Raw genomic sequence first — 72,089 nt, 5'->3', positions numbered from 1 at the left:
GGGCAAGTGACCTGTGGGACCACTGAATCTGAGCCGGGGTGGGCACAGATGTGGGAGTCAGGCCAGGAAAGCGGGCACAGATGCGGGGGCTGGGCCCTGGCTGGACACTGGGACCTGACGCAGCTCCTGACCCAGGTCTGGGTGTGCAGGGCAGAGTCACAGCCTACGAAGAGGTACGGAGCCAGCTCTGGGCTCTGGGGTGTCCAGATCAGCTCCACGGCACCCTTGGAGGTGTGGAGAAGATGCAGTATCACCCTCATATCCACGAGTCTGCTGACCCCATACCCCCCAGATCACTGCCTGTCCAACCCTCTTGCACAGAGTATACCTTGGAGCTGCCCCAAGAGCTGCAGAGCATGGAGTCTTCCAGGGTCACCAAGCAGGCTGGGAAATGCTGGAGACATGGTGTTGGTTACTGGGTGACGAAACATTAGGTGCTGGGTGCTGGTATATTAGGTTCTGGGTGCTAGGTGTTTGAATACTAGATGCTAGGTACTGGGTGCTGGAATACTAAGTGCTGGGTGCTGGGGTACTAAGTGTTGGATACTGGATGATAGAATATTAAGTGCTGGGTGCAAGGATACTAGGTGGTGAATGCTAGGTGTTTGATTCTAGGCGTTGGATACTGGGTGCTGGGATACTAGGTGCTGGATACTGGGTGTTGGATAGGGTTGGTGTACTGTGTACTGGTTGCTAAGACGCTGGGTTGGGAAGAGGAGGAGGAGGAGGGCAAGAGACCTTTTGGTGATCACCTGGGGGCGGGCAGGTTGAAATGCTGTTCAACCCTGTGGTGCTGAGGAAGACCCAGGCAACTCAGGGTGCTGCTGGGGGACTCAGGGCCACAGCAGGACATGCTCAGGAGATTCTGCAGTGCGGTAGCAAACTTAGGTGACCAGGCCTGTCCCTCCAGGTGTATCTCTCAGCCCTTCTGAACCATTCTGGGCTCCTGCCTGCAGCCTGACCCCCTTTTCCCTAACTGAGTGACAGGTTCTGCCCTTCTGCTGTGGGCTGGAATTTAAGCCCCTACATTCTTTTTTTTTTTTTTCTTGGTTTTTGGGTCACACCTGGCAGTGCTCAGGGGTTACTCCTGGTTCTATGCTCAAAAATCGCTCCTGGCAGGCTTGGGGGACCATACGGAATGCCAGGATTCAAACCACTATCCTTCTGCATGCAAGGCAAACGTCCTACCTTCATGCTAACTCTCCGGCCCCAAACCCCTACATTCTTAATACTCTTGTCCAGAATTCCCGAGTGGGACCCAGCCTACTCCTGGGGAGTCCTGGAAGCTCAGCCCCTAGACCTGCCCCACCCTGACTCTGGGGACCTGTAGCTTCAGCTGTTTCTGTGGAGTCTCCTTGTTCCCCCTGCACCCACCCGTTCAGACACTCTGCTCTGAGGCTTTGGCGGGACATGAAAGGAGGGTTCCCGAGAGGGCTCACCCCGATGAGGTGGCCAGCAGGCCTTGCTCCTCTGGATGCAGCCTTCTCCTGCATTTCCCCTCCACATTTTCCATCCGGGACCTCCAGCATCTTTCAGGGGGCCAATCTTCCCTGGGGATTATGAAAAAGCAGATTGTACTGGGGAGGGGGCTCTCAGCCTTGAGAATGTTAGAGAGGGGGGCCCTCCGACTACATACCCCGTTCCTTCCTCCAAGGGCCCCAAGGGCTGGGTTTTGCCTGGACACTTTGTTCTCTGCAGGCTCCAAGAGTCCTTATGTAATAAGGGTGGGGTGAGGGGCGCCCCAGCGTGGGGGGTCAGGCAGGGAGAAGCCAGGGCCCATGCCTGTGGCCACAGCACCCGTCACCCCCGTGTGAACCTGAGCGGGAAGTGTGGGGTGCGGACACAGGCCTCGCGGGTGATTTATGGGCACCAGGGGCCGTGTCCCCTTGATATGGCTCTGCAGGCCAGACCACACCTATTTCGAACATGCTGGACTCTTTCCCCGGCAGCCTGTGGGCAGAAGATTTATGGTTATCTCCTCCCGTGGTGGCACCGTGGGACGGCGGGTGCTTCAACCATCCTGGGCCAGCCCGGCCTGAGTCACAGGGAGCAGGAACTGGAGCCCGGCTGGTGGGGTTTCTGCGATTTTCCAAAACACAGTCTGGTCTAGGCAGCACGCGGCCAGGCCAGGGAGGGAGCCGCTAGCACCCTGTGGGGCCTCACAGAGGCCTGACTGGCTGGCTGGGTGGTGGTGGGCCTGGCACCTCTGGGGCCTCCTCTTGACACTGTGGTTCATCATGGGGACAAGCCTCCCCTACATGCTGCACCCCAGGGGCAGTACTTCGGGGCTGAGACTCCTGCTAGATCTTGCAGGGAGACACATCAGCCTGGAAGACATCCCAGCTCACTCCAGCCCACCCCCAGCCCCTGTGCACAGGCATGGTTTGCTGGGTCAAGCGACTTTGGGGGGAGCAGCAGAAGGAAAGTCTCCCCCATCCCTGGTTGCCAGGAGGGAGTGAAGGTGAAAAGGGGTTGATGTGTGGGTGGTGGGTACAACCCCCCAAGAGAGCCCCCTAAATGTCTGGAACAGGGCAGGGCAGAGGGGCCTGTGGGGTTGTTGGACAGGGTTTCCTCATGAAGTTTGCACAAGTGGCTGAGAAAAGGGGCCTGTGAACTCAGGGGAAGGTCTTTGGTCCCCGACCCATCTCTAGATGTGGGGTGTTGGTGCCCACTTCTGGGGTTTCTGAGATGGCTCTGGGCTGAGGACCTGGGGGTGTCCCATCCTCTGACATCAGAAGGGCGGGGACAGTGAAGGACCAATTGCAGGCCTTGGGGAGTCCCTGCCCAGTTGTGGGACCTAGAGCCCCCAGAGTGGCTGAAGGATGACCCTACTGGTTTATTGTTTCTGTATAGTTTTTTGGTTTGGGGCCACACCAAGTTGTGCTCAGGAATTACTCCTGGCAGTTCTTGGGGAACCTTGTGGGATGCCAGGGATTGAACCTGGGTTGACTGTGTGCAAGGCAAATGTACTCCCTGCTGTGCTATTGCTCTGGCCTCAATCCATGAGGTTTTTGTGACCACTTGGTGTTGGGGACAGCTGGGTTCAGCTGTTCAGGGATCAGTGGATCCCTCCAGCCTTCACCCACTCAGCCCATGGGAGCTCTGGGAACTCTGACCCGGCTAGTGACTGCAGATAGAGTACAGCACACCCCTAGCCCAGGATGAGGCAGGGTTTCAGGTCTGGCTCCTCTCCCCGCAAAACAGCCCTTGTCCACATTGTTCCCCAGAGCAGCCTCTCCCCTGATGAGCAGGAGACAGTGTCCTGGAGTTCCCAGCCTCAGGGGTGCACGTGGGCCCTCTCCCGTCTCCTGGTGTTGAGTATTTCTCAGACACCCCAATCCTCTGAGCAGATGTCCTCCCCCACGACAGGGTCTGGCCAGGTGTGGGGCAGGGCAGGCACCTCCTTCTCCCCACTACAGGCCTCTTACCAGCCTGGGCTTCTCCTGGAAGGGTCTGTGAGGGGGGATCCCCAGATCAGAGGGAAAAACAAGATGTTCTTTGTCCTGCCCGCGCTGCCCTGGACTCTCCGCATCCGACATTGTTTTTCCTTTTTAGCCTAATTTTAGTCCAAGAACGTGGTGAGTCTGGAGAAGGCTCTGACATAGTATTTTTTTGTGTGTGTGTGTGTGTGGTGTGTGTGTGTGTGTGTGTGTGTGTGTGTGTGTGTGTGTGTGTTTGGTAAACAAGTTTGCTTTTCTGGCCAGATGTTTCTTCTTCCCTGTTTCTTCCGGGGCTGGGCCACAGAACTGTCCTGCATGGAGTGAATAAATCTTTGTTTTACAGCTTCCTTGGTCCTTGCAACTCAGGGTGCGGGAAGAAACCCAGGTCTGCTCCAGGGCTGGCCTGAAACGCCCTCTCCAGAGCCTCCGGGATGTTTTTGTGGCTGCGCCATGTGGAAAGCTTTTTCCCCATGGGGGCCCCAGAACCCCAGAACTGAGGGGGGGGGGACTGGGTCTCTCTTCCCAGAACTGGGTGTCCTGCACTATGAGGAGACTAGCTCCAGGGGGCTGCCATGTGCACAATGAACCCCAGATCTGGGGGCAGGTGTGGCAATTTAGCATCTCCTTTTGAGGGTCCATGAAGCAGTCTCTGGGGACTTCTGGCCAGTCCTGCAGGACGCCCCCAGGAGAGTTGCCTCTTTGCGGCTGCTTTTCTTCTGAAAAGGAGCCTGGCGGCAGCTCAGAAAGTAAAAAACTGAGCAGCCTGTGGCAGCCGGAGCAGAGCCCGCCAAGGACTGGGCAGAAGCAGTGCTGGAGCCTGGTTTTCTGGACCAAGTGTGCCAGGCAGAGCTAGGGCTCTTGCTTAACCTCCAGTGCGCACTGCTGAGCCTGGTGGCTATGGGGCCTCGCAGCAAGCCTGGGCACCACTGTGGGTCCTACTTGGGTCTCCCAAGGGCTCAGGCAACTCCTGATAGGACAGTAGTGCTTGGCACCTTGTGTCTTCCTCCCCTGCAAATCTTGCTGGCACCTCCAGCCTTCTTGCCTCAGGCTGCCACCTGTGCCTGGGCTGGTGAGTGGCCTGAGCTCAGTGCCCTGCAGTGCTCCTAGTGCTGTCAGTCACTCCCTGATAGCCTCCCCTGGTCCTAGGCCCCCCCAATCTCCCTAAGATAGACCCTCCACTGCTGCCTTCTCTCTGCTGCCCATGTCCTCCCACCCAGGCGGTCATGGGCGGAAGAACATTGATGAACTGCCCACTTTGATGCCTCCTTGGCTCTAAACAGGACAAGCTGGGAGGATGGGGGAAATGATAGCTGAGCCCTCCAGATACTTTCACACTTGGCTGAGCGTTGCACAGACCCACCTGGACACCTTTTCCTCTGGGAGCCCACATTGGGCAGTGGTTGGGCCTCACCTGACTGGAAGAGAGCTGGAATGGGGATGTTGAGGGCTGTGGAGCTCTGAGAACAGATGGAGCCTCCCTCAGGAAATGGACTCAGTTTTCCCAGCCTCACTACCTGGCTCTGCCCAGTCACTGGCTTTGACCCACAGAAGGGGTTGGAATTCAGTGCCCATTTGGCCACAGGGTCCATGGCTTCTTGCTAAGCTATAGGGTGGGGCGGTTCACCCCCTGAAGATAGGAGGGACCATGTGCCACAGAGGCCAAGTCCGAATGGGGCTCTCAAATTGCCTGGGTGCCTAGAGCCCTGTTGAGGATGGGTACCTGGCACTAGAGGAGTGAGATCACCAGAGATCCCCTGTAGGCATGCAGGAAGGTTCGCAGGCACACATGTAGAATACACATATTTACAGGCATGTACAAAACACATACACATTTACAGGTGTGCACACAGACCACGCATGTGTTCATGGGCATACACACAGAATACATATGTTCTCATGCAGAGTATATACATGTTCACAGGTGCACCTGCAGAATACACATTACTGTGGCACACATGCAGAATGTACACATGTTCATAGGCACACATGCAGACATGAGCACACATTTGTAAGAATTAAAACAAAGAGGGCTGGAGGTATTAGACAGGGCAGGGCACTTGCCTTGCAGACAGCCAGCCCAGGCTTGAGCCTGGCACCACAAATGATCCCCTAAGCACCACAGGAGTGATCTCCAAGCACAGAGCCCACTTATAAACCCTGAGACAACCACGTGTTAGCACTAAAACAACCAAAAAGCTGCCCAAGTTATGTGTCAAAGAGGGTTAAAAAACAAGGTTGAGGGCCCGGAGAGATAGCACAACGGCGTTTGCCTTGCAAGCAGCCAATCCAGAACCAAAGGTGGTTGGTTCGAATCCCGGTGCCCCATATGGTCCCCCGTGCCTGTCAGGAGCTATTTCTGAGCAGACAGTCAGGAGTAACCTCTGAGCACTGCCAGGTGTGGCCCAAAAACCAAAAAACAACAACAACAACAACAACAAAAAAAAACAGAACAAAAAACAAGGTTGATAAGACGAAAGAGAGAAATAAAAGAAATTGAGGGATGTTCTGCAGAGCCACCAGTTTTGGCAGGATGCCTGGTGCAGAGATGCAGGGTTAGAAACTGTCGCTAGGTGGGTCAACTGCAGCTGTTTGGGCTGTGCTGAGGATGGAGTCGGTCTAGGGATGGAGGATGGAAGTGGGAACGGGAATCCAGACGCCTGAAGCCACTGCTACTCTGCTTAGCAAACATCAGCACAGCCAGGAAATGTGAGCCTCCTGGTATCTTCCACAACATCTCAATGTTTTCCATAAAATATAAAAGGAGGGAGAGTGGGAGGGAAACTAGGAGTGAGAAATGGTGCACCGGTGAAGGGTGTTGGACATTGTATGACTGAAACTCCATCATGAAGAACTGTTGCAACTGTGAAAGAAAAACACCAACTTATTAAGAACAACAATGTTTGAATAAAGTAATTAAAATATGTATATATAAAAGCATATTTAAAACCTTCCCTTTTATATTTTTTTAAATAAAAAATAAGGAAATGAAGAGATAGCACAGTGGTAGGGCTTTTTGCCTTGCATGCAGCAGACCCAGGACAGACCTGAATTTGATGCCCAACATCCCATATTGTCCCCTGAGCCTGCTAGGAGCAATTTCTGAGCACAGAGCCAAGAGTAACCCTGAGTGCTACTGGGTGTGGGCCAAAAAAAAAAATATATATATATATATATATATATATATATATGTATATATATATATAGTTGATATATATCATCCAACATCATGTCATGAATTTAAAAAGGAAACATGGAAGCATCGCCTCTATAAAACAAGACCTTAGGGGGCCGGAGTGGTAAGGCATTTGCCTTGTACGCTGGTGACCAGGACGAACCTCAAGTCCATCCCCAGTGTCCCATATTAATCCCCCAAGCCAGGAGCAATTTCTGAGCGCATAGCCAGGAGTAACCCCTGAGCATCACCAGGTGTGGCCCAAACACAAAAACAAAACAAAACAAAAAAACAAAACTATATAGCAGAGATGAACACCAGGCCTTTCCCCACCACAAGGCTGGCTACCCCAGGGTGACATATAAGCAGGTCTGTGGCTTACACGGAGATGTAACAGGTTGTGATAGAGGACAGATCATTCCCACATGCTGGGTGCAAACAAGGTCTGTAGGGGGATTTGAGAGAGGGGGGGGGGTCAGGGAAAATCACCCAGAGCACTGAAGTCCCAGGAGAATGACCAATACGCTGTGGTGGGAGAAACTTTTGGAAATAGAGAATGGAATCCACTGCCTAGAAGGAGATATGGCATCTCTCTGGAGAAAAAGCCATGGGGTTTCTGTCTGGGGCAGCTGCTGGGCTCTATCTCAGCAGCAAGGAGGGCACAGCAGTGACTGGCACATGCTCCAAGGTGACTCACCCAACCACACCCCCATGCAGTCACTTAGGCCATGGGACTGGGGTCCACGGGGAGCCTGGGCCCTGGCAAGTCTGGCTGGGCCTTTCGAGATCAGCCAAGGTCGCTGGAGTATGGCTCACTAGGGCAAGAGCTTGCTCACTGGGTGGCTGGGGTTGAACTGTGGAGAGAGAGAGAGAGAGAGAGAGAGAGAGAGAGAGAGAGAGAGAGAGAGAGAGAGAGAGAGAGAGAGAGAGAGAGAGAGAGAGAGAGAGAGAGAGAGAGAGAGGGGGAAGAAAGGGCAACTGAGGGTGTGGAGAGAAGGTTCTGGAACACAAGCGGCCGCGGGAACAGGAGTTAGGCTGCATGTACAGGCACAGGGCAGAACTCTCCAGGTCCCACTTCTGTGGGTGGGCACAGGGGTCCCTGATCCTGAGTCCTCTTTGTTCCTGGCTTGGCTCCCTGGAGCTCAGGATTTGTGACCTATTTTCTTCCCCGAAGAGCGCTCTGACTCATGCTTGAATCCTCACGGTCACCCTGCAAAAATGTGTCTTCCGATGAGTGTGTGGTGAGGTGGGGACGTCCCAAAGGACCCCCAACTTCCCGTCTAGGCTGCCCCTACCCTGTCTTCCTTTCTCTCCCCCTGTGGTCCCCTCTTGTCCCCAACCCCCACTCCAGAGCTCCTTGGGACCAGGAAGGTCAGAGACTGTCCCCAAAGTGGGAGTCACAGTGAACAGAGCAGAACCACATCAGGGAACCATCCCAATGTGTCCCTCATCTAGCCTGTCAAGGACCTGAGTCCCTCAAACCTGGCTCTGTCCACCTCAAAGAGCCCCTCCTAAATTCCCCCCACTGTGTCTCCCTATCTCCTAAACTCTCTTATCCCAGGTCCTGGGAACCCTGGAAACCAGGGTTTCTTTTCCTGGGGGGGATACACCACCCAGCAGGCCCTCTTTTGGAGGCCACACCTTCCAGCAGGCCATTCTTCTATAGGTCCATACCTTCTCAGCAAGCCCCCCCTTTTTTTGGGGGGGGGCACACCTTCCCAGTACCACCTCTCACCCCTAGTCCATCTCCTGCAATCCAGGTGGCCAGCCTGGGCAGCCTGTTGGAGGATAGAGTGGATGCATGCCATACTCCTGGGGGCCCCTTGGCAATACTGTTGTCTGCAAGAAATAGAGAAGAGCAGGCTATTGGGGGCAGGAGAGTAGGGGAGAGGGAAGAGGGGCCCTGCAAGAAGGGGCTGCGGTTTCAAGGCAGGGTGAGGCAGTCCTGAGCTCAGGCTTCCTGGAAGCCAAAGAACTCTGTGGAATCATGAGTCAATGCCCGATGGCTGGATTGGGGCCCCTCTCCCCTGCTTCCTCCTCAGCACTGGTGCTACTGTGATCCTCCTGCATGAACTGTCCCCACTTCTTTTCCAGAGCCGTGGGCCATGCTCAAAGGCTCTTCTAGGAGCTGGGAGTGGACATGGCCCAGACATTTCTGTCTGGTCTGGAGTGATGGAGGATGGGTTTCTTGGCAGCTGGCCACCATGTGTCCACATCCTCTCAAGAACTGTTCCCGCCTGGTGACCACTCCTCCTCAGGCTTGGGGGCCTTGGGCACTCAGGCAGCTGGGTGGGGCTGGGCACAGAGAGAGCAGAAGTTTCTCCACATGAGACCTGCATAGGGAACCTGGGCCTTCTGCCCCCACACTTGGTGGGTCCGGGAATGATCCCACTGGGGTCAAATCTTCAGGCACACTCACCTGTTAGCATATGCAGAGCTGGGACGTGTACACTGGGCTTTGCAGCTTTATTGAGGAAGTATCTTTCTTCCTCCCTCCCTCCCTTCCTCCCTCCTTCTCTTCCTTCCTTCCTTCCTTCCTTCCTTCCTTCCTTCCTTCCTTCCTTCCTTTTCCTTCCTTCCTTCCTTCCTTCCTTCCTTCCTTCCTTCCTTCCTTCCTTCCTTCCTTCCTTCCTTCCTTCCTTCCTTCCTTCCTTCCTTCCTTCCTTCCTTCCTTCCTTCCTTCCTCCTCCCTCCCTCCCTCCCTCCCTCCCTCTCCCTCCCTCCCTCTCCCTCCCTCCCTCCCTCCCTCCCTCCCTCCCTCCCTCCCTCCCTCCCTCTCTCTCTCTCTCTCTCTCTCTCTCTCTCTCTCTCTCTCTCTCTCTCTCTCTCTCTCTCTCTCTTTTGGTTTTTGGGCCACACCCGGCAATGCTCAAGGGTTACTCCTGGTTATCTGCTCAGAAATAGCTCCTGGCAGACACAGGGGACCATATGGGACACCGGGATTCGAACCAACCACCTTTGGTCCTGGATCGGCTGCTTGCAAGGCAAACGCCGCTGTGCTATCTCTCTGGGCCCCCTTTTTTCCCCCCTCTCTCTCTTTCTTTCTCTCTCCCTTCCTTCCTTTCTTTCTCTTTCTCTTCCTTCCTTCCTTCTTCCTTCCTTCCTTCTCTCTCTCTTCTTTCTTTCTTTCTTCTTTCTTTCTCTTTCTTTCTTTCTTTCTTTCTTTCTTTCTTTCTTTCTTTCTTTCTTTCTTTCTTTCTTTCTTTCTTTCTTTCTTTCTTTCTTTCTTTCTTTCTTCTTTCTTTCTCTTTCTTTCTTTCTTTCTTTCTTTCTTTCTTTCTTTCTTTCTTTCTTTCTTTCTTTCTTTCTCTCTCTTCTTCCTTCCTTCCTTCCTTCCTTCCTTCCTTCCTTCCTTCCTTCCTTCCTTCCTTCCTTCCTTCCTTCCTTCCTTCCTTCCTTCCTTCCTTCCTTCCTTCCTTCCTTCCTTCCTTCCTTCCTTCCTTCCTTCCTTCCTTCCTTCCTTCCTTCCTTTCTTTCTTTCTTTCTTTCTTTCTTTCTTTCTTTCTTTCTTTCTTTCTTTCTCTCGCATGCAAGTCCCAGCTCTGCACATGCTAATAGGTGACACTGGTGTGGCCCATCTCTGACTGTTTCACGCTCCTTGTATACATTAATATGCACCACCCTTGTTCATAATAGTTTTAGTGAATCTTGTAATTATTAATTTTGTGTGGTTTCTCTGTCTTTGTTCTGTATTTTAAAGGTTTGTGTATGTGTTTATCTAGATGGCTATCCTGGTGCTTTTATTTTAACCTAAATTTTAAAGTCATCAAATTTCATTGTAGATCTGTGACTATTTTGATTGGCACATTCTTGAGCCTGAACATTAATTGGGGAAGAACATCTGTCTTCTGCCATATCCATTTATACAGGTTCTTCTTTCTTCTCTGTTGTTTGTAGTGTTTGCACTTCTTTTGTCAAAGTTAATACCAAAGTTTTTTTTATCTGTTTTAATGATATTGCAAGTAGTTTATTATTTTATTTTCTTTTTTTTTGCTCAGTTGCTCATATAAAGATATCCTGGAGTCAAGGACACCCATGAGCCTGGGCTTTAGAAAGTTTTACTTTGCCAGGACACAGTGGGGACCGGGCTGACCTCAGATCTAAGCCCTCTTCCTTTATTCCAGGAATATTTGAACTGGGAGAAGGAAGGGCTGGAAACTTCTGTCTTTTCTGTCTCTCTTAAAGAGGAAAATGTGTTTCAGAATGAAGACAAGCAAAATAAAGTTCTTAAGGAAAAGCAGGAGGTCTCGGGATAAGCAGAATGATGTATTTTGATGCATTTCCACTTTAAACATCATTTTGATTATTGGATTCTTCTGGTTATTTTGGTGGTTAAAGGAAGGCAGTATGAGTGCTTATATGCTTATATGATACTGTTTTGTTGATGTCAGGGGTCCTTGAAATAAATTCTATATCTATGGAGACATACCATGAACAATTATGATAGCTTTACTTCATTTTTTTAAAAATATGTGTGCCTTTTAAAACTTCTCTTTATTAGAACCCCCAAATCAGCATGTAATAAGCATTGAGAACAGAAATCTCAGCTTTCTGGAATTTTTGAGGAAGCATTTATTCTTCCTTCATTAAGAATGTTAGTTATAACTTTTTTGTAAATGTCCTCAGATTTTGTAGATGTTCTCAGATTTTCCTCTGATTTTAATTTGCTGTGAGCATTTATAAGGAATGCAATGTTAAACTTTTTTAAATAACCCCCTGCATATGTTGATATGATCTTGTTTTTTGATTTTTCTAATAATCTTTTGCATTTATTTATATGTTCATATTGCTCCTCTATTCTATCAATATGATGGCTTCCAATATCTATTTCAAAATACTAAACTAGCCTTGCATTCCTGACCTCCCTCATCTGGTTATGGTGTTATTCAATTTGCTTATTATTAAACCCAAGTTTTGCTAAGAACATTTTCGGGGCCAGAGAGATGGTACAGTGGTGTTTGCCTTGCAAGCAGCTGATCCAGGACCTAAGGTGGTTTGTTTGAATCCCGGCGTCCTATATGGTCCCCCGTGCCCGCCAGGAGCTATTTTTGAGCAGATAGCCAGGAGTAACCCCTGAGCACCACCGGGTGTGGCCCCAAAACCAAAACCAAAACAAAACACTTGCAAATGTGATAATCAGGGACTATGCATCTGTGATTCTTTCACATCTATGTACAAAAAGGAATTCCTGTGAACTTTTCTATTTAAATCTTTTTATTAATGAATAAATTTTTAATTGAATTGCCTTGAGATACACAGTTACAAAGTTGTTCATAATTGAATTTCAGTCATATCATGTCCAGAACCCTTCACCAGAGCACACTTACCAATACCAATATGCTCAGTTTTCCTCCCAACTCCCACCCTCCCTCGCTATCTGCCTCTGTGGCAGTTTCTTCTTCTTCTTCTTCTTCTTCTTCTTCTTCTTCTTCTTCTTCTTCTTCTTCTTCTTCTTCTTCTTCTTCTTCTTCTTCTTCTTCTTCTTCTTCTTCTTCTTCTCCTCCTCCTCCTCCTCCTCCTCCTCCTTCTCTTTCTCCTTCTCCTCCTTCTCCTCCTTCTCCTCCTTCTCCTCCTTCTTCTTCTTCTTCTTCTTCTTCTTCTTCTTCTTCTTCTTCTTCTTCTTCTTCTTCTTCTTCTTCTTCTTCTTCTCCTCCTCCTCCTCCTCCTTCTCTTTCTCCTTCTCCTCCTTCTCCTCCTCCTCCTCCTCCTCCTTCTTCTTCTTCTTCTTCTTCTTCTTCTTCTTCTTCTTCTTCTTCTTCTTCTTCTTCTTCTTCTTCTTCTTCTTCTTCTTCGTCTTCTTCTTCGTCGTCTTCTTCTTCTTCGTCTTCTTCTTCTTCTTTGTCTTCTTCTTCTTCGTCTTCGTCTTCTTCTCCTCCTCCTCCTCCTTCTTCTCCTCCTCCTCCTCCTCTCCCTTCATCCCATTCAGAAACTACAGTTTGCAATATTGTTACTCAAGGGGTACCGTGCATATTTCTTTCTCACTTTTCAGCACCCAGTTCTTGTTCAGAGTGATCATTTTCAACTCTCATTATCCTACTGTTCTCTTTTCTGCCCTATCTGCACTCCATATTCTTTGTGGCAAGCTTCCTTCTAGAGGCTGATTGTCTTGGCCCTACTGTCTACTGTCTCTATTGCCTTTCATATCCCCACCTTTCCTTTCCCTTAATTGCTGCTGAGTGAATGAGGGTACCCAGCCTGGCGTGGTTCTCACACACCCTAGGGAGCTGTTCGCTGGACATCACACACTGTTAGTGGTAGTGCTTAGAGGGGTCTCAGTCCTCACTGTGCTTGCTTCCACAAGAGCGAAGCATCCAAATCCAGACTCAGCACATATTTGAGGCACCAGAGTTCAAACTGGTAAGGCAGGTTCATTGGTAAGGCAGGAAGGGGCTTCCTAGAGTCCCCTCATTTACCACTTTATATAAGGATCTTGTTAGCCTCATAGAAGGAGCTAGGCAATGTTCCCTCCTCTTAAGTTATTTAGGAGAATGTGTGTAGAACTGAGTTAGTCTTTTCTTTATTAATGTTTCATGGAATTCCCCAGTTAAGCCACGAGGGTTTGGAATTTTATCTGTGAGAAGGTCAACTATAAATTAAAATTTTTTAATAGCCACAAAGCTGGTCCACTCAGGTCATGCTTTTCTTCTTGAGAGGACTCTGGAAGTTTGTGCCTTCCAAATAATTTCCCCAAGTCATTGAATTTATTCACATGAAGTTGTTCATAATGTTCTTTCTTATTAATTAATTTCATGGCCTTTAAATACAAGCTATTTTTTCTTCTCTTATTTTTATATTAGTGATGTATTTCTCTCTCTCCAAACATTACTGAGTAGAGATTTATCAGTTTGTTTTTCTCGCCTAAAATTTTTTTATTTATAATTTTCAGGACTTCCACTTTTTTCATTGCAGAAGAGGAAAAGTCGGAACATGTTAGCACATGCTAGCTCACTAGCTCCAAGTCACCCAAGAAACAATGACCAAAAACAATTTGCCAGATGGAAGAAGTATGGGAAAATGCACCCCCTTGGCAGTCACCCCAACCTCCCTCTCTTTCACCAACTTCTCTAGATAATTATCAATTTGATTAATTTTTGAAACAGCTGTCTTTGGGTTTTGTTGTTTTTTTTTCTAGCATTTGTTCTTTTCTCTACTTCATTGGCTGGATATTTTTATTTCATGCCTTTTTACTTATTTTAAGATCAATTTCACCTCATTTCTTATTTCTTTTTCTGTTTATTTGGTTTGATTTTGGGGCCACACCCAGCATCACTCAGGGTTTACTCCTGGTGGTGCTTGGGGGACTATATGGGATGTCAGGGATCAAACCCAGGTTGGCTGCATGCAAGGCAAATACCCTACCCTCTGCTATCACTTTGGTCCCAACATTTTCTCATTTCTTAAAGGCCATTATTCCAAGAACTTCCTAATTGTTCAATTGTGTTTCACTCCATGAATCACTTTCTGTACTATTTTGTTTGTACTTCACACATTTTGTGGTGTGTTTTCATCTTCATGCATTTCAAAATATAATCTACTCGGTGTATACAGTATATCATAGACTGCATTACTTATTTTCAAATGCTTAATTTTTTAGAGATAGCTTTCAGATATCAATGGCAAACTTAATTTCATTTTGGGCAGAGGATATATCTTATATGGTAGAAATTATCATGAATTTATCCTTTTTTATTTTTCACCCACAGAGTAACATCTTTCTTGGTAAATATGTGGGTACTTGAACAGAATGTGGGGTGTTTTTTGCTGTTTTTAAATAGGGTATAAAATTATAAAATTCAAATCATGTTAAAGTGACTGATAACATCGTTCAGATCTTGGCATCCTGTCATGGAAGTTCTGAGTATTTATTATCTGACTTATTAAGAGAGATTTTTTTGGTAGTTGTTTTTGTTTTGGGGCCATATCTGGTAATGCTCAGGGTTTGCACCTAGCGCTACATTCCTGGAGGGCTCGAATCAAACTCGGATCATCTGCGGTCAAAACTGGGTTGGCCCTACCTGCTGTGCCCATTGCTCTGACCCCTATGAAAGATTTCTGAAGACACCAACTATAGATTGTGACTTGTTTTGCCTTTTCTTTCACTCAGATTTTGTCTAATACTTTGGAACTTGTTCATGAGAAGCATAAACACTTAGAGTTGCTTTGTCACCTGGATTAATTGATTCATTTATCAATATTAAGTTGTCTTAATCCTTGTTAATACTCTGTTCAAATTAGATACTTTCTGATGTTAATGCAGTTGATCCAAGTAATTCTATCTACTATCTACTGTCTGTCTATTTGTCTATCTGTCTATCTGTCTATCTGTCTATCTGTCTATCTATCTATCTATCTATCTATCTATCTATCTATCTATCTATCTATCTATCTATCTATCTATCTATCTATCTATCTATCTATCTATCTATCTACCTACCGTATTTGCCAACGTATAAAACGACTGGGCATATAAGACGACCCCCTAATTTTGCAGTTAAAACTTAGGTTTAGGCCTATATTCTCTGTATTAGACAGAATGTTCCTGTGCTGCAACAGTATGTACCATAGTGAGCCAATCACAATAAGCAAAGGTTCAAAGGTTATACTGTAATAGACTTCCTCTCTGACTCTGGCCAATCTGAGCAGGCTTTTTACAGTGTAGATTGGGTCCAGAACATTGTCTAATTTGCATGCATAAAAAGCCTGCTTGGATTGGCTGAGTTAGAGAGGCGGTCCGAGCAGCCTTGCGGTGATTGGTGCAGGATCGAGTTGGAAAATTTGTTTTGTGGCAATATTCAGACAATTTTCGTTTAGTGGCATATTGAAACATTTTTTTGGGATATACTCGGCGTATAAGACGACCCCCGATTTTCAGTTGACTTTTTTTTTGTTTCAAAAGTCGTCTTATACGCCGGAAAATACTATCTATCTATCTATCATCTATCTATCTATCTATCTATCTATCTATCTATCTATCTATCTATCTATCTATCTATCATCTATCTATCATGTCTATCTCTGTCTGTCTGTCTGTCTGTCTGTCTACCTACTTAACCTACCTATCCCCCTCTCTTTCTCTCACTTTTTTGGGGGGCCACAACTTGTGATGCTTAGGGATTACTCCTGGCTTTGCACTCAGGGATCATTCCTGATAGTCCTCAGAAATGCCAGGAGTCAAACCTAAACTGACTGTGTGTAAGGCAGGCACCTTAACCTCTACTGTCTCCCCTCTTCTCCTTGTCATCTTGATCTTCCTTAGCAGGTTGCTGTGGTTTCTGTCCTATACTTTTAATTTATTTTAAGCAGTAAACACCTTGTTCTGAATTTGTATATATGTATATATATGTATGTATATATATCACAGCTCTGTTGTTTCTTTCTTTTAAATTAAAAGTGTTTAGAGCATTTACATTTAGTATTATTGTTCATATAATAAATTGAAATGGACTTTATTCTCTATTTTATGTCAGCTCATATTTCTGGCCTTCTTTAACCACACAGCCCTAGAAGACAAGTCCAGGGAGGCCCTTGCTCAGCCTCCTCTCTGCAGCTCTTCTCTCTCCTCTCTGTCCTGTGTCACCTCTGTCCTGTGTCACTGCTATATTGCTCTTGACCCTTCTCCATGCTTCCTACTGCATGATGCTCATTGGAGGAATCTCACATGGTCCATGTGGTCATTAGTGCTCAGAAGCAGGAAGCGATTTCATGTTTCTGCTATTGACCATGCTCTAGCCAGGCATGTCCACAAGCTCTAGCTTGTCTCTTGCCCATGTGCCCCGAACTGTTTCCTCTTCCCGGCACTTGGAATCAGCATGGTCCCCTCTCACCCTCCCTGCCCAGTGCCTCATGCCAGTGATTCCTATAAATGCTGTCCTTCCACCCCCCTGTGGGAAGGCTGAGACTCACTGTCTTGCCTTCTGTTCTGTGTCTTTCCCTTGATCTCCTGGGTTCTTGCTGTGCTTCCTTTATCCAGTGCCACCCCTCGTTACTTCTGCCTCTGAGGAAGGCAGCATGTGCATGGTAAGTTGGGTTCCACAGCACAAAATGGCGGCCCATTCAGTATTGGGTCTATGGTGTTTGAGAGTCAAGATCAGGAAAGAGCCCTAGAAATGGGAATGCTGTCCTGTCCTGTTGTATCAAATAATTAAAGATGGATCTGGATGGCGATGGATGGTGAAGGATGGAGGCCTTTGTCCTTAGGCTCCGACCACGTGGCTTCATCCCCCATCAACCGGCGGGTCTGGGGTCCAGGAAAGCGACGGGTATTGAACTCACTCACAGGGAGGCATCAGGAAGCATCAGCTTTATTCATACCCTATCCACCACATATGTGTGGCCTACATCATAACCTTTCAAGCATTCAGCCATTCTTAGCTACCCTGCATCTTAATTTCTTTCAGCCATCTTCCTTTGACCTCCATGCTGGTCAAAGACCAAAAAGCCCAAGACCCAAAAGCCAGAGAGCCCAGCAGGGCAGAACACCCTAATCCCCTGGCTCAAAGGCTTATCTACCTTTTCCAAGACCCCTCCCAGGAATGGGCGGGGTCTTGCAGGTAAGGTCACACATAATATCTGGTTACATGGGTGTCACCAGATAAAGTGGGGTGCAAGCATCACTCATGAAGCCATGAAGGATAGTTCTGTCCTCCTATTGCTCCCCCTCTAACACCCTTTCCTCCTCCCTTTTCTCAACTCCAACTTTGTTGTATTAAATGTTAATTATGGAGAGTCCTTGGCGGTACATGGAGTTGGCCTGGCGCCTGATGCCCCTTTAGGCAAGCGGGTCAGGATAAAGGTTAGGAAATGACCCACAGCCAGTCAGTAGAAGTCAAGAGACATGAAGCTTTATTATAAGGCCCTAACCACCATGTGCATATCTCACATGGAATCTAAGCTTAAACAGCCTCTTTGCTGCTCCTGCATCTATCTTATCTCTCCCATCTCTCCATGCTACATCTTCCTTGCTGAGCCTCTGTGGCTGAATCTTTCCCACCCTTTCCCCAGGCAACCCCTTAAATGACCAACCAGACCCCTCCCAGCTATGGGAGGGTCTTCCTCTTCAGGTGAGATAGCCAGGAAGTTGCGGGAAGGGTAATACAACTCCACACACCTTCCTTACCTCCACCTTCCTCTTTGCCTACTTCTTACTCTTTCCTGGAATCCCTTGTGTCCCCATTATCCCCCAAAAGCCCACTGTGCTCTGATCCAGTTCCAGTGGGAAACTTTCCTGCTCGCTCTCCCTGGGGATAGTGTTTAAGACGAGCAGCCAGAAAGCTGTGAAGAGAGACTTGCACCTTTGCTTCTAATGATATTGTAAGTTCCTCTGGAGATTTGCATTCTGCTAAGGCAGGGAGTGGTGGGAGCAGCTGTGTGGACACTGTTGGTGCCAACGGGTCTGGTTTTGCAAAAATTGAGTCTTCATTCGTCTTTGGAATGTCTCAGGGATGCTGAAGATCACCAATTCAGTAAATTCCTTCCAAGAAACAAGAAAATAAGATTCCAGAGGAGAAAGTTTGCTGAAAGCCAATCCTGAGTGTTTGAAAATAGGAAGGAAGGAGTGAGATCCCCAGGCCTAGGGACACACCTGCTTGGGGCTTCCCAGGGAGAGGAGGGAATTGTAAGATGACACCAGCTATTAACCCAAAACAAAGGCATTCCCCCATCTTCCTATTTCCCTTAAACCTCTCTTTTGATATCTAAATCCCACTTGGACCTTACTCCACCCTGCCCCATCTGGTTCAATTTTATACTGTGTTTTAATAAAGAAAGAGCAGTTCTGGCTTTTGGTGAGCTCAGGTAGAGATAGCACAAGAGAGAAGCAAACTAACTCTTTGATTCTTTTCTGACTGGTTTGGTTTATTAATTCTTTGCCACTACCCTGCTTCTTGAGACCTGTCTGTGCGGGGATTGGAAATACAGTGCCTGGGGGAATCTCACAACTCCTTGGGTTTTATTTAACAAGGAGAGACTAAAACCTCCCTACTCACAGCTCCAGGCTGACCTTGTCCCGTGTCTCCCCTCCTTGTCTTCCCATGGGACCCTGGGACCAGCAGACATGAGGTAGAGGCATGTCCTGGGTCCTAGAAACCAAATGTGGTTATCCTTGCCAGTTCTGTCCCAAGCACCACATGCGGTCCCTCAAACTTCAGCTAGGAGTGATCCCTTGAGCATCACCAGGTGTGGTCCCAAACCACAAAGTTAAGTCAAATAAAAGTAAAAGAGTGTGGTTAAAGTCAGTTCTGGGTTGTGGGGAGATGGCCAAGCTGCATGTCCTACCCCTCCTCCCTGCCACTTCATTTGACTGTTTCTTCGCTGGTTTTCAAAACCTATGAATTGGGACAAAGTGGGAACAGGAGAACACAACTGCCTCTCTCCAGGCTAATAGAAGGACCCCCAGCACCTTCGAAGAGTAGGGAAGGGCTGAGGTGGAGTATGGGAGGTAAGGGTGGCACAGAGGAAGCCCCCAAGAAGCATGTGCACCCAGGAAAGAGTGCACTGGCATGCCCATGGCAGGGAAAGGGTGCATAGCTTGAAGCAGCCAGCAGGTGTGGGACCCTGTGAAGCCTTGATCCCATGCAGCATCCTGACATTGTCTTTCTTGAGTCCTGTGGCCCCAGGATTCCCGAAATGTTATTTCAGGGCAAGCTGAGCAGCTGGATCCTCCCTGCTCTTTCCCCCGCAGCCTGGAGGTCCTTTTCCTCCTGGTGCCAGCGCCTGCTTCTCCCCTGGCATCTGTTCCTGCTTCGCCATCTGCCCCAGTAGCCAGCCAGCTCCTGTCTTTCTTCTCCTCCTTCTCTTCTTCCTCCTCTTCTTCTTTCTCCTCCTCCTTTATCTTTTGTTCCTTCTCCTCTTCTCTTTTTCCTTCTCTTCCTCTTCCTCCTTCTTCATCTCCTTTTCCTCCTTCTCCACTCCTCCTTTGCCTTCTCTTCTTCCTCCTCCTTCTCCTCCTCCTTTTTCTCTTCTTCCTCCTCCTTCTCCTCCTTTTTCTCTTCTTCCTCCTCCTCCTCTTCATCCTCCTCATCCTCCTCTCCTCTCTCCCCTCCTTTTCTTCTCCCCCCATCTTTCTCCTCCTCCTTTTTCTCTTCCTCCTTCTCCCCTTCCTCTCCCTTTTTCTTCTACTCTTCCTCCTCTTCCTTCTTTTTCTTCCTCCTCCTTTCCAAGTCCTGTTTGGACACTTAAAGTAGAGAAGTAGGGAGAGCACACCTGAGTTCTGGAGAAGATTTGGGGTGCAGGAAAGAAAGGGAATCATCTCTCCTCAGTCATATTTTTCTCTGTCCCAGTGCCTCAGGGGGCTGGATCCATGTGGAGAGAGTCTGGTCTTGGCAGGGCCCCAGGGAGGAGTTTCCAAGGTGGTTTTACACTCCCCTGGCACATCTCCAGCAGGCCAGAAAGGGAGAGAAGATTTTTGCACATGGGGCTGCTGAGCATTATCTAATAGGTTGTTCAAACACACACACACACACACACACACACACACACACACACACACACACACACGCAACTTCTCATGAGCAAATGGGATGGAGGACTGAGGTGGAGAGAGAGGCAGAAAGAAAAACAAGCTTGAGAAACCCATTCTCTCTGAGCACTTGAACTGCTGCACCATATGGGTTTTGCCAAACCACTTGGCAGGTTCGAGGTTTTTCGATTCCCAATTGTGGAGCTGAGCTAATCGCATTTGCCACCCCGCCGGGATATCGAAGCACTAATCAGAATGTCTATAAATTCCTTTGAACCCCCGGGGGGGACAAACCACCCAAAAACACCCAGTGAGATGTCTATAAATGTCAGCCTAACCTCAGATGTTCATTGTGAAAATGGGGACGGAGGGTTTCCATGGATGCTTGTCTGACGGTTCTCCCAGGAAGCAACACAACTGGGCGCTCTGAGTTTTTTTTTCAAACAAGACCAAATTATGTAAGAGAAATCGGCACCAGAAAAGGAGGGTGAGAAACTGGCTGGCACCGAGGGGCTTGTCTGCGGCCACGTCCATCCATCCTTGATGCTGGGTGCTTGGCACTGGGGGATGAGGGCATTTTGTCAGATCCCCCAGACTTCATTCCAGGCCCTTTGGGGGACAGTAAGGGTGACTGTGGCTCTTCTCCAGGGTCAGGAAGGTCCTCTCGTTTGTTGAGAGACTCAGAAAAACCACTTGAACACAACTGCACAGTGGATCAGCCTTGGGCAAGTCCCGGTTTGTTTACTGCCTCCTTGATATGGCTTAATTATACTGAAAGCCCATGTTTACTTCCAGAACTCCAGAAAGAGTGGGGAGGTTCTAACAACCCCAAATTACTTTAGGAACCAGCATGTCCCTTGCTGCTGTAAGGAACACAATAAACATTTCGAAAGAGCACGTTCTCTCTCTCTCTCTCTCTCTCTCTCTCTCTCTCTCTCTCTCTCTCTCTCTCTCTCTCTCTCTCTCTCTCTCTTCTCTCTCTCTCTCTCTCTCCTCTCTCTCTCTCTCTCTCTCTCTCTCTCTCTCTCTCTCTCTCTCTCTCTCTCTCTCTCTCTCTCTCTCTCTCTCTCTCTCTCTCCCCCCCCCCCCCCACCCGTGGCTTCAGGGAAAACAGCAGTAGTTAAGCAATGTTTGCCAAAAGCAAGTCTGGGGACAACGGGTGTTGCTTTTATTAAAAGCGAAGAAGGTAAGCACTTCCTGCTCCACATGCTTTCCTGGCTTGGGGGAGGTGGACTGGTGGCACAGGTGCACCCCCACAGACTGGGTTGAGGATTCCCAGACCTGCCACACCCTAACCTCCCCAGAGTCCAGCCCTGGTGTTTGCTGTGGGTGTGTCTGCTCCAACTCTCCATGATGAACCTTGGGGGTGGGGGAGTCCTCATAGGAGGTGACCCAGAACCTGGAAGCTCTGGGTTCAGAACCCAGCAGGAGTTTTCTTTGCTCACCAGGACCCCAAGGTGCCTCCTCTCCTGTACTAGAATATTTTGCAGAAGCACCATCCTCCCAGCCTCTGTGTTTGCTGGAAAACACCTTTTTCTGCCACTCTAGAGTCTAGAGCCGCGATGGCGAACCTATGGCATGTGTGCCAGCAGTGGCATTGAAAGGCCTTGCAGTTGGCAGGCGGGAAGGTCCACAATTAATAAATTTATAAAGAGTTTTTAGATACTAAACTCTTGTTATTAAGGTTTAATTGACGTACTTTGAAGAAATTCTTCGGTTTTGTGTGGTAGTTTGGGCACTCAGGCTCAAAAAGGTTAGCCATCACTGGTCTAGAGTCCAGCAGCAGAGACAAGCCAAAGTGAGTGCCCTGAGCCTGGGGCTCAGCACAGAGGAAGCACACACTGCCATCCTCTCCAGTTCTAGGTCAGGACAGGAAGTGATGTCATGGCCAGCCTTCAGTTCATCTTTCTATGAATCCTTCTACGAAGCTTTCTATGGCACTTGCTGCCTCCTTGGCTCCAGGGAGCTGGGTGAGGAACACCCCTGAGTAACCATCCCTACCTCTTCCCAGGATATGCCCAGTGTGCTGTATGGGGTCCCAAGAGCAGCCAGGACAAACATCTGATGCCTGCTCAAGTCACCCCATTTTGCAGACTGGTAGACCCAGCCCTATTGTCCAGGCAGGTGTGGAAGCTTTAGAGGGGCCCAAAGGATGGGCCCCTCTCCCCTGCAGGCTCTTTGGCCTTTCCTTCAAAGGTCAAGGGGTGGCAAAACTCATTGAACATGCTTTTTGCACATCTCCCCCATGCAGAGTACATGAATGTGTCTAAGGTAGCATCACATGAATGTCTAACGTGATGTCACATGGGTATCCAACATGGTGTCTGATGTGGGTGTCTAACTCAGTGTCACATGAGTGTCTAACAGGGTATTTGATGTGGGTGTCTAACATGTTACATGGGTATCTAAGAGTGTCAGGTGGGTGTCTAACTCAGTGTCTGATGTGAGTGTCTAACAAAGTGTCCCCCTTGGGTGTTTAACAAGATGTCACATGGGTGTCCAACATAATGTCTGATGTGAGTACAGTGTCTAATGTGCTGCCCTGTGTGGTGTCTAACTGGTGTTGCAAGTCAGCCCTTGAAGAGGTTGACTGATGGAGGATTGGAGATGAGGTCTTTCTCCTCCAGCTCAGAGCATGAGTCTGCCACCCTGTCCAGCCAACGGTTCTGAGGTGAAACGGCGGGTAAACATCTCGCAGACAGTCAGGTTTGAGGAAATATTAGCTTTATTCGGTGGACAAGACTGAAGTCCAAAGACTCAGCATCAGTTCCAGCAAAAAGCCTCTCGCCTTCCACAAACCCTTGTTTTTATCCCCCAGAATCAGGTACTACCCAATGGTGGGATCAGATACCACCTAATGGTGGAAGCAGAATCAGGTACCACCCTAGGGTGGGGGCAGAATGCCAGGTCACAGCCTAGGGTACGGCACAATCACGATCAGGATAGGGTCAGTAACATAATAATCCCCTAAAATATTTACATACACAACAACTGGGTATCTCCTGTGGGTGTCTAACTTGCCTGCACTAGCTCCATCCAGAACCCACCACCAGAAAGCAGTACAGCAGGGCTGGAGCGATAGCACAATGGGGAGGGCATTTGCCTTACATGTAGCTGACCTGGGTTTGATCCCCAGCATCTCATAGGGTCCCCCAAGCCTGCCAGGAGTGATTCCTGAGAGCAGAGCCAAGAGTAATTACCACTGAGCACCACCATATATGGCCCCAGGACCAGAATAGAAATTAATCTAAGCAAGTAGCGTGACTGCAATCTCTGCTGGGGCCTGTGATGCCCGCACTGTAGGGAAATGCCACGAAGGGGGAGGTGAGTGGCATCTCACACCCAGGAGGCTGGTGGTGGCCCTGGAGCCCACTGGAGCCCAGCAGGACTGAACTCATTCCCTGGAGTGCTGGGGAGGTTTCTTCCTCCCCCCCACCAATGATGCTGGCAGTGGCACTCTTGACATGACATCATGTGCTTCACAGTTTGTGCCTGCACGTGGGCAGCTGCATTGCCAAGGCAAATGGGCTTAACAGCGTTTGTTTCTGTTTGAGGGCCACTCCCAGCCATGCTCAAGATTTACTCCTGGCTCTGTGCTGAGGGATCACTGCTGGCAGGCTTGGGGGACCCCTTGGGGTGCTGAGAACGGAACCCAGGTAGATCATGTACAAGGCAAACACCCTCCCACTGTGCTGTCTCTCTGCCCAGGATCAACATTATTATGGACTGGTGCTAGGCTAAAAAGGCAACAATGACAATGTCAAAGCCACTGAGAAGGAATGAGTCAAAGCAGACCCTGAAAGAGGGAAATGATAAATGAGATCCCCTGATGAAAAGGTAGGCTGTGTGTGCAGAGCCTGGAGCAATGGCAGCCTTGGGCCAACCCTTGACAGGCACAAGGTTGAGTGGAAGAAGCAGGACTGGCCACAGAGGCTCCCAAGCTTACTCAGGACCGCTCTGGGACTAACCCTGAGTCCAGACGTGTCAGCAAAGCCACGGGCCTCCCCTGGACTGCAGCCCAGGCCAAAGCTTAGCCTGCCAAAGGCAAATTGTGTCAGATGGTGCCCCCCCCCCTGCCCCCCCACCCCCGGCCAGGAAGGGAGAGCTGGGAAATGTAGATCCTTCTCTTCCACACCCCAGACTTCCTGGCTGCCTCCATGTCATCTGCGTGGAAATGACCCACGGTCTTGGCAGGCAGAAGGGAAGTTGGACCAGACCGTGTGGGGGACACGCGTGAGTTGCTGACTCAGTGACCGAGGCACTGGAGTTCAAGAGAGGCCTGAGCTGGTGAGTAATGAGGCCCTACCCGAGCACTCTACAAGGGCACTTTCATGAGAGGGTCATGCTGAGCCCTGATTCAGGTTTTGGGTCCAAGAATTTCCCAGAACAAGTCTTCCTTCTGAAGGCAGAAAAGCCACAAGACACTGAGGGCCTAGGTCAGAGGAGGTCAGAGGAGCTCGTGTGTATGTGTGTGTGTGTGTGTGTGTGTGTGTGTGTGTGTGTGTGTTGTGTGTTGTTTGTGTGTATGTGAGATTATGGAAGAGGCGGAGGAGGAGAAGGAGAAGGAAGAGGAGGAGAAGAAGAAGAAGAAGAAGAAGAAGAAGAAGAAGAAGAAGAAGAAGAAGAAGAAGAAGAAGAAGAAGAAGAAGAAGAAGAAGAAGAAGAAGAAGAAGAAGAAGAAGAAGAGGTGGAGGAGAGGAGGAGGAGGAGGAGGAGAAGAAGAAGAAGAAGAAGAAGAAGAAGAAGAAGAAGAAGAAGAAGAAGAGGTGGAGGAGGAAGAGGAGGTGGAGGAGGAGAGAAGGAGGAGAAGGAGGAGGAGGAAAATGCCCTAGAGGTAGGCAGGGGGAGGGAGGGAGGGCAACTGGGAACATTGGTGGCAGGAAATTAGCCCTGCTGAAGCGTGTTAGACATTGTAGGACTGAAATCAAATCATGACCAACTTTGTAACTGTGTGTCTCATGGTGATTCAATTAACTTTTATTAAATCAAAAAAAAAATTAAGGTCAGTGGCCAGGGAACAGCAGGAGAGGAAGAAAGACTCCCGTATCCCCCCAAACCCCCCATGAAGCATGTATGCCCAGAGAAAGGGCACCAAGAGGAAGTGTGAGCCCCTTGGATGCCAACGTGCAGTGGGGACAATTGTGGCCGGCGGTTCTGTCTCATCTATGTCTCAGTATGTCCTGTGGACCCCAAGGATGGGAGTCTCAGAGCTCAAGGAGCCTTGTCTTAGGGACCACATGGCTATGGGAATCACTATCACTCACTCATCCAGGGTTCCACAGTGACAGGAGCTGGCCGGGTACAACTACCAATAATACCAACATTCTTCGGCCTATTCCCTTCTCTGGCTTGTTATTTGCTTCTTATATTTCACAGCCAATGAGAAGATTTTCAGTTGACTTCTTAGGCTGTGGACGGCTGCTTGGCTGAATATTGTGCTGGTTCTAAAGTGAAGGCTGTAATCACAGCTCATGCCTGGGAACTACTAAGTTGCTTCAGAATCCAAACAAGAGGCCAGGAGTTTAGTGCCCAGTGTCTGCCCACACTGTGGCAGTACAACATTCCCCACTGTCTGGGCTTCCCTTCCCAAAAAACGCAAAGAAACAGAATTGATTTATCCCAGAGACACACTCTGATTTCCCCAAGGCAAACCACCTATTATATGTCCACTTAAATCTTAATTAATTGGCTTCATTAAAATGCAGTTTTATAGCTTTTTCTACTCTGGAGAATCTGTGTTCTCTTTCTCTTTCCTCTCTCTTTCTCTCTCCCCCTCACACATGCACACACACATGCTTATCAAAGTAAATTTCTTTGAATTAAAAAATTTACTTCACATACACACAATATAAAATGCAGTTTCATGAGGGTCAGCAAATGTGACCACATCACTACCACCATTAGGATGAAACATTTCAGCAAGCAACTTGATTGCCTGCTTGGAGCTGAATCCCTTCTCCAGTCTTGCCCCAGGACACTCTGCTGCTCTCTGTGAAGCGGTGGACAGGCACATGACAGTCATGTATGTAACAGTGAGGTGACAGGCATGTGAAAGAACATGTTGACAGACCATATGTTACAGACATGTACTATCACTGGCATGTGACTGGCATATGAAAGCATGTAACAGGTAGGTAACAGATATGTGACAGACACATACAGTTATGTGACAGGCATCCTGTCACATCTGTGTTTCATTCCCGGTAGTATGTCTGCCATTGTGAGTGTGTCTCAGTGTCCAATTGTTCTCTCGTGTTGCTTAAGTGTGTCTGCTATGTGGGCATGTTCCAGGGTAGCCATCCAGGTCGGCATGGGCTGTGGCTGGCTCCATTTCTGGCCATTATGACGGAGAACCTTGAGCCACTCTGCACCAGGTATTCTGTATGTTTAAAAAATGGATTTTGGATAAATAAGTCAAAATCAACTTTTTTTGGTCTTGTTTTTGGGCCACACCTGGCAGTGCTCAGGGTTACTCCTGGCTCCAAGCAATGTTAGGGGAACTTTTAAGATGATACTCAGCTATTAGTGCAAAACAAAGGTGTTCCCCCATCTTCCTTTTTCCTTTCACCTAGCCCTTTGATATGTAAAAGTCTACCTGGATCTTACTCCACCCTCCCCCACCCTGTTGAATTAGCCCTAAGAATAAAGTAAAGGAGTTTGGCTTATCTTGCTCAGAGATACCACAAGGCGCAGACTAATGCCATGAATCTCTCCTGACTGCTTTGGTTTATTAATAATTCACTGCTACCCTGCTTCTTCAGACCTGAAGAAGCATTTGCCTGGGGGTAGAAGTACAGTGTGTATTTTGCATCCCACAAACCATGGGGATTTATTTTACATAGGGATCATATGAGATGCCAGGGATTAAATCTGGATTGGCTGTGTACAAGGCAAATGCCCTCACTGCTGTATTACTTCCCTATTCCCACAGTATTTGCTTTCTATGCATAGAACAAAACTGGTTAGCCATTTCCAAACAGACGGTGCTATTTCACATGGATGCCAGCCTGTGTGGACTTTGTTTGCCATGTTTGTGATGGTTACCATTTCTCCCCATCCTTGTCCACATAGGCTCTATGGTCCTGGTCTATCATTAGGATTCCCACTCACTCTCTATGTAGAATTGGCTTTTGAGTCCTTTCCACATCCTTGATCCCCAGTGCACCTTCTTTGAAGAGTCCTTTAAAGCTGTCTGCGCATTTTCAATATGGCTTGTTTGTCTTTGTAAACCAGGGAAAGTGTGTTTACATCCAGCTCACCATGTTGCCTGAGAAGAGAATGAAGGGGTTGAACTTAGTGCTTCGAGGGGACCCCATGGGCTTCTCACAGAGGACACCACAATGCAAAGGTATGGTCACCCTACACAGAGCCTAAAGGGAGCTAGAAATGCTCAGGCAGACTCCATGGATTAGGAAACAGGGGGCTACGAGGATAGACATGCTCATACAGATTCATGCCTGAAGTCTGGGGGAGTAGCAACCACTGACTCCAAGCCATGTTCCTCATATCCTGAGCCAACTGGGCAGTGGTAATGAGGTGCAAGGTAGGGGCATGGGGACTTCTCTCTTCCTAGATTAGAGTCTGATGGCTCCAGAACCCCTGGTTCTCCTCTGATGGGCACCCAGACAAAGCAACGTAGGACCAGGAAGTGGGAAGCACAAGGCATGTCAAGTCCTTCTGGAAGTTTCTTAGAAAAGTGGCAGGTGGTGGCAGCCTCCACTGCTTGTGGGAAAATAAAAAAAAGAGAAAGTCCCAGGGATGGGAACATAGTGAGGCAGGGAGGAGTGTCAAACCAGATCTACCAGTCTGACCCCCATCCTGGATAGGACAAGACACTAGGACAGGGATGGGCACTGGAGTACCACAAAAAGTGCTCATGGGTTGCAGGGTTTGAGACCAGGCCAGGGGTTGAAGTTATCATTCACTGCTTTTATTTCTTTGATAAATAGACAAAATTTTGGGTAATCCTAAGAAATGGTCCTGGAAACAGTGGGCAGGGCTGTGGGTCTATGTGAGAGTCTGAGGATATGGTGCTACTTGAGCCATGTAATTTTGGGAATCACTTTATCATGGTTGGACACCCCTCCCTCGTGATGCTGTTCCCTAGCTGCCTGGCAAATGGTACCCTGTAGAGCAACTGTTCTGGGGGACCCCATAGGGCGACTGTTCCTGGGGACCCTGTGAAGCAACATTTCCAGGGATTCTCCTTGAGGTAAAAGCTTCAGAGACACCGCCCCAGAAATGGGAAGGACAGCACAAAGAGGAGCACCATCTCCCTATGATCAGTGATTATGAAACAGGCTTGACTCTAGGCTGTCACCCCATTCTCCATCTTCCTGTGTAATCTTACCTGATGGTAAGACCAGCCCATTTCTGAGAGGGATCTTTGGAAGAACAAAGGGGTTGCCTCAGGAGCATAAAAGGGGATTCAGGAAGCCAGAGAGAAGGCTCTCTCGGATGAGGTAGGTAACATGGAAGATAAGAAATAGGTTGAGATGCTGGGTGACTGAAATATGCTGCTTAAAAGGTTAGATTAAGGCTACATATGGTGGTTATGGCGTGTAATAAAACCTTGTCTCCTGGGCCCGGAGAGATAGTACAGTGGCATTTGCCTTGCAAGCAGCTGATCCAGGACCAAAGGCGGTTGGTTCGAATCCCGGTGTCCCATATGGTCCCCTGTGCCTGCCAGGAGCTATTTCTGAGCAGACAGCCAGGAGTAACCCTGAGCATCGCTGGGTGTGGCCCAAAAACCAAAAAAAAAAAAAAGAAAAAAGAAAAAAACTTCATGATTGCCTGTGGATCATTTCCTTGCCACCATCCTGAACACGCAGACCCACCAGCAGGAAGGGGTTGCAGGCACGTGGCCTGGGCCAGCAGAGAAAGACCTCACCATCCATCTCACCGTCATCCACAACCATCCAGGACTCAATAATTAATATGTATTTCTACACCAGGCCATCTCTCCTCCCTCACAGAGATCTCTGGTTAAAGGAGAGAGAACCCCTATCAATACTGTGTTGCTCCTGAGACATTCCTAAGGCTCAGTATTCATGCTTATCTTCATGGTACCTCACTTCCCCCTCACTATCCTTCTGCTATGTCTTTGGACCTGCAACCCTGCACATATCCCAGTTCCTTTTGCCCTATATTATGGGCATTATGGAATGGAATAAAGTGTCTCTGATCATCAGCCTGGGACCTGTTCTTTCTCAGTCGTCAGCTGGAGGGAACATTCTCAGTCCTGAATATATCAGGAGGATGAAAGTTGACTCTTGATGTCTGACAGGATTGGCACAGTGCTCAACGGATTGTTGGAGCTCAGGGACTGTGCCATTCCAGGCATTCAGTCCAATTGGGCCCATGCAAGACAAGTGCTGTATATTCTCTTATATTCTCTCTACAGCCCCAGGCTCAACATTTTTAAATAGAATTTTGAATTTATGGAGGGCTTGCCTTTAGAAGCAACTTCTACACACTTCCGCCTGGATGTCCACCTGGCATTCACTGAGAGCCTCTCTTTCCACCAATGAGCCAGACCAGCTGTTTCTCTATTCGCCAAAGTCCAGTTTCCTTGAGAGTTCACGCACTGTGTGTTTTGGCAAGTGCATCATAACAAGGCGTCCCCATCTCCAGTGGTAGGGAGTGTGTTTTACTGCCTGAAACCTGTGTGCGTCACTCATTCACCCCATCGCAATTCCTGGCCACTACTAGACCTTTTTTTGTCTCTATAGTTTTTTTTTTTTTTGACTTACCAAAATTTCCAAGAATTGGATCCACATAGTACATGGCTTTTGCAGACAAGCTTCATTCAAACAGTAACACTTTGATGTTTTCTCTACATATTTCCATGGGTTGCCAGTATTGCTGAAAGATTGTGTGTGTGTGTGTGTGTGTGTGTGTGTGTGTGTGTGTGTGTGTGTGTGTGTGTGTGTAGTCTAGTGTGTTTATCCAGATTTTGTGTGTATTCTTTAGGGAGGTATCTGTTTGGATCTCCTGCCAATTTTCAGTTGGGCTGTTTGCTTTCTCATTGACGATTTTTTTTAGGAGTTCTTCGTACACTTTGGATGCAAGACCTTCGTCAGATACTTGTTTGGCAAATATTTTTCTTCCAATCTGTGACTTGTCTTTTCATCTCTTCATAGACTCTGAGTTTTCAATGTTAACTTACTTCTTTAAGGGGCACTGCATGTGCTCTGGGTCTTTAACCTCAAGAATGATCATTGCACTCAAGCTCATGCCTGGTGTCTGTTGTATTATCCTCCAGGAATTTACTAAGTTTGCAATGTATATTCAGTGGTGGGACCCATTTGAGTGATTTTTGCAAAGGATGTAAATTTGTAGGTGGGCGTATTTGCATCCATCTGCCCAGTTACTCCAGCGACTTGGCTGCAAGGCTATTATTTTTTTCCATGGCATTCCCTTGACTTCTCTGTCAAAGGTCAGTTAACTATATTTGTGGGCTCTATACTCATCCCATTGATCTGTTTGTCTGCTGTTTCACTCTACTCTGTGTTTTTGATTAACTATAACTTCATAGTATCAACATTCCCTTATGTTGCTCTTTCAAAATATTGACCTGGCTATTCGGAATGTTTTGGAAGCAACACAGTGGGCAATAAAAGTGACCTGTAAGGCTGATAGGTCATTTCCCTTAACCAGAGTTCTATGTGAGGGAGGAGGGACAGCTCAGAGTCAAACCTGAAAGTAACCACAGATCTTGGGGAGATGATGCCCTTCTCTTGAGTGATATCTCTGAAGCTTTTGCTTCAAGGAGATTCCCCAGAACAGTTGCTTTACCCAGTGGTCCTCAAACTATGGCCCGCGAGCCACATATTGTATTTGTATCTGTTTTGTTTCTTCATTGCAAAATAAGATATATGCAGTGTGCATAAGAATTCGTTCATAAGTTGTGTTTTTACTATAGTCAGACCCTCCAATGGTCTGAGGGACAGTGAACTGGCCCCTGTTTAAAAAGTTTGAGGACCCCTGCAAGGAGTTCTGTCTGCCAGCTGGTTCAGGAACAGCATCACAGGGAAATCCAACACCAATAATTCTCAATTCTGTGAAAGTTTTATCAATGATTTATTTAACTATTTCTTTCTCACAGTTGCCTTCCTGTTCTTCAGGACACTCTGATAAATTTTACATTGTTCTTCTTGAATCATCCCCTAGTTCTCTGGCATTCTGTTCATTTCTTTTCAGACTATTTTTCACCTTCTGCTGTTTCCTAGAAGTTCCACCCTTTTGCCTTGGTATGCTTCAATCTTTTGCTCAATCTTTTGCTATTCTGCTATTCAGAGCTTCTATTGACTTTTATTTATTTAAGTTTTATTTCCTTTTAGTACCCAGAACATCACTTTTCAAAGCCTTAAAAAAAAACCTGGCTTCTGTGTTTTCTTTTTCACTAAAAATAAAAATAAAGTTCTCTAAAATGAAGATAGTAAGCGGCAGCTGGGCCTGTCTCCCTGGTGGGCTGCTGCCCTCAGTCTGAGTCCAGCCTGGCACCCACCTCCCCAGCTGGATACTCAGGGGTCGTGAGTCTGTGGCCTTCGGGCAGCTCTCTACTTCCAGGGCTGTGCTCTCTGTCTCAGGCTGACTTTCTTGGGAATGTGTAAGTTATCTAACGGGAGGGAAATAAATAGCTTGAGGTCAGGGGAGTCCCTGGGTCTCTGGCTGGACCTCTGGGATGGAGGAGGCCTGGATTGTCCAAACATGAGATGCTGAGACTGATCACCTGTGGGTCTCCCGTCTCCCCGACAGGCACCGACCTCAGGGATCCAAGTCTCTGGGAGCCAAAGGGTCAGCCCCTGGGTGCGGTGTAGGGCACTGCTTGGGATTCCCTGGGGAATCAGGCCTGCTCCTTGTAGGCCCTCCAGAGTCGTTCCTTCACCTCTGGGGGCATCGTGCCCAGCAGGTCCTCTTCTACCACCAGGTCGCTGAGCCGCAGCAGCGGACACTCACCCAGTTCCACGGGTAGGCACTTAAGCCAGTTACTACGTATCTCAATCTGGGTGAGGTTGGTGAGCTCCCCAACCAGCAAGGTAGAGACTGCAGCATGTTGTTGCCCAGGTGCAGGGCCTGCAGTTTCCGGCATTGGAAGAGCTCAGGGGCAGTGCCTCAATGTGGTTGGCTGTGACCACCAGGTTCTGAAGGCTCTACGGGAGGCCAATGTAGGCGAGCAGGGTGGTCGGGTTGTTGTGAGGTCCAGGTGTGGCGCACCTTGAGGCGCTTGAGCTCGCGCAGCCCTGTCGATGACGGGCAGTTGTTCTCGGTGCTCAGGTTGCCTGTGAGGTGCAGCTCCTCCAGCGTCTTGAGGCTGTAGATCCACAGCGGGATCTCCTTGATGTCCATGAACTTGATGTGCAGGGCCCGGAGGTTCTTGTGCAGGAAGGGCAGGGTACCTTAATCTTGGCCTCTGTGTGGTAGAGCTATAGCTCATGCAGGCCTGTGAGCTGGGCAATGCTGGGTGGGATGGTCATGTCAGGGATAAACTCTAGCTTCAGCACCTCCAGCTTGCCCAGGTCAAAGACCATGTTGGGGATGATGCTGAGCATGAAGAGGTGCAGCTCCAGCTTGTCCTGCACATTCTTGGTCAGCCACTGCCGCAGCTTGTCCAGCGTCCACTCGTTGTTGAGGTTCAGCTGCTGCAGCTTGTTCTCGCTCACCTAGGACAGAAAGACAGCGAAGTGCTTAAAGTAGAGCGTGTTGTACTGGTTGATGAGGTGCAGCATGAAGGTGAAGTCATTCTTCCTGTTGAAGATGTCACTGTAGCTGCTCTCCTTGAGGAGCGCAGCAGCATCCATCCTAGCATGTACATGCAGATGAGGCTGTAGGAGATGACCAGGTTGATGTAGAAGGATGCCAGGATCTTGAAGAGCGTGGTCAGTGGTAGGCTCAGAGGTAGATGAGGTAGCTCGTCAGGCTCTCAATGTCCACCTTGCAGTCCATGTTGAGCTTGATGTTGTGCACGTAGTAGATGGTGTAGCAGATGATGAAGACAAACTTGACCACTTTGACGATGGTCTAAGGGAAAGTAGAGGTGGCACATAATGTCGCCCTCCTCCACGTGCGTCTGGAACTTCATCACCTTCTCAAACAGCCTGCTCACCTTCATTCTTGTCCAGCACGCCCATCTCTGAGCTGTCCACAATGTCCTGCTCCAGGCGCAACTTGGTGCACTGCAGCATGGGCACTCCACGTCCTTGCTCACAGTCGATGCCTTCTTGTCCATGGAGCCGTTCATCTTGCTGAAGGCCGGCTTGAGGTCGCTCTTCTCCACTACCGTCTCTAACAGGGCCAGCATGGTCCAGAGCAAGTCGAAGCACTTAACCAGGATGGATATAAAGTGCTCCAGCTTGGAGCTGGTGCAGGGAACTTGAACCAGAAATTGCTGCAGGCCAGGAAGATTAGGGTGTGAAGGGGCACCAGGTAAGGGAAGTACTTGGCAAACCAGTGCAGGTGGTTCTTGTAGTACACAGTGTCCATGTAGTTGTACTGGTGCCTGTCCAAATCATACTTGATGCCTGTGGGACCAGTAGCAGCAGCAGTGGGAGCGGTGGAGCTGGCCAGAAGGCTGGTGTTGAAGTAGGTGGCCTTGGGTGCTACGTTGCAGGTGTCCCTGATGACCCACTTACAGGACAGACAGATTATCTTGTCCTGTGTCACCTGCAGCGTGCCCCCCAGACATGGCAATTATCAACATGACAATGGAGATGTAGTCTGTGAATAAGTCCCACTAGGGTTTCAGGAAGTGGTAGGCGGGCTGCGTGTCTGCAAAGTAGTGGAGCTCGGTTACTAAAATCATGGCTGCCCAAGTGACAGCCCTGCTATCTGCATGCTGGCTGAGGTCGGGGCAGGGTCCTGGCATTTCTCCCACTCCATGGACAAGACCTCCCTGGGCCTGCTATGCCTAGTTGTTCAGGCAGCCTGGAGCTCCCCCAACAGCTCCATCCCGCAGTTGGCCCTCTATTGACTTTTTAATGTCATCCACCATGTTCTGACTGTAGCTGATTCTTCCTTTTGGCTCATCTTTTCTTGTGTTTTGTTGACTACCTGTGCCATTGTTTCTTTGAACTCATGAGATGCCCTCACCATTGTGTCATTAAAAACATTGTCTTAATATTTATTCTAGTGTTATGTCTTTGTTATGTCTTTGGTGATACTGTTTTTGCTTACTGAGGTTGGTGGACTTCTACATGGTTTTCCTATTGATCTTTGAGTGTTTTGCAGTGCTGGATTGAGTCTTTGTAGTTAGACCTGTGGAAGATACGAAAGGATTAGTCTGGAATTGCTCTTTTTATTCTCTGCCCATCTACACAAATGCCTGGAAGACTAACTTTCATGAGCAGCATGCAATTTTGTTGTTGTTATTATTGTTGTTGTTTTTGGACCACACCCGGCTACACTCAGGGGTTACTCCTGGCTTTGTGCTCAGAAATCACTGCTAGAAAGCTTGGGGGACCATATGGGATGCTGGAAATAAAACTGGAGTCCGTCCAAGGCTGGCCACCTGCAAGGCAAATGCCCTATCGCTATGCTATCACTCTGGTCCCAGCACGTAATTTCTTGAGTAGATCCATCGCTCATAAGCACCCACATACTTTAGGATGTCCCTGCCCCTGCCAACCTGTATGTACCCCAGTTCCTCTTATCCTATATAAGTATTGTTGGAGTGAAATAATGTGTCTCTGGAACCTGTTCTTTCCTGGTTATTAGCTGGGGTAACGTCGTTGGTCCAGAACACACCACAAGGATGAAAATTTACCCTTGCTGACCAAGTGGGTTGACACAATGTTAGGGTATGGCATCAAAGGATGAGACCACAAAATTGAGTAAGGCAAAACAAAACTTTATTCCATCAGCCACAAGCCTCAAACTGGTCATTCTGGGCAGTTTCCCAGAGGATACTATCCCTGCCCAGGTCACAAGCCAGTTTATATAGGGAGGGGATGAGAAGGTTCTAGATTCTGATGATCTTTAAGACAATTGGCTGTTGTCTAGGGTACTTTCCTGAGCTCCATAGTGTCCTTTCCAGATAAGCTACCTGGTATGGCCAGATAGCTCAGGGCAGTGTTAATGGAAACTTAGGCTTGAGAAAGAGAAACCTGACATGTGCTCCTTTACAAAATGGTGTTCCTCCTTGTTCAGACCCTAGGGTCCCCCAACAATTGGTACTGAGATACATTAGCCCAAAGTGTTCCAGCAAAAATAGACTCAACAAGTAAAAACCCAAGACACATTGTTTTCAATAGAAAGCTCATAAGATGTATAGCAGACCTATCAGATGAAACTCTAAGCAGGAAGAGTTTGAAAGCATATAGTACAAAAAACTCAACAATACAAACACCTTACCCAGCTTGATTATCATTCAGATTTTAAGAAATGCTACAGAGCTTCATAGACATAGGATTTCATAGCTTGAACCCAGTTTTGCAAGAAGCATTAAAATAGTTTGGGGAATTCATAGCTTGAACCCAGTTTTACAAAAAGCAAGAAGCATTAAAATTGCTTCACTAAAGCACAAGACCAGGATCAACTTCCCAGCATGTGGCACTGACAGTATGCATGGTGCATATGGTTGCCCTCTATTAGATTAATAAAAGTATGCTTACTCCTAGATAACTAGGGGATTTCAGACATTTTAAATAATAATTAACATCTTATTTATATTGGTTAAATTAATTAGCAATCGATAATCACAAGTTTACTTTTATTGATTTATTTTACTTTTATTGATTTATTTTCTGATAATTCCATTTGCTGTTTTGTTGGAGCAAATAATTTGAAATGAATTTGATATATTCCTGACAAGGGAGATAGACTGGGGGTGGGTGGGAGAGAATCTGGGACATTAGTGGAGTGGAGGGGACATTGGTGGTGGGATTGGTGTTAGAATATTGTATGCCTGAAGTATCTCTATTATGAACAACTTTGTAAGTCATGGTATCTTAATCAAAATTAAAAAGAAAAATACTTTAGAATGTGAAGTTAATGCTCATAAATGTACTTTTTTTGCATTTCTACTAAAATTTCATTGAATCTGTAGATGAAATCAGGTAGAATTGGTAACCAGGTAATAGCAAGTCATTCTATTAATAAACATGGAGTAATTCTTCATTAATATAGATCTATTAATCTTTCACTAAAATCTAGTTGTTTTCATCATAAACCTTGAAGGCATTTTGCTAGATATATATCTCATTATCTTTTTTTCTGGTGCTAAAATGATTGTGTTTTTTAGTATCAACATATAATTGTTAATTGGCTATAAATAGGAAAGTGGTTGGTTTATGTATCCTGAAAACTTATAATTTTTAGTTTCAAAATTATTTTACAGATTTCTTTGGATTTTCTACAAACATAAACACATCATGGTCAAAGTTTCATTTTTCTTTTCTCATATGAAGATTTTTGGTTTCACTTTCTTTTCTTGTTCATTGGTAAGAATATCTAGAACAATGTTGAAAAGAAATGCTTGTACCTCACCTTAGCAAGAAAGCATCTGGTTTCTCACCATTTCCTATGATGTAGACATTTTTTTTTTTTGTACTTACTTCTTTTCAAGCTGAGTCACCATCTCTTCCTAGTTTACCGAGAGATTTACTCATTATTTTGTGAATGTTTTCTGAACTGATTGATAAGGTCATGATGTCTTACTTCTTTGGTTTATTTACATATAAATTGCATTGACTATCAAATTCTGAAACTTATTGCATCCTAGAATAAATTCAGGTTGGCCACAATTGTAATTTTACTTATACATTGTAAGATTTCCTTTAGTAATATTTTATTGAAGATTTCCCCATGTATTCTTTTTTTTTTTTTTGGTTTTTGGGCCACACCCGGCAATGCTCAGGGGTTACTCCTGGCTGTCTGCTCAGAAATAGCTCCTGGCAGGTATGGGGGACCATATGGAACACCGGGATTCGAACCAACCACCTTTGGTCCTGGATTGGCTGTTTGCAAGGCAAACACCGCTGTGCTATCTCTCTGGGCCCTCCCCATGTATTCTTATGAGCTATATTGACCTACAATGTTTTTTTTCTATAATATGTTTGGCTGGTGTTGACATAGTAGAATAAATTGGAAAGTTCTGTTCTTTTTGCTTTTATCCTCTAAATGAAGCTGTGAAAAACTTTTGTTACTTCTTCAATATTTGGTAGAATTCATCAGTGAACCCACCTGGATCTTGTGTTCTTTTTCTACTGAAAGTCATCATGTATTAAACACACCTCGTTCTTAAATACAGACCATTAAGATCAGGGGTGGTGAACACGTTTGACACAAAAAGAGCCAAAATTTTAAACTGTGACAGTCAGAGAGCCACACCACACAGTGACCTGCCAAAACAAACACTCACACAAAAGCATATCATTTTAACAATAATATATTAAACACATACTGCATCTTGCCATTTTGAGTGAGGGTAAAAATCCTGCAGTGATGGTGAGGGTGTGTTGCGTCTTCCACACGAAGAACTAAAGGCAAGATGCGACCCAACATGTGACACCGGGTCCCCCCACCCCCTGCTGGCTGGCCTGTGCAGTTGTTTCCGAGGGATGGGAGATGGGATGCCTGCAGCCTGGGGGCGGGACTCTCGCTCGGAGATCTCTTCTCAGAGGGTCCTCCTCAGAAGCAGCAGAACAAAATTCAAACTTGGCAAAGAGCCACAGTCTACGAAATCATGATAAGAGGCAAAGAGCCACATTCATTTTGGCTGGGAGCTGCATTGGGGGGAGCCACATGCGGCTCGAGAGCCATGTGTTCGCCACCCCTGATTAAGATGATCTATTTCTTCTTCCTTATACTCATCCCCTCCAGCTGCCAGGCAGCATCAATCAATCCTCTGTTTGTCCTGATTAATCTTTCAGGGTACACAGAGGAGCTGAGTTACCAAGCACTGCATCCCATCCAGCCACCGGGTGTCATCACTGGTATGTGACTTTCTGTTGCTCAGTCCTCTTCTTGTCCTGATTCATCTTTCAGGTCACACAGAGGAGTTGAGTTATGGAGCGCCGCATCTCATCCAGCTGCCGGGTATGTGGCTTTCTGGTGCTCAGTCCTCTGTTCAGCTTTTATGGGACATGGAGGAGGTGCTCTCTCTCCCTCTAGCTGTCCTATTAATTACTGCACCTGAGCCAGCTGCTCTTGGAGGAGCCCCTCTCCCTGCTTTCAATGTAGATCACAATTAAAAAAATCACAATCACTCACAACAAATGACAAATGTAAAATGATTGTTGGCACTCCAAAGTCTAGCTTTATTAAACATATATTGTTAACCTTTAAAGGTTCTACTCTTTTTCTCTTACATTTTATTTATTTATTTATTTTTGGTTTTTGGGCCACACCTGTTTGATGCTCAGGGGTTACTCCTGGCTATGCACTCGGAAATCACTCCTGGCTTGGAGGGACCATATGGGATGCCGGGGGATCAAACCACGGTCTGTCCTACGCTAATGCTTGCAAGGCAGACACTTTACCTCTATGCCAGCTTCCCGGCCCCATTCTCTTACATTTTTTAATTTCCATTTGGTATGCGTTAAAAGAGAGGTAGTCTTATACGGTGAATATAGCCCAAACCCTATATTTTAACAGGAAAAGTAGAGGGTCATCTTATAGGCTGGAAAATACTGTATGTTAAACCATCCTTGCATTCCTGGAATAAAACCTATTTGGTCGTGGTGTATGACCTCTTGATGAGGCATGGAATCCTATTTGCCAGTATTTTGGCAATGCCTGTATCCATTAGGGATATTGGTCTGTAGTTTTCTTTTATTGCCGCATATCTGTCTTGTTTTGGTATTAGGATGATGGTAGCTTCATAAACACTATTTGGGAGTGTTCCTGATTTTTCAATTTCATGAACAAGCCTGAAAAGAATTGGTAGTTCTTCCTATAGAAAGATTTGAATTGTCTACAGGTACACAATTTTTTTAATAACATGGTGCTCTTTCCTAGACAATGCAGGTATTTGATAGCAGAACATTTTCAATTTCTGTCTCTTATCATAGTGCTACCATTCATGTCAATTTTCCCTAAGTATAGTTGCTAAAAACACTTATTATTTTTAACAAACCATTACCTATAGTTCAATTAAGAATAATAAAAATGAAAGGAACTATTTGTACCTTCCTTTATCTTAAGATTTTTCTTTTTGTAGATTCAAATTTCTGTTTTAGGTTCTTTTCCTTGTCTCCAAATAGCTCCTTAATGGTGGCTGGTTAAGGTCTGGGACAAGGACAGTGATAATCTCTTCCATAGTGCAATCCATGTTGACCACTGGCCTTATGAAAGCAGAGCCAAAACCCACTTGGTCTGTGTGGTGTATGAACCAGACCTGGCCATATCAATCTGAGAGAAATGTTTTCTGCCAGGAAAAAGAATCTGTTCCAGTGGTCTCCATCAAATTGAATGTTGGCTCTTTAATTTTTGCCACAGAAAGGAATTTCCGGGGGGGGGGGGGATGGATAGTGAACTAAAATAATTTTATTTAGGAAGTTTAAGAGAGGAACATGAAAAGAAAGACAGCTCCATGAGGTAAAGATATGATGCACAGGTTGAAAAGGTTCTAGAAGGGAGCCCAGTGAAGGAGGAGGAAGCTGAGCTGAGATGTGAACAGGAAGGAGCTGGTGGGTGTGAGATGGCTCAGGAGTTGTTCTGTAGATCTTTCCCAAGCTGCCCGGCCCTGGGGCCCTTTGTGCACTTAATAGTCTATTGCTGGGGGTTGTTACAGACTGAAACCCCACTGGTCTTCTCATTCAGAGATCACTTTTTTTTGTGGCTTCAGGAACCTTCCCCAGTCTTTGAATCTAGTCTAGGTGGAAATTAAATCGGAGTCTAAGGCTGCATCATTCACAGACTGGAGTCTTAGCTGGGACGGAGTCAGGAAACCCCATTCCTGGCATTCTTGTGTTCGTTACTACTCCTGCCCCATAACCCCCAGGCAACTTACATCATCTTTATATGGAGTCTTGTGGCGGAGATTTCCTCCCACTTTTGTGTGCATGAGAGATTATTTGGACTTTATGTTTGAAGAACACAGTAGATACAGATTTTTTTTAAAATTACTTTATTTATATACTGTGCTTACAAGGTTTTTCATAATATAGGTTTTTTTTTTCCACAGTTGTAAAGTTGTTCATGTTTGAACAATTTCAGTCATACAATGTCCAACACCTTTCACCAGTGCACATTTATTGCTACCAATGCTCCCAGTTTCCCTCCTGCCCTTTATGCCTTGCCTCTTCACCTCTTGAACGTGTTGAGTCCTTTCTGCCAACAGAATTTTGATATCTCAGAATTTGACTACATAGATTGTGGTTGATGCTCTTTTATTTTTTACTAGCATACATTAAACATATATATAGGGCCTGAGATAGTCTGGGATAAGACAATGGCCTTGCATGCAGCAGCCCTAGTTTAATGCCCAGCACCATATTTTGTCCTCTGAGCACTGTTAGAAGTGATTTCTGAGCACAAACCCTGGAGTAATCCCTGAACACTGCCAGGTGTGTCCCCTACCCCAACAAAAAAGCAAACAGAACAAAATAGGATATGGATGAATGGAGCATTCTATCATTAGCCAAATGTCTCCCATTTTCTCTGAGAAACCCAGGTCAAAGTCAACTTTGGACTTAAAGATAGGACTTTTAGATTTTAGGACAGGAGTGTTGAGGGAGGTTTTTCAACTTGTCTGTGGTTCCCAACTTCTTCAATATATTCAAGAATAAAAATATTAAGTTGGAAAGACTAGAGGGATAGAGCAGTGGGGAGGGCATTTGTCTTGTACACAGTCAATCTGGGTTCAATTCTCAGCATCTCCTATTGTTTCCCGAGCACTGTCAAGAGTGACTCCTAAGTGCAGAGTCAGCAGTACCCCTTAGGACCTCTGGGTGTGTCCCCCAAAAAACAAAAACAAAACAAGAATTATGTAGGAAAGATGTACAGTTAGTAAAATAGGAAAATTTACTGGAAAGTAGGAGAGAAACTCACTAGAGAGAAAGGATTGAGACTAGGACTAAAGCAGGCTGGTGGTGGCTGGTAGTTGGTGACTATCCTGACAATGAATTCTTGGGGCACAATAAAACCACAATGGGATTTGGAGAAATTTCTCTGTCCCAAGCTTGAAAGCATTTTTGCTGGATCACTGATGCCTGCAGAGACCCAGGGTAGGCTGGATTCCTCTTCCAATGAAACTTCAGCTCTAACAACAGGCTGTGATAAGGACATGGAAGAGACCGTGACAAGTTTCAAACTCTTCTCCCAACAAATGCCATAGCCACGAGCTCTTCTCTAGGTAGAAAGTCCCACTTGAGGCAGCTTCAGAGAAAATGTACAAAGCCAACTTTGCAGAGCTAAGCATCTGCCTCCTCATCTGGCATTTCCACTTGAGATTTCTGCCACTGGAGAAACCCATATTCTTCTCAAATGTGTGTGTGTCTCTCTCTCCCTATCTCTCTGCCTCCCTCCAGTCTTCCCTTCCTCATAATCTCTAAATAATGGGTTTTTTACACAACTGTTGTCTCTTCCAGAATTTCTTTTCTCAGAGGACAAGGCAACAGACCCAAGAACCTGGGTTAAACAGATCTAACTCTCCTTTTCTGCAAAGAGCTTTTCCTTGCTCCAGCCCCTCATACCTCCCCCTAGAAATTGAGTGCAGGGATCATTCCCCACATTGTGTAGAACTGGTGGACTTTTAGGTACAGCTTGACAGTGACTTTGTGGGACTGGGTGAAATGTGAGTTCTGTACTGGGTTCATTCATCAGTTCTGGTGAGACAGGAGCAATGATGGCAGGTCTCTGGAGTCATCCATGGTTCTAAGATTCTTCCATATATATATATTTTTTAGGGGAGGGATCACAACCGGCAGCGCTCAGGGGTTTCTCCTGGCTCTACGCTCAGAAATCACTCCTGGTGGGCTTGGGGGACCATATGGGATGCCGGGATTCAAACCACCGTCCTTCTGCCTCTAAGGCAAACGCCTTACCGCTGTGCTATCTCTCCGGCCCCTCATATTTTTAAGAATAAAAATATTGGGCCGGAGAGATAGCATGGAGGTAAGGAATTTGCCTTTCATGCAGAGGGTCATTGGTTCAAATCCCAGCATCCCATATGGTCCCCTGAGCCTGCCAGGAGTGATTTCTGAGCATAGAGCCAGGAGTAACCCCTGAGTGCTGCCGGATGTGACCCAAAAAAAAAAAAAAAGAATAAAAATATTGAGGAGTTGGGCCCAGAGAGATAGCACAGTGGCATTTGCCTTGCAAGCAGCCGATCCAAGACCAAAGGTGGTTGGTTCGAATCCCGGTGTCCCATATGGTCCCCCGTGCCTACCAGGAGCTATTTCTGAGCAGACAGCCAGGAGTAACCCCTGAGCACCACCGGGGTTATAGTGAAAATATAGAAAATTTTACTGTTAAGTAAAAAGAAGGAAAAGAAAATCCCCACTTGGGGATTTAACTTAACTTAGGATAGAACTAAGTTAAGAATGGCTCGTTTTGTGTGTGTGTGTGGGAGGGTTATAGGAAAAATAAGTCTTGGTACAGACCTTAAAAGGCTTTTTGCCTTCCTTATCAATTGATAAGAACTTATAATAAGTGTGAGATTCTACAGAGTGCTCTGGCTGGCCTAAGCCCTTTGGATTTGGCCATTGGCTTTAGGTATGGTCCATTCTCTTCTCCTTTAAGGGGCAGAATTCTAGCGTCTAGGTAGAGTGTTTCAAGTATGAGAATGGGAATGGGTTGTGTGTGTGAGGTAATGGAGACAGATGGAACCACTGGCAAGGGGAAATCGAGGTTTCTTCTTTTACTAGGTTTCTCCCAAGTACTTCCCAGGGTGAGGGTAACCCAGCTAGGTAGAAGGAAGCAGCAGACTTGACTCTCAAAGCTACTGCTTCTCCCTTTAGCCTACCTCACGTAAGTTATCTGTGACAGGACTAAATATGATGCATACTGTGGCATTTCAGTAGGAAAACTGGGTCATCTTGTGACTTGTCAAGTGACAAGAATGTTAGGAGAATGCTAAGGTCAGATCTCAAGGAGTGGTCTGAGGTCTTTGAGGTTATCTATTTGCCCATTATCTCTTGAATCCAGAGAGCGTAAGGTCCAGGGAAGAATTTATGGCCTTGGGAAATTGCTAAGAGTCCAAGATTTTGCAGGAATGCTTAAAATGTGGCATGGAGGGGCTTGAAAAATAGCATGGCAGGGAGGGTATTTGCCTTGCATGCTGCCAAACCAGGTCTGATCACAAGCATCCCATAGAATCCCTCAAGCCTGCCAGGAGTAACTTCTAAGTGAAGAGCTAAGAGTAACCCCTGAGCACCTCCAGATGTACCCCACCTCCACCCCACCCCCCCAAAAAAAAACAAAGAAAAAAGTGGCATGTGGACAGCAAAAATGGAACTGCTCACAGCCCTGGTGGCAAGGAGAAACTGAGGCTTCCTCTTTCATGATGAACTGAAGCTCATCCTGAGTTACTAATAAGCATCTGAGTGTTCTTTCCCCATTTATTTCCACCATTCTGAGGCTTCATTACCTAGGTTTCTTGTGGCCATCAAGTCATTTGGTTGTAATTCTTTTTTTGCCTTTCAGGACAAATGAGAATGAGTGTGTTGAAGGTCTAACATGATGTATCTGATTATAATACCTGGGATTTACTGACCCAGGAACGAAGATGACAAGTCTCTGGGGTCACCCTGATTCCCAGGTTTTTCCATATTTTCAAGAATGAAAATATTGAGGAGTCATGGTGCTGACTCAGAGTAAGAAAGTAGAAAAGTTTATTGGAAAGTAAAGAAAGAAAAAGATCTATTCACTTGGGGACCAACTTATAATAGAACTAAGTTAAATATGGCTTGTTTCTGAAGGGGTTTATAGAAAACTGAGTCTTGGTGCAGGCCTTCCTTTATAAATTGATAAAAAAAATGTTATAAAGAATGTAAGGATTCTGGGGTCAGAGTGATAGCACAGTGGGAAGGGCATTTGCCTTGCACACGGCCAGCCTGTGTTAGATCCCTAGAATCACATATTGTTCCACCAAGCACTGCATGAGTAATTCCTGAGTGCAGAACAAGGAGTGACCCCTGAGTGTCACCAGCTGTGGCCCCAAAACAAAACAAAAATGTGAGGATTCTACAGAGTGGTCTGAGCCCTTTGGGTTTGGCCATTGGCCTTAGGCATGGTCCATTCTCTTCTACTCCTTGTTGGGGTAGAATTGTAGGGTCCAGTTAGAGTGTTTCAAGTACGAGCCAGGCCCTTGGGAATGGAGTGTGTTGTGTGTGAGGTCAATGGCTACAGATGGAACTACTGTCAAGAGGAACCTGAGACTTCCTCTTTGAATATTGGCTATTCAGATGCAATTTTCCGTTCACCTAGCTAGTGTTTAACTATGAGACTGTTGAGTATTAAGTACATGAGGTTTTAAATTCCTCTGCTGCCCCTCATGTTTATCGACCTAAGTTCTTTGACTTCAACAGAGCCTGTCTTTGCCCATTAAATAAATCCACAGGTGACTTGTTGGAGCTTTGTGGACATGGTGGGAAGGATGGAGAAGGGGAGCTTTCTTGAATCTTCTGATTCACTTGTAAACTCTTTTAGTGGTCAGTGCTCCAGGTCAAGTGACCTTCACAAGAGTTTCTAAAGGTCAGTCCTGAGACAGGAGGTGGCTCAGCCTCAGCAGCAGTCAGGCCTCCCGTCGAGCCAAGTTTTGTTATGGAGATATTCTTGCCAGACTTAAAAAGGTACATTTTCTCTTCTCCCTAGGGGAGCCAGGAGGAGTTTTTCTAGGCTCATCAAGGTGAGCTACTATCTGGGAGGACTCGAAATGACTTTCATTCAGTGGTGCCCACCCCTTTTGTTCCCCTAACAATGGAGCCCCTGGGGGTTTACGTCCATCCTGCTGGTCCACTCTCAGTCTAGCAATTTGACACAATGGCACTTTAAGTCCAGCTCCTGGTTTCCAGCTCTTTTGACTTCTGGCTGGTGAGTCGACATGATCAGTCCCCTATTCTAACCTCTCCCATCCTAGGGGTACAAACCTGTGGCCTTAATTCTCTGCCAAGGCTCACAAAAGCCATTGATTTTCACTTTGTTCTTTTCTTTTTTCTCTTTTAGCTAGTGAGATGGAGAGTGATGACTTTCAAGCACTTTACAGCCAATTTAAACCTGTGAGTCTCACGCCTGCCCTGCATTTTTCTCCTCCTTCACAATCCTTGATTATATTGACATTTTAAATTTAATTCTACATTCTTGCTTATTGTTGCTCTTCCAGACAGCACTTAGCTGACTTCCCCATCTTTGTCAGCATTTGCTGGGAGTGAGTCTATTGAGGACTTAAATTTGTTCTCTTTTGTGAGTGTATTTTCTCTACTACTGATCTATATCTGTGTAAGGTATGGAGTCCCATATGGATTGACTTAACCGACATTGAAAATTTTTTTTGTTTGGTTTTGGTTCACACCCAAGATAGCCGGGGAGTACACCCCAGCTCAGCACTTAACTGTCTCTTTTTTTCTCTTTCCTTTTAGCCTTTATCAAGGGGTCCATATAGTGCTGGGATCAATCTAATGTGGGAGCGCTGATTGTGGGTTTCTGGGGCCATCATGGTCCCTAGGTTCCTTATTTTCAAGAATGAAAATTATTGAGGAGTCATGATGCTCAGACTCAAAGCTAGAGGATTGAAAAATTGATTGGAAAGTAATAGAGAAGGTAAAGGAACTCCCCGTGGGGGGTGAGAGGAGGAACTTAGTATAGGACTAAGTTTTGTGGGTGGGGGGAGCGGGTTATTGGAAAACTGAGTCTTGGTGCAGACCTTAAAAGGCTCTAAAAAACTTACAAAGATTGCAAGGATTCTTCAGGAAGGTCTGGCTGGGCTGAGTCCTTTGAGTTGGGCCATTTGCTTTAGGCCTGACCTATTATTTTAGTCTCCCAGTGACCCTAAACTCTGAGGCTGAATTCTATGGGTCAATTAGGAATAAATTTATAGTATAAGCCAGATCCTTGGGGATGAGAAGTGTGTTGTGTCCATGGGGACCAATGGAACTGCTAGTCAGGGGAAACTTAAGTTTTCTTTTTCAAGCCCATGATTCCTACATGACACTGGTCTTTGAGCTCTCTATCTCTGGCCCTATGTCTTCCTTTTACTAGGGTCAGGTGTTGAAGAATGAGACCACACAACTGGAATAAAGCTTAATACTTTAATCCATCTGTCAAAAAGTTCCCCCCACTGGCAGGCCAGGGCCATGCTCAGAAGGAGATGGACCCCACCCAAGGTCATGAAGAAGATTATATAGGGAAGGGGTATAGGGAGATATAAATCTTTCCCCAAATTCCACCTATCTTATCTGGATGGGAGGGCTTTGTGGTTGCTAATAAAGGGATTGCCTCAAGGGTGAGGAGAAGAGAGGGAGGGAGATTCAGCAAAGGATTCAGGAAGAGATTGAAGAAGAAGCCTCCAGGAGAAAGAGACAGGAGGCAGGATGGAAAGAGCAGGGGTAGGATTAGATGCAGGGCAGCTTAAGAAGGATGCTTAAAAGGTTAGCTTAGAAGCCACCCATCTTGGCTAGGGCCTTATTAATAAAGCTTCATGTCTCCTGACTTCTACTGACTGCTTGTGGATTATTTCCTCGCTGTTATCCTGAACCCTCAGACCTGCTGCCGGGAAGAAGGTGCAGGCGCCTGGCCTGGCCATGAAAGGTCTCACCATCCAGGACTATATAATTAATTTAATTAATTCAATTAATTCAACAGGGGGGCCCCAGTTTTCTGATGATCTTTAAAATGATTGGTTATTGTCTAGGGATACCTTCCTACTGCTCCCTTGTGTCGTTCCCTGATAGGCTACCATATGATCAGGTAGCTTGGGGCTGTGTTAATGGAAATAGGCTTGTGAAACCTAGCACGTGATTGTGTCGTTCCCTGATAGGCTACCTGGTATGATCAGGTAGCTTGGGGCTGTGTTAATGGAAATAGGCTTGTGAAACCTAGCACCTGACTTACACCATGTGACCTTTACAAAATGGCATCCCTCTTTGTCCAGAAGCCAGGTTCCAACACTTTTTATCACTTATATCTCTTCTTAAAGGTTAATTTCTATTTATCACATGCATACTAAAGATTATTTTGAGTCCTTCAGACCTGTTTAATAAAAAATGTAACTGCACGTAACTATTTCCCCTTCCTGGACTTGGGATCATGGTCAATTTTGAGGTAAATGGACATTTTTGAAATAGTTCCCATTTGTAACATTGCTCTCTCTTCCTGCTTTTTCCCCTCCCCCTTGGGGGGAAGGGTTTGTTTGGATCTCAATAAATGTCAGGCAGGATTGCTGAGGAGGAGACCTATCATCTAGGCTTGTGGTTTCATGTGACAGAGCAACTGGCTTGCAAGTGAACAGAATGTGGTGTGAGTTTTCTTGCCTGATATAACCTTCAAATTGGAGTGGATATTGTGGGGAACTTCAACTGGCCAGCATCTCCCATTCTCCCTGGATAGGAGGTATGGGATTCCCCTTTCCTCAGTGGGGTCTGTGGAGCAATCAATCTGTACAGCTTCAGCCAATCATCTTTGTAGGTCACTGGATTGATGGCTGGGTCTTGGTTGAAGTGGGGGAGACAGGGAGGCTGATACAGGCAGAAAGATGGGGGCAGGAGGGTGTTCTGATACTATACATTGAAAAAAAAAACATTGCTGGGAGCTACAAACCAGCACAAGGTATGAAAGTCTTTGACACAAAGGACTCATCTTAAGAGCCAGAGCAAGGCTGCACCTGGGAAGAACTAAGACCAGGTGAGGAATATGTACTCTCTTTCGAGCATAGGTGTTTATCTCTCTCTTTTCTTCCCTTTATTTCCCAGATAAACTTGATTTATTCTACTCTGCGTCTGCTCCTGAAATTCTTTTCCGGGCAACAAACCTGAACACTGGGATAAGGTTTAGAATGGACTTTTTTATACTGCTAAGAGCAATTCCACATTCCATCCTGAGTACACGGCTCTGAGAAATCCTGAGGTGGGGATCATTTCCCATATAAGACAGAACAAGTGGAACCCAGGTGTGGTTTTCTTGGCTGCCTCATGCGGCTGCTGAGATTTGAGGTCTGTTCCCCTGTGGGACTCATCACAGACTCTCAACAGCTTGAGAGTTTCCAGGCACTGCCTTGGTAGCCCAGGTGGGGAGAGAGAGCTTCAGTTGACTCTCTTCTCCAGGCTGCCACTTCTTTCTCCTCCCATTTTCACATCAGCCATCAGGGTACTCTGTTCCTTCCACAACAGAGAGGATAGCTCTGGGAGAAGATAGCTTACTGTGCGCCTGCTCCACCCACCTCAGCCAAACAGGGAAATGCGCGGAGAGAAAGTTCTGCTAAACTGGGCCATGAGAAACTATGCATTGTAGAAGCTTATCTTCCACCAGCCTCACAAGGCAGTGATCAATCTGCCGTTGAAGTCTACTTTGTATTGACCCATTTGGTCAATAAGGGTCCAATTCCATTTTCCTGGTATGTTTGGGACCAATTATGTTCCCCCCAGCTGATGACCAAGAAATAATGGTACTCACGCTGATGACCAAAGCCTCTTTATTCCATTCCAATGATTATTATGTAGGTCAAGAAGAACTGGGATACATGCAGGGTGGCAGGGCTAGGGACATAGCAGAAGGATAGCTGGATGTGTGTGTGTGTGAGGGGTGAGGTACTAGGGAAAAGATAAGCATAAACATTGGGACTTAGGAATGTTTAGGGAGCAATACAGTGGGCAATAAAAGTGATTGGTTGATATGTCATCTCTGCTTGAACCAGAACTCTATCTATATTGTGAGGGAGAAAGAACTGTCTGAAGTCAAGCCTGAGAGTAACCACTAATTATGGAGATATGACATCTCTTCTCTGGAGAAATGTCTCCAAAGTTTTCTCATCAAGAAGAATCCCCAGAGCAGTACAGTCCTGTACAGGACAGGACCCTCCCTGAACAGTTGCTTCAAGGTTTCTTCTGCAAAGTGGTTCTGGAATAGTCACAGGGAGGAATCCAATATACTTGCCTGTTGTATTAATATAAAATATAATGTCCTAGGTTGTGGTGAGGCCTTTCTTGACACAGCACCTTTTTGTTTTGTTTTGTTTTGTTTTTGGTGGAGGAGGAAGAGGAGGTGGAGGAGGAAGAGGAGGTGGAGGAGGACAGAGAGGAGGAGGGAGGAGGAGGAGGTGGAAGAAGGAAGGAGGAGGAGGGAGGAGGAGGAAGGGGCGACACAGCACATTTACCCCTTCCAACTATGGGTCTGAAGGCACAGTATAACAGCGTAGAAATTCACAGGCAGTCAGTTAAAGTTTTTGGAGTCAGCCAGCTTTATTTCACAGCCCTAACCACCATGTGCATTTCCTCACATGGTTTCTATGCTAAACCTTTTCCAAGCAGCTCCCTATTAGCTGCCCTCTAGCTTCCTTGCTGCCTTCCTGCCTCCCCTTCCGCCCAGGCAACACCTTATATTCTTTATTCCAAACAGCAGACCCCTCCCAGGTGTGGGTGGGTCTGACCATCCAGGTGATATTAACATTTCAATAGAAAGTTTAGGGTATTGGGGGAAGGAGTACCTCACATCTGCCTACATAACACACACCCCACCCATATGCTGACTCCCGGCTGGAGCATCACATTGCTCTTGGCAGGAGAAGGAAAGTCATTTTGGCCTCTACTCATGCTCTCCAGGACTGCTGATTTCCCTCACAGAAAGGAATTTCAGGAAATGCTCAGTGACGTAGAATTATTTCACTTAGAATAATAGGATGGAAGAAAGAGAGACGCATGTTTAAGAGAGAAAATGTGTTTCTGTAGGGCACATTGAGTTGGGAGTGCATAAGGGATGTTTCAGAGGATGTCTAGTATTTTCCAAGGGTCAAAGAGAGAAGATGCTCAGGAAGATGAATTGATTCTGAGAGCCCTAATAATGGTCCCGGAGCCATTAGTCTTCCATTTAGTTGAGCACAAAGGGGTTCAGGAAGGTGTTGATCCACCATCTGAAGTCATTTCTTCAGACCAAGTCCCAAGAGAAAGATAGTCAAATGCATAGTGAGTACAGGAATAACAGGGGTTTGTGAGGGGCAGATTTCAAGCCTGACCATCAAGACTTCCAGAGGTCAGAGGCTCTCTCGACATATGGGTTACTGTATACAAAACAAGTTATGTACACAGATACAAGAAATAGCAAACTAGCTCATCCATGTTTCTGATATTGGTTGTTTACAGTTATCTGGAACTTATGGAGCTGGAGCATTTTAAATGGTTCATTAGCTCCCAGGGGCCAGTTCTACTGGTGAAGTGGTCTGTGAGCTTAGAAGGCAGGTGGTGTCTTGGTTTGACCTGAAAGTATAGTATCTGTGCTAATGGGGTTTATTCAATCCTTTATTTTTCCAGGAATATCTGTAATTTCTGGTCTGCAGCTATTCCTAAACTATCAGACATAGTATATATATATATAATTTCTTTCTTAAGATTCTTTTACTTGAGTGTTGAAGAGAGATAGTACGAGGGTTAAGGCACTTGCCTCATGCCTACTAGTCCCTATTGGAGTACAATTTCCTAAGCACCATCAGGGACCACTCCTGAGCAGAACCATGAGTAGTTCCTGAGCATGTTTGGATGCAACCCAATGTCCCCCCCCCCCCCACTCAGTTCCTTTTCATGTATCTTTCACCTACACACATACCTTCTTCTATTTACTAAGTTCCTTCAGCTTTGCTCCTTGGAAACATTTTATATTCCATTAAAAATGTTTTTAAATGGAGGCACTGAGATTTATAAAGTGATTCACCATTGAGTTTCAGGGATATGATGTTCTAGCTCCTTTCATCCTCCCCACAGTGTCCCTAGTTTCCCTCCCGCCCGCTCCCTCCCCCCTCACCAGCCTACATCTCTGACAGACTTTTATTTTCTTTCTAGTCCCTGTGATTTCCAGCACTGTTGCTGACAGGGCTTCACCCATGGCACTTTACCCCTGTCCAGCACCACGTCCTGCTCTAAGAAGACCAGTTCCCTGCTCCACTGTTGTAATGTCCCCCTCCCCATACTATCTCCCCCTTGCCACCCCCACTGCCCTTGGTAACCTTGGTAGACAGGACCAGTTCTCCAGTTCCCAGCTTCTCTTACTTACCTCTAGGTATTTATCTTCTCTCCTATATTTCTTTATATAGTACCTATGAGAGATCATTGTCTGTTCTCCCTCCAACTCACTTCACTCAGCAGGATCCTCTCCAGAACCATCCATGTAGTACCAACTTGCATGACTTCATCTTTCCTTAGTGCCAACTTGTATTCCATTGTGTAGATGTCCTATAGCTTCGTTATCCAGTTATCTGTTCTTGGGCACTTGGGTTGTTTCCAGATGTGGATTATTGTTACTAGTGCAGCAATGAACATAGGAGTGCAGAGGACTTTTCTAAAAAGTGCTTTTGGACCTTTGGGGATATATTCCGAGAAGTAGAATTGCTGAGTCACATGGAAGATCCATTCCTAGGGTTTTTTTTTTTTCACCCTTACCCCACATCCATGCCAACATTGGCTGCAGTTCTTTGTAATGAGTGCCAGCCTCTCTGGTCTGAAGTGATAGCTCACTGTTATTTAGATTCACACTTCCTTGATAGTTAGTGAGAGAAAATAGTTTTTTCGTGTGCCTTTGGCCATTTGTATGTCTTCTTGAGAAAGTGTTTATTCTTCTCTTCACCCCTTTTTTGATGAGGTTATATACTTCTTTTCTTGTAAAATTCGATTGGTACTTTATACATCTTGGACATATAAGATATATTATCTTATTAAGAGGAGTGATAGGCAAATATTTTCTCCCGGAGTGTGGTCTTTTTATTCTGGTCACCATTTCTTTGGAAGTGCATTCATGTCTTGATTCAGTGTAACCCCACTTGTTTGTATTTGCTTGCATTTCTTGGCCAATGCTGTGTATTCTTTTTTTTTTTTTTTTTTTTTTTGGTTTTTGGGCCACACCCGTTTGACACTCAGGGGTTACTCCTGGCTGTGCGCTCAGAAATCGCCCCTGGCTTGGGGGGACCATATGGGATGCCGGGGATTTGAACCGCGGTCCATCCTATGCTAGCGCTTGAAAGGCAGACACCTTACCTCTAGCGCCACCTTCCTGGCCCCAGCAAGTTCTTTTCTTATACACCAGATAACCGGGGAGGTGCACTGTTCCCGGAGGTACTGCAATACCGGGCCGGTGCGCGGAGCGGAGGGAGCAAGCTCCTCTTCCGACTTCCAGCTCCAAAAATCTATTTAATATATTGTCCTCGGATAGAGGACGTATCAGATATTAAACTGATAAGAACAGATACTACACTTGATCTTAGCCAAAAGGCCGAGAAGCGATGGCTGTGTATTCTTAAAGATACCTTTAGTTCCAATGTCATGGAGAATTCTGCCAATGTTTTTGTCACTATAATGTAGGAATGCAGATCTGATAACTGAGGTCTTGAACTCATTTTTACTAGATTTTTGTGCATAGTGTCAGAAAAGGATCCAAGTTTATTTTTTTGTATGTGGTTGGTTAGTTTTCCACTTGTTGAAGAGGTTTTCCTTGCTCCTATTTCTCTTTTTTATTTATTTTTTATTTTTTGGTTTGTGGGCCACACCTGGCGGTGTTCAAGGGTTACTCCTAGCTATCTGCTCAGAAATAGCTCTTCGAAGGCACGGGGGACCATATGGGATGCCGGGATTCAAACCAACCACCTTAGGTTCTGGGTCGGCTGCTTGCTATATCTATGCTATGATATGCTATGCTATATCTCCGGCCCCTCCTATTTCTCTTTTTTATTTTAAATTTTTGTCCTTTATTCATTTTTGTTAAAAAATTATTTTTTATAATCCACACGCATCATTCACATAGACACATCTCCTTCATTATTTAATAACTTAATTCCTCCCAAATACTAAGAATTCGGGGAATTTTTCTAGTATTCTGTATTTTAATGATTTTTTTTATCCACTCTCCAACTGGGCTTTCATAGTCAGCCAAATTCTCTCCAGTCAAGGTCAGGGGAACTTTATTGGGAGCAAATGAAAGATAAGTAGTAAAATAAATAAGTCAGGGATAAGTAGCTTGAAGATCACATGCTCTTTTGATTATCTTCCCTCCAGTTCTGTCTTTTTTGAAATTTTGTTTGAGCACCATCAATTTTACCTTGGGACCATTTTCTGCTTATTTGTTTTGGGCCATACTCTGCAGTACTCAGGACTGACTTCTGGCTCTATGCTCAGGGATTACTGCTGGGCAGGGTAAGAGGGAGCATATGAGATACCAGGGATCAAATACAGGGTCAGCTACATGGAAGGAAAATGCCCTTCCTGCTGTACTATCTCTTCATCAGTTCATTTTAATAACATTATATTTAATTATTTTTCCAAAATAAAGTCAGTTATTGTGATTGAACAACTTAAGTCGATTCCTGATCAGCAAGACAAGTAACACAAGTGTGTGGATGCATGTGTGAGGGTAGAGTGAGGAAATGCACATAGATTTGCAGGTGATTCCAGAGACTTCTTAGACAGAGAAGTAGAAGCTGTCCAAGAGGCAGGGGACTGTGAGATAAAACACGTGAAGTGTTATTAGCTGATATTCAGATTCTCCATTGCTCAGGTCTTCAATCATGACTTTATTTGTGCATTTTTCAAAGACACCGCATTGGAGAGACAGTAGCCAAAGATCATGGACGTAAATCTCCCAGAATACAAAATGAGCACTAAACAAAGTGAGCACTGAAAATCATAGGCCAGCAGAGAGAGAGAGAGAGAGAGAGAGAGAGAGAGAGAGAGAGAGAGAGAGAGAGAGAGAGAGAGATGTGAATTCTTAGTTGGCCTTGAGAATGGGCCCTCTCATGAGATCTCATTGTGTTGTCAGGCTCTCCAAGGGGTTCTGAGCATTGCAGAGGTAGCGGGAGTTGCAATGGTGGAGGCATTGCTATGATGCCAAGTAAATTTGGATGGAAGGAGGCCTCTGTCCACTTTCTCTTGTTTCCTCCAGAATAGATCTAATTGTAGGACATTGCTCCACTTGAGATAATTATTAACAGGCTCTTTTCCCTCCCTCATAGTCCAACTTTTATTGAGGCCAAGAAGTGTTGCATAAAAAAAAAGATAAGTTGTTTACGCTTCAAGTGGTGTAGTTGAAAATTCTTTCGATGCTAAATAAGCATGCTGGGAGTGAATCTCTAGGATGCAGGTAGAGTTTTCTCTTTCCTTGTTGACTCAGGGAGTGAGCAGTCAGTGACCTTAAGGAGGATTGAGCCAGAGACAATCCCGACTTTTATTAGACAGCCACTGAGTGGGCGCCTTAAGTAATAACTTGGTGGGTGCCCCAGCAATCATTTCCAACCATCAGGACCTCTGACAATCTCAGTGTCTGCTTGAGTTTGAGACGAAAACAGCCCTGATAAGGGGAGCAGAGCTGGCCAAAAGGGCCTGGCGTGTGTGTCTATCTGGTGGTATGTTTATAGCCCATAATTCTTGTTCTAGGGAACGTTATGGATTCCTCAGCGTCTGGGGGCATGTTTATGGGCCAATTCCTGGCAGTCAGAAGCCCCCTTGCCAGTTAGGTTTAAGGGCTTGTGAAGACAGGAAACAGGATGAACCTCACCACTCCACCTCAGGGGAACCTCAGAACTCAGACAGGGTTGAGCTTTCACTCCGAGGGCGGTCGGCAAAAATATGCCTACATGGCTTCCATCCCTTGAACCAGTTCTTTCTTTGTCAGAGGAAGAATTCAAGGACAAAACAGTGTGTGGATAAAACAGAAAGGTTTGGGACGGTGCCAGATTCAGAGAGTCTAAAAGGAGAGTTGCACATGGAGTTTGAGGGTAAGAGTGTTTTCACAGAGTAAGAGGGGCTGGAGGAAGATGCAGAAGAACTTGGGCATGAGGGTCTGATTGGACAGTGTTGAGTCATTATGTAGTTAAGATCCATGAGCTGCTTGGTCTTGGCTCATTAGACCTGAATAATGTAGTTGGGAGATGCAAGTCTTTTTTTTTTTTTTTGGCGGTGCGGGGGGGGGGGGGGCGATGTTATGAGGAGATAGTGAAATTGGGTCAGAATTCTGTTTTCCAAACATGATCCAGTATGTGACTGGAGCTGGTTTTCCAAAGTCCTCTCAGGAAGTTAGTATCTTCAAGACTATCTAACTTGTTCTAAAGCTTTTTCCTCCTCCTCCCCCTCCCTCTCTTCCCCTCTCCTTCCTCTTCCTCCTCCTCTCCTTTTTCTTCTTCTCATCCTTTTCCTCCTCTTCCTCCTCCTCTTATTCTTCCTCCTCTTCCCTCCTCCTCTTCCTTCTTCTACTTCTCCTCCTCCTCCTCCTCCTTCTTTTTCTTCTTCCTCTTCCTCCTCCTAAGGTTGTATTTTCAGGGAGCAAGCCCAGCAATGTTTGGAGGTTACCTAGATCTCCTAGCGGGAGATCATATTGTGTTGTCTCCCCTCTGTGATGCTATTCCCAAACCTCCTCCTGGCAGACTAAACCCTGTAGAACAACTGTTTTGGGGGTCCCACAGAGCAACTTCTCCAGGGATTCTCCTTGAGGCAAAAGCTTCAGAGACACTGCTCCAGAGATGGAAAAGACAGCATAAAGAGGCATATCATCTTCCCATAATTAGGCTGGACTCCAGGCCATTTGTCCTCCCTCATAGAGAGCTCTGATTGAAGGAGAGATAATTCCTAGCAACACCATGTTGCATCCGAGACATTCTTAAGCCCCAATGTTTATGATTATCTTTTCCATGCCACCTCACTCCCCCTCCTCCTGAGATGTGTTTTTGTTGTCTATGTCCTTACCAGTTCTTCTCATCTGATATATCTATTACATAATCCATTATCCATATCCATTATATATCCATTATCATATATATCCTATATATCCATTGTTGGAATGGAATAAAGTTTTGTTGATCATCAGCCTGGAATATATTCTTTCTAGGTCATCAGCTTGGGGGAACATATAAGGTTTCAAACACACCAGAAAGATGAAATTTGACTGTCACTGGCCAACTGGGCCTGTACAATATGGGATTCTAAGGATCTAACCTAGGTCACAGGCAAAGCAAATGCCCTCCCCACACTGTACTATTGCTCTGGCCCAACTTTTTTTTTTTAAATAGTGTTTTTTTTTTCATATTTTGTCTCCTACAAAAGGGTCAGTGATCTCTGATCCAGACCCATGAAAGTCTTCATGAAGTTGTGCATGGTGTGGATATGAATAAAAATGTGGCAATGCACCATAATAAAGTCATTGGATTGATACCTTTGACCTCTGTCCAGCCATGATGTCAGTCACAAAGAATGAGAAGAACTGATGCTGTGGTTTGTCTGGGTTGGATGCTAGCCTCAGCAGTCCCAAACAAGGAGCTGAGCTGGCATTTATTGAAGACAATTTCTGCTCCCCCACACTGTCTCCCTGAGTCTCCAGACAAGAGAGTCATTGTTTCTATTAACAGGTATAGTAGTAGAGTTCTCAGTACAGTAAGAGTTAACAACCCCTTTAGGTCATGATGAATAATCTTTTTGATTCTAACTGTAATACTCATCTGCTAAGAGGTGAATATCAAAGTATAGAAGGCAATGGTAGAATTTTACAAGAAAAAAATACCGTTTAATCCCATCAAATAATAGGGAGAAGAGATAAACAGAAACTTCCTCAAAGAAGAAATTACAAAGGCCAAAAGGCACATGAAGAAATGCTCCACATCATTAATCATCTGGGAGATGCCAATCAGAACAACACTGAGATATCATCTCAAACCACAGAGTCTGGCACACATCACAAAGAACAAGAACAACCAGTGCTGGCACGAATGCAGGGAGAAAGGGATTGTCACTCACTACTGGTGGGAATGTCGATTGGTTCAGCTTTTCTGATAAACAATACAGATATTCCTTAAAAAAAAAATCTAGGAATTGACCTTTCATTTAATTCAGCAATTTCACTTCCAGGAAAATAGCTCAGGGACAAAAACAAAATGGAAAAAAAAAAAAAGACATTTTGTACCTATGTTCCTTGTAGCAGTATTCAGAATGGCCCAAATCTGAAACAATCCTAGAGTTTAGGAATAGAAAACTGGATAAAGAAATCATGGTACAGCTGCACAATGTAAGATTAGTAAACCGGGGGCTGGAGAGATAGCATGGAGGTAAAGCATTTGCCTTTTGTGCCTAAGGTCATCAGTTCGAATCCCGACGTCCCATATGGTCCCCTGAGCCTGCCAGGAGTGATTTCTGAGCATAAAGCCAGGAGTAACCCCTGAGCTCTGCCAGGTGTGACCCCCCCCCCCCAAAAAAAGGATTAGTAGACCACAAGAAAAGATAAAGTCGTGAAATTTACAGCTCCATGGATGGACCTGGGGAGTATCACGCTAAGTGAAGCTAGTCAGAGGGAGAGAGACTTACATAGAATGATCTCTCCTATGTAGGATACAAAGAAACATCATGGTGGAATAACAAATACCCAAAGGCAATGGAAACAAAGAACAGGAGAACTGGTCTTTAATAGGAACCATGATATTTGAGGAGACTGGGAGATAAAACAAGAAGGGACAATGTTTATGGTTGAGGGAAGCATTCAACTGGGAGAAGGAGGAGGTTCTGAAAGGTGGTAAAGTATCAAGTATGAAACCCCATCAGAACAGTACTGTAAACCACAGACGAAAATTTATTTTTTTTAAAAGTGCTTCTCATAGAAGCAGATTGGTGGGTGGAAAGCAAATGGGGGTGGGGGCAATGATGAAAGGAAATAGACCTTGGTGAAGGGATCAGTGTTGAAATATTGTATGCCTGAAATTCAATTTTGAACAACTTTATAATTTCATGGTGACTAAATTAAGAACAAAAGAGTTGATAGGCACATAAAAAATTAACAGGTATATGGGCTTGGAGAGATAGCACAGCAGCATTTGCCTTGCAAGCATCCGTTCCAGGACCAAAGGTGGTTGGTTCGAATCCCGGTGTCCCATATGGTCCCCCGTGCCTGCCAGGAGCTATTTCTGAGCAGACAGCCAGGAGTAACCCCTGAGCACCGCCGGGTGTGGCCCAAAAACCAAAAAAAAAAAAAAAAAAAAAAAAATTAACAGGTATATTGAATATTTACATATCTCAACAGTCAGCAAGTACCTTTAACCAAAAGTCAAGGTCATCAAAGTCAGGGTCATCTCCTATCCTGCCTTAGGGCACATTTACAGTCTAGATTACAGATATTAATGATAAACAATTATCCTATTCTTGCCTGGGCTTACATTTGTAGCCCTATTTGTCTAAACTAAACTAAGCTTATTTTATCCAGGGAGCTATTCTAACCTTGGGGTTACTATTAACAAGGGGACAGTTTCTCATGAGTGCAGTTCTACTAGCCTCACAAAGGTAGCCTTAAATTGAACCTGAGACCCATTGTGCAGAGTTTCTAGAGGAGCCTTGGATCTTAGGCTGAGGAGAAACTATGTTCTTTGCAGGAAAAAGGAAGAACCAGTCCTGATCTCCACATTGGTTTCTTTCCTAGGTCATAGAGAGTCTCACAGAAAAAGTAATTCATGGGGCTGAAGAGATAGCATGGAGGTAAGGCGTTTGCCTTGCATTCAGAAGATGGTGGTTTGAATCCCGGCATCCCATTTGGTCCCCCAAGCCTGCCCGGAGCGATTTCTGAGTTTGAGTAACCCCTGAGCACTGCTGGGTGTGACCCAAAAACCAAACCAAACAAACAAAAAAAAGTAATTCAGGAGAAGGTAAAATACTGAAGTGACAAGACTTCGTTAGGAGTGAGGAAAAAGATTATTTTCTGTTTTGTTTTGTTTTTTGTTTTCTGTCACACCCAGTAGAGCTCAGGGGTCACTCCTGACTCTGTGCTCAATAATCGCTCTTGACAGGCTCAGAGGACCATGTGGGATGCTAAAGGATTGAACCTGGGGCAGCTGCCTGCAAGGTAAATGCCCTGCCCTCTGTGAAATTGCTCAGGTCCCTGGAAAAGGATTCTTGCCCAAGAGAAAATGCAAGCTTCCCCAGACAGCTTTGTGGAAAAAATTATATTTTAATTTTCTCCATATTGCCTTGATGTGAGGCTCTCTATGCAGACAATTGTCAATGCTAAGCTGAAGTTAAGGAAAAGGGACTTGAGTTTTGGTGGTCTTTATTCACAGTATTGTAAATTCTTTAAAATCGTAAATATCATATGCAAATAAAGAAGTATAATTGATTTTTGTTTTAAAATGAAAGGAAATGTGGTCACGGAGGTAACTTAAAGGATTAGAGCACAGACTTTGTATGCTCCAGGCCTGAGCTCAATCCGTGGCCCTGTATAAGTACCCAGAGCCATTGGATGTGTCCATGGTGGTCATTCCCCAGCACCAAATGATCAGGCACATGTCCCAAGTTGAGTATAACTGAGTATCTCTAAACACTGCTGAAGAGTGTATCCACCCAAAATAAGAGGAGATGAAGTAGAATTATATCAAATGCTTCCTAAAAATCATAACATTTTGCCTTAGTTTAAAAACTGTAGTGTAGCCTCTATGAAAAGTTTGTTGATTTTCTAAAGATATTATTGGGCCTTTTATCAGGATTACATGGAATTCATAGAATTTAAGTGAGGAAGAACTGGCATCTTGATAGCATTGATTCTCTTTCTCACCCTCTCTCTATATGGAGCCTTGCACAATTTACTTGATACATCTGGAATTTTATAGTTTATCACACATAGGTCTATGTTCTATACAAACAATGATGCCATTTGTGAATAAGATGTTCTATTTTTTTCCTACTTAATTTGAACACAGTTCTTTTCTTTTTTCTTGTCTTATTTCATTGGCTACTACTTTGAATACAGTGATGAAAAGGAGTTGTGAGGGGGAATTTCTCTTACCATTAGAGAGGACATTAGCTGTAGGATCTTTGCTGATACTCTTTATCATGTTGAGGAAGTTCTCCTCTATTCCCAGTCTACAAATTTATGAATGAGTATTGTCTTTGTCAGCAATTATTATAAAGTTGGACTGATATCTACTTCATTCATTCACTTTTTCCAGATTGTTGATCTTATTATTTGTTTCTATTTTGGTGAATATTCCTCTGCTCTTGCTTTGAGTTCGAATCAATGTGCTGATGGGAAGAAATTGCTCTCATTCAATTCTTAACCATGTGGTGGTGCTGTGTGGGAGAGGAGAAAAGCCACCTGCTTCACAGTTGGTATCTGTGTTTTAGTGAATTTGTGTTTCTGGGCTGTGAATCTCATTATTCTTTCTTTTACTCCTGTAGATCCGACAAGATGACTGTCATTGGCTAGTGTTGGATATTTCCTTTTTTTCACTCTAGTTTGACTCTATATAAGGAGATTCCTTGGGGTTGGGCCTTATTAGGAAAAACAAGCTGAAATATATATATATATGGGGACTACACCCAGCTGTGCATAGTGTTTATTATTTCTGGTTCTGTAACTAGGGATCACTCTTGATGCTGCTTGGGGAAGACCAAATACAGTGCTAATCCCTCCCCGCTCCCTCTCTGGCCCTGGTAGTGTATTTGAAGTGGTTCATTTCCCCCCTCTCTTTCTAGAATGTAACAGAGATTTTTTTCTTTTGCATTTTCTGTGCAAACTTAATCTCACAACACTGAGATGAACTCTGTGTGTCTCCAATCAACGGAGTCTCTGGAGGGCTCAGTTTTGAGTGTGGCACATACTGAGCTATCAGAAAATTGTCAATGACAATTCTGGTTTTTCTGTGGCACCAGAGCCAAGGGGGTTCCCTGAGCCTTTGCTCCCTGAAGCTGTGTGTTGTTACCCCAGTTTGGGGCAAATATGTTGCCCTATGTCCCAACTTTGTTCCAGATCTAGAAGAAGTTCCAACCTCCAAGTTTACTCAGGTTTTAACTTGTCAGGACAGACTGGTGAGTTCTGAACTGGAAATGGTAAGAATTAGTTACCCTTTAAAGAAATGTTAAAATGAGAAAATGCTTTTGTCCTGACTCACAATTTTTGGGGTTGAGGGGAGTGGGCCACTTTTGTCGCTAATCATTTCTGGTATGGATCCGAGATTCCTTCTTTTATTCTTTGTATTAAGCTCCAAGAACTTCTTTAATCAATTCATCTAATGTCTACTTGCTGGTGATTAATTTTCTCAGTTTTGCTTATTTGAAAATGATTCTATTTTCCCTGGATTTTTTAAAAGATTTTTTAAAAAATTGAATCACTGTGTATTACCAAGTTATTCATGATTGAGTTTCAGGCATGAAAGAAAGTTTCGGGCATAGAGGAAATTTCTACTTCCTTCTACTGGTGTCCCCGGTTTCCCTCCCTGTCCCCAGTTTCCCTTCCGCCCCCAACCTGCCTCTGTAGCAGGCACTTTATGCTTCATTCTTCTCCAGAGAGACGGGTTCCCTCCACCAATTTCAGACTGTTCCCTTCCCACCCCCTTGATATTCTTCTTCTTCTTCTTCTTCTTTTTTTGGTTTTTGGGCCACACCTGGTGGTGCTCAGGGGTTACTCCTGGCTGTCTGCTCAGAAATAGCTCCTGGCAGGCACAGGGGACCATATGGGACACCGGGATTCGAGCCAACTACCTTTGGTTCTGGATTGGCTGCTTGCAAGGCAAACACCGCTGTGCTATCTCTCTGGGCCCCCTTGATATTTTTGAATGATATTTTTATATATAGACATATTCTGATGTAGCTATATGGTTCATCTATAGTATAATAAGAATGTTTCTCATTGTCTCTAGGCTGGCATCATTTTTGATAAGAAATCAGCAATACATTGTATTCTATGTGCTTATTTCTTTTCCTGATTATCCTTTATTACTGAATTTTAGTGCCTGATTATGACTTTTATCATGTGCATGCGTGTGTGTATGTGTGTGTGTGTGTGTGTGTGTGTGTGTGTGTGTGTCACTGTGGGTTTTAGTTTTGTGAATCTGTGGGTTCATTTTAATAGAAAATTTAGAATAAGGGGAGGGGGAAAAAGAAAATTTAGAAGAAAAATCTCACCATTTTTCTCCTCTTCTGACCCCATTATCTCTTCAGTTTCTCTCATGATATGAATGTCAAACTCATTTTTTTTAACCACACTTTATGGGGTTTGCTTCATTTGTTTTTAGTGTATTTTCCTCTGTCCTACCTAGTTTGTGGTTTTGTTGTTATGTTCTTTCAAATTCTCAGAAATATTCATACTGAATCTACACTTAATTATTGCAGTGCAATCTTCATTTCAGAAACATTCTTTTTCTATAAGTTGTGTCTTATCCATTTTTTGTGCTTTCTCTGTTGTGTTGGTTTCCCTTTAAATCTTTATTAGGACAATTTTACAAAGTGACTGTGTGCCCCCGTCTCAGCTCTGCCATTTCTACTCACTCGGTGGCATTTTCTCTTGGTAATGCATCAGGGTTATTATTAAGTGACTAGACCTGTTACCAGCCATATCATCAAATGCTTACATTTTGTGGCTTTCCAAAGAGTAAAAGCATCTATTTTAGCTAGCAACTAAGTAGCTTACAGATCAGTTTTCTCTTAAAAAATCTTTTTATTAATAATTTTTAAATTGAGTCACCATGAATTACAAAATTGTGCATGATTGAGTTTCAGTCAATTTCCAACACCCATCTCTTCAGCAGTGCACATTTCCTACCACCAACGTCCCATCCAAAGCACAGGCACATGGAGCAGCCCCCAGGAATCCCCTCCTCCACAGCATCTTAAAGGACTGGACCAAATACTGCTAAATCTACCTGGAATAATCACACTCCCTTATAACCAAAACAACCCTGAGAAAAGAAGATAGATGGGAGACTATCTCCCTCACATGAAATTATACTATAAAGTTATAGTAACCAAGACTGGGTGGCACTGGAATAAAGGTAGAGTTGAGGACCAGAGGAGGAAAATTCAGAGCCTAGACACAAACCCTCAGATAATGGACAGGTAAGTATTTGATGAGGATTTGGTGCAAGTAGAACTACTTCAACACATGCTGTTGAAGAAATTGGATAGGAGGATGAGGAGGAAGAAACGGAAAAAAAAAAAGGAGGAGAAGGAGGAGGAATGGGAAGAAGTTGGTTTTTCTCTTTCCAGGTGCATGTTAAATCTTTGGAATCATGTTTCAGGAAGATTTTTTTCCCCTAGAACTGTCTTAGATGCCTTAGCCATACCCATCTCCTTTTTTCTTGTCTACCTCCATCCTCTTGAGAATCTGAGAATCTGAAGGAACAGAAGTCCTAGCTCTGAGCCAAGACAGAACTCAAAGAGCCAGAGTGTGTGAACCCCAGAATCACGTGCTTCTCCCCCGGCATAGACTGGTGTATCCTGGTCACCAGCCCCAACCTGTGTCCCTTTCTGAAGGAACTATTGACTCCTTTGACCTCTTTAGCCATCAGCAACCAAGCCCCATAAACTTTGTCCAGCTTCATCTGCATTCACTTCTTCAAAGGGGACACCTCTGCAGATCCGGGTACCTTCCTCCCTGCTACTCTGCCCTACTGACTGTTTCCTCACCTTTGGGACATCCCAGTCCTGGGTTTGGGGACCCTCCCAGTACCATGGTCCAGGCAGTGTATCCAGTCAAGAGCTGGGAGAGCAGATCTGATTCTTCCCTTTGCTCCCCTCTACTAATGTTACCTTCACACAGTATTCCTTCCCAGTTCTCCGTCTGCTTCTTTGTTCCTAGTCACAGCCCTTTCCTCAGGGCCATAGCAGTATTATGATCAACAAGAAGACAAAAATCTAACCAAACAGGAGCCAGTCTTCCCCCTCCCTCCCATAAAGGACCAGAGAAGAAATGTGAACAGGTCAGGAGAAGCTTGTCCTGTCTCCAAGGGTCCAATCCTGCATGTCTCCTTTACACCTTTAGCATCTATAAAGAACATTCTTAGCTTTTCGGGCTGCACACACAGGCTAGGTGTGAGTTCTGGGCACCTTCAGCCACAAGCAAATCAAAGAAACAAGTCACAGGAGAATATGGAAAAGGCTTGGGCGAGTATATAGAGATTCTCCTGAGAACCAGATCAACATCAGTGAAAACAAATGGAAACATCTAACACCCATCACCACTGCTAAAGACATTCCAAGCTGGACAATCTCCAGCATCACTGAACAACAGCAGCCTAGTCAGAGCCCTTGAGCACTACTGAGGGGAGGATCTATGAATGCCACCACTTGGGAAGGCAATTTGTTCCTAGCCCAAGCAGCACTGGCATTGGGAAATGCATGTTTGCAAAACAAAAAAACAAACAAAAAACCCTGCAAATTTTGTCTGGAGATCAACGACCTGGAGAGACACATGTAAGCCTGGCAGCATTGTTTGGAGGAAGAAAGTAAAATTGGGAACAACTTAAACACACACACACACACACACACACACACACACACACACACACACACACGCACGCACACAGACCCACACTCTCATATCAATGCAGTTACATCGTGAAAACATAATGTTGAGCATAAAAGGAAGCCGAGTGTGGAATATCATTTGTGAAAATGTTTAAACACACTGCAAACAACACTATGTATTATTCATGGGCGTCTCTTTCTGTAACAGAAAAACAGTGGGCTGGGGATGTAGGCGGCCAATGTGGAAGGTGAAATGGAGGTTCCCATGGGCGGGTATGGGGGGAACACCCAGAAATGGGGAGGGAAGTACAAGGCCACACTCAAGTCTATTTTCTTCCCCCCAAATGTCAAGCCATTGTGACAAAATTAGAATGCCTCACCACTCTGTCTAGTGGCCATTTCTTCCTTCTTGGTCTCTACTTTCTGGTAGACAGGAAGGTACAGGTAGGCTTGTCCCTGTCCCATCTCACAGTGCTTTGGAGATGAGTAATAGGACTTGATGACCAGGATCCAAATTCACTGTGACACTGATTACCTGTGACAGACTTTCTGTTTGATGAGGGCAGGCTGCCTGCCTGCTCTGCACCTCATCTCCCCCAACTGTGCGGTAAGGGCATGCACAGTCCTGGCCACACTTGCTCAGTGGAATCTTCCAGAATAGACTAGAAAGTGCAGAGAATATCCTATACAAGAAGGGGGTCTGGGGAAGAGAGGGCTGGAGATGGAATCTTTAGAGACTCTACAATCCATGCCACTCATGTTCTGCTCATTACATTCAGTGAGAAGCAATTTTAGAACTCTCAGGAACACAAACTTCTGGACCCAGGGCCATCTGTGGACTCTGCTTGTCAAGGGGCCTAAGACAGAGACTTTTGGACATGGACAGTTACAAAAATTTCATCTTTACCTACTTCTCTTTTTCTTTTCTGTTTTACTTATTTTTTTTAGCCATATCTAACTGCCTATATATCTAACTTCTGGCTCTGTGCTCAGAAATTACTCCTGGCAGGCTCTGGGGATCATATGGGCTGGCGGGGATCATATGGGCTGGCAGGATCAACCCCGGATTAGCCACATACAAGGCAAACCCCATCTTTTCTATTTTCTTTGGGGGGGCACATCTGGTGTTGTTCAGGGGTTACTCTTGGCTCTGTGCTCAGGGATCACTCCTGGTGTTTTTCAGGGGACCCTATGGAAGGCCAAGGATGGAATCTGGGTTGTTGCATGCAAGGCCAGTGCCCTCCTGGTGTGCTATGTTCTTGGGCTGGTTTGCTTCTCTCTTTTTCTCTCCACAGCTGCCTGGCTTGAGGCAAACTGGTCTGGGCTCTCAGAGTTTCCTTCTGGGGGAGCAGCACCCATCCCAGAGACATTTATCATCATGATTATGGCCATTAGGCTGCCAAGTCCAAGGAGCAGGGCCAGTCCAACGTGGATGATTGGAACAGCCAGGAGGGACAGCCTGGAGGGTGGGGGGCTGGGATGTTCCTCAAGGCATCCGTCAACCCTAGGGCACTCTGTTCTTTCGCTGCACACTTCAAAGAATTCATTTCATTTAGTCGCTCAGCCTTCATGAATCCCATTTAGCATTTCAAATCCACTGACAGTGTCCAGAAAAGCACAAGGAGTATAACAGGGAAGGTTCTGGACCTTCCTGAGGGTGTGGGGCAGGAAGACAGGCAGAGGCCCTCAGACTCTATGTTTGCTGCCCACTGAGATGTTCCTCCTTGATCCTCTTCTCTCAGGAAGCAGATACCCCTATTTCTAGCTCTGTGCTGCGCTATGTCTTTCTGTGCTTGAGTTGGTGTGCTGGGAAATAGGTGTGAATGTGTGAATGTGGCACTCAGAGTGTATGCAAATATAAGCACATGCATGAACACATGCATGTCCATGTGAGTGTGTATGTGGAAAGTATGTACATGTGGGCCTGTCTTGTGTGCCCTATGTAGACTATGTGTGGGTCATGTGTGTGTACAAATGCATATCAGTGGCTTTCACACATGTTGCATGTCTATGCATGAATATGTATTGCCCACATGCGTTTATATATATGTGCACCCGTATGCATCATATATGCATGGATTTCTAGGTGTACCTCTGATTATGCATATCTATATACATGCATGATTTATATGTGCATATACCTATAGGTGGCTCTACATGTGTGTTTACACACACGTGAAGATGTATGACTTGTATACATAAATATCCATGTAAGTTGCATGTGTGTCTACATGTGGGGTTTACATGGGTGCACATGTTTATGCATGTATATATGACTGCATGCACCCTGTGTGTTTACATGGTTGTGCTCTGTGTATGACTTATATGCATAAATGTGTGGCTCTGTGTGTGTACATTTACATGTGTGGGCATCTGCACGGTTGTGTGACTTGTCTGCGTGGATATCTATGCATGGATCTACATGCATGGTGTCTGCATGTGGTTTTACATATATACACATCTAAGTGTATGCATGGCTTTATATGTTGGCATGATGATTTATATATGATTTATATATACACACATTAATGCACGTGGTACTTAGATGCATGATGTCTATGTGTTATTGCGTGACTTTACATGCCTGCACACCTATGCGTAAGCATTCTATTTTATGCACATGCATCTCTATGTGGTACACACAAATGTGTATTAGTGAACATACAATATTGTGCTCATGTCAATGTATGTGCTTATATGCATGCATGTCCATGTGTGTTTGTGGTGTTACATGCATGTCTGTGCACATGGTTGTGAGTTCATGCAGATTTACATGTGTTGGTATGGGAGAGTATGTACTGTGATAACATGTGCATGCACTTAAGTGTGCACAAGAGCATATGCAAGCATGTGACCTGTTGTTATATACATCTGTGTGTTGCTTGCCTTCTGTGAATGCATGTGGGCGTAATCCTCTCTGCGGCTGTTGTGGGCATAGGGAGCGACTAGCAGCCCTGTGAACTGTCTCCATATCTGTCCTAACGGTTGCATTCCTGGCAATGCTGAAGTCCTAGGAACTGCATTTTCTGAGAGACGTGGCTCAGCCCCAAGCAGGGGGTGGTGTGTGCATGTTCTTACCTGCCCTGAGAGGGAGGAAACCTAGAATCCACATCTGCTCCAGAGCTGCAAAATGATGCAACTGGAAACGGGGACCCTTGACATGGGGGATTTGACAAAAGGGTCTACTGTGTTAGGAGTTATGTGTGAATCACTTTGCTTTGCATCGGTGGGCACTGGGCCTGGTACAGCCCCAAACACCACTGGGAATAGCTCCTACTAATGACAACCAAAAAATCAAAAGGAAAGAACAAGCTTCCCCCACCGGCAGACCCCTCTGCGCTCATGTTTTGTGACAGTGCCCCCGAGCGGGAGGTGACCCCATACCTGCACGCCAATCTGCTCCCTTCTCCCCACCCCTCTATGTCCTGAAGGGAACCTCTGAACTTGTGCCCTTAATCACTGCGGGTAACTGAGGCTCTACTTGAGACGCCAGGGAAAATGAGCCATGAATTTCCTGGATGGTTCCAGCAAACCTTTTTTTGCTTTGCTCCAAGCACACTAAGGTTGCTAGTTTGGAAAGAAAAAGGAAAACTCAGTGCAGAGCATCCTGTTTACCGAAAGCAGCAGAGTAAAAAATTAACTGGGGGCCAAGGCCAGCTCACCCCTCCGTGACCTGCCCTGGACTGAGGGCTCCAGGGTGCCAAAGGGCAAACATGTTTACCACCCACATTGGGGTCAGGAAAGCAGCCGGGTTGTGCAATGGCACTGGGGCTCCTACAGGTAAACAGGAGACAGGCCTCTGCGCGGGTGGACCAGTCCCATCCTCTCCGGCACAGGCACTGGGGCTGTTTGCAGGAGAAGCTGTTGGACAGAAGCCTAGTTTAGGGAACATTGGCCTTACTCTGTGCCAGCCTTGCTCCTCCCTGTACAAGGGGATCCTCGGTCACTTGAACATCCACAGCCCTGGGCAGGAGGACCAGAGCCTTCCTGCCCTGCCCCCTAGCTGCGGGCAAGGGGGTCAGTGGAGCCAGACAGTCCTCTAGCCCCCAGGAGGTGCCTGCTCCAGTGCTGTCCTCACACCTTCCTGCATATTCCTGGGATCTCTTCCTTCCTGCAGATTCCTGTGATCTGTCCCTTCCTGTAGATTCCTGGGGTCTGTTTCTTCCTATAGAGTCCCTGGAATCTGTTTTTTCCTGCGAAGTCCTGGGGATCTGTTCTTTCCTGCAGATTCCCGAGATCTGTTCCTTCCTGCAGAGTCCAGGGGATCTGTTCTTTCTACCGATTCCTGGGGAATCTCTTTACTCCAGGGGCTGGACTGGGACCCCAGGGATGGAGGAGGTGCTCCAAGAAGGTGGATTCACAGGGCCAGGAAGTGATGGTTGTGCTCCTTCCAGCCCCTACAGGAGGATAGGGAAGTAGGAGAGGGACCCATGTGTGAGAGTGTTAGCTAGACCTAGATGGCAAGGAGTTGGCAAAGTGTTCCTTGGGGGGGGGGGGGGGACCAGCCAGGAGCCCACAGAAACATCCAAAGGGAAAGATGGGTCACTGCACTGCAATGGCTTAGAACAGGGCTTTACCCCCCAATGGGTTGTAGGGAGCTTGGTCACTACCACACCCCCAGTCTTCTTGGCTCAGACCCAGAATAAAACCAGTCCTGAGCTCCAGAAGCCAATATGGCAGGTGCAGTCTGAGGGGCTGGGCTGCAGGTGGTGGCCCTGAGCCAGGCAGGTGGAGTGGGTGGGTGGTACAGATAGACTTGGTCACATTTAGGAAGTCCTGGGGATGTCCTGGACAGCCTGAAGATAGGGTGTTCACTGCCAGCAATGTTTACAACCACCTTTCAACATTCATTCATTTTCTGCAGATTCTCCTCATCCCTGAGCTAGACCTTCTCCTTGGTGAGGTTATGGCTTTGGGGCATAGGGACCACTGGCCCTGACAGGCAAAGGCAGGAAAGCTGAATGCCAAGCAGTAATGGAGGTTCCCAAAAGGACTGTGTTCTTAGGGGCCACAGGTGATGCCAGAGGGGTCCCAGTCTGGTTTCCGTGCCCATCATCAGCCTGGGTGGTGTCATTGATTTCATGTAGAACAATCTATTTTTCCAATGGATTTTGAAAGAATTCATACAGTGGACATCCCCCTGCTTAGACTCAGAAAGAAACAGAGAAAGAAAATTCTGGTACATCAGGTCAGAAATGATTGGGATAATAAGAGCAATCACCTCAGAAAAATAATCAGGCACAATGATGACAAATGACTTTATACCGCCAAACCAGAGAATTAAAAAAAATATGTCTAGAAGCCTACATTCTTTAAAAGGAGGCAGGAAACGAGACTAGACTCACTTATGCTGTTGAGGAAGTCTGACATGTTATCACGTCTACTAGAATAAAAGTCTGGGGACTAGTGGGTTCATTAGTTTTCTCAAACCTTTGAAGAAAACCTATTATGTGTCCTTTCCCAGTTCTATAAGAAGTGGAAGACACAGAAATCCTCCCAAGCATTTTTTACAAAACCATGGTAGCTTGTTATCCCATGCTAAAAGAGGCAAAACTCAAAAGGAAAATTTCAGAGCAATGCTCCTGATTAACATGGAAGCAAAGATTCTCAAGATCACAGTGAGATCTTTGTTCTACAAAGGAGAGAGATTTGTCCCATGCAATGTATAAAATGCATCCCACACTATGGTCTCAGGTGGGAGTCATTCCAGGGAGGCAAGCACAATCATTCAAATCATTGAATATGATAAAAGGAAGGACAAACATTATATAGTTATCTCACAAATGCAGAGAAAACATTTGACAAGATTCAACTCCCCATTCCTGGCAAAAACACTCAGAAAAATGGACAACAGGGAACTTATCTCAATATTACAAAGTAAATTACAGTAAATCTACAGTTAACACCATTCTAAAATGGGAAGTGGGGAGGGATTAAAAGCCTATAAGGTACAAGACAGTATAGAAGTTTTCAACATAGCAATTAGGCAAGAAAGAGAAATTAAGGGGATTCAAATTGCTAAAGAAGACAAACTTTTGTTCTTTTGTAAATGACCTGATAGTGTTCATGATAAAGCCACTAAAAATTTCTAGAATTAATAAACTTTTTAGTAAATTAACAAATTAAAAAAGTCAAAGCTTAGGAATGTGCTACATTATTGTATGTAAGCTATAATATAGAAGAGAAAGAAAATTGAAAAGATCCTATTTATTAATCATGCTTAAAATATCAAATATAAAATATAAAATATCTGGGTATCAATTTAACTAAGAAGAAAAAAGACCTATTTAGTAAAAAATTATAAATCACTCCTGAAAGAAATAAAAGACAGCACAAGAAAACTAAATATAGTTCTTGTTTCTGGATTGGAAGAATTGATACGGTTAAAATGAGCAGCTAACCCAAGCAATTTACTCATGCAATGTGATCCCCATAAAAATTCCATGGCATTCTTCAAGGGCATTGAACAGACACTTCTAAAGTCCATATAAAATCATAAAACTCCAAGATTAGCCAAAGTCATGTTGAGAAAAAAGATGGGGGGGCAATCACATGCTCAGAATTTATACTACACATTTTGTCAATCAAATTTATCTTTTAGTAATAAATGAAACCAAGGTTTCTATTAATAAAATTAATTTGGTTACTCTATTAATCAAAACTGCATGGATCTAAGACAAAGGGAGACTCAGACTCAGAGTAGTGGAGAAGAACTGAGGGGACCTGGGATAAACCTTCAGATGTGTGAGCTATTTGTCTCAGGCAAAGGGGGCAAGATAAATAAAATGGGCAAGGAGAGAGACAGTTCATCTATTTGTACAGGGGGAACTATATAAACACCTGAAAAAAATGGAAACTAGGCCTTATCTCATGCTGTGCACAAAGGTTGATATAAAATTTGTTTCAAAACCTTTGTCAAGGAAAGTAGAGGAAAAATTCTCTAAGATCTTTTTTTTTTTTTTTTTTTTTTTTGGCTATGCGCTCAGAAGTCGCTCCTGGCTTGGACCGCGGTCCGTCCAAGGCTAGCGCAGGCAAGGCAGGCACCTTACCTCTTGCGCCACCGCCCGGCCCCGAAGAAACAGCAGATTGAATTCAATCTTCACCACTTGTTTTTTTTTTTGGGCCACACCCGGTGACGCTCAGGGGTTACTCCTGGCTATATGCTCAGACGTCGCTCCTGGCTTGGGAGACCATATGGGACGCCGGGGGATCGAACCACGGTCCGTCCTAGGCTAGCGCAGGTAAGGCAGGCACCTTACCTTTAGCGCCACCGCCCGGCCCCCTAAGATCTTGACATTGGAAGGAATCTTCAATGCAATGACCTCATTGACAAGGGAAATAGAAATAGACAAAGTTAATGAGAATATATCAAACTAAAAAGTTTCTGCACCAGGCAAGAAATTAGGGCTAAGAAGGAAAGACTACCCCATAGATTGGGAGAAAAAATTCACACCACACTCATGAAAAAATGGGAAAATACCCAAGATCTATTCAAGCACTCTCAGGCTCAACAACAACAACAACAAAAAGATAAAACCCAACTACCAATGGGGTGAGGAGAGAGACGGTGCCTCAAAGATGGCCAATAGGCACTTAGGTATGCAGGCCCTGTTGGCCAGTGAGGGTCAACTTCCATGCCCCAGTGCATTTTGGACCAAGGTTATTCCCCTCAGCTGATGACTGGGAAAGAACAG

At 45.6% G+C, this 72,089-nt stretch overlaps 1 non-coding gene and 1 pseudogene across 1 annotated transcript; both read right to left on the bottom strand.

Moving 5' to 3' along the window:
* Positions 1 to 31,916: 31,916 nt before the first annotated feature.
* LOC126003634 (volume-regulated anion channel subunit LRRC8A-like) lies at positions 31,917 to 33,872 on the bottom strand (annotated as a pseudogene).
* Positions 33,873 to 52,235: 18,363 nt separating this feature from the next.
* On the bottom strand, positions 52,236 to 52,426 carry LOC126005389 (U2 spliceosomal RNA). Its single transcript, XR_007494497.1, has one exon. It is a non-coding gene; the product is annotated as a U2 spliceosomal RNA (small nuclear RNA).
* Between the last annotated feature and the right edge of the window lie 19,663 nt (positions 52,427 to 72,089).

Source organism: Suncus etruscus, chromosome 3 (genome assembly GCF_024139225.1).
Source record: "Suncus etruscus isolate mSunEtr1 chromosome 3, mSunEtr1.pri.cur, whole genome shotgun sequence".
Lineage (NCBI taxonomy): Eukaryota > Metazoa > Chordata > Mammalia > Eulipotyphla > Soricidae > Suncus > Suncus etruscus.
Note: the sequence above shows the minus strand (reverse complement) of the source record. Positions and strands in the feature narration are given on the sequence as shown.